Source organism: Euphorbia lathyris, chromosome 1, assembly GCF_963576675.1.
Source record: "Euphorbia lathyris chromosome 1, ddEupLath1.1, whole genome shotgun sequence".
NCBI lineage: Eukaryota > Viridiplantae > Streptophyta > Magnoliopsida > Malpighiales > Euphorbiaceae > Euphorbia > Euphorbia lathyris.
In genome coordinates, this window is record NC_088910.1 from 52573747 (window position 1) to 52645835 (window position 72089).

Here is a 72089-nt window from a genome sequence, read left to right on the forward strand (position 1 = left end):
TTCGTGATTGGATTCTTGATATCCTTTCGTCCTCTCGTATTTAGGTTTTAGTGGCTGGGAAAGCGTAGGGCTATTTGGTTGTTCTCAGGGTGATCATCTCTCTCTAATATTATTCGGTATTGCTAAAGATTTTTTTAGTAGATGGCTTGACAAGCTGGAAAATGAGGGTCTACTTAGACCTATGCACTACACTAGAGGTACTATCTTCCCGCCTCACTTTCTTTATACAGATGACATGCTCCTCTTTGGTAAGGCAACCATTAGTAACATGAAAACTATTCGAGACCTATTTCACTTTTATAAGCGGATTACGGGGCAACAAGTGAACTAGGGTAGTGGCTTACTTCGGTTGTCATGTTTCCTCTCGTTGTGTGCAACAGTTATCAGGTTTGGTGAATATTCGGACCGAGGTGCCCCCATTTACTTACCTCGATGTTCCACTCTTCAAAGGTGCCCCCTAGGGCCCATCATCTTAGGTCGTTTGCTAATCGCTTAGTAATTGGAAAGGCACTTCTCTTTCGTTTACGGGGCAACTTACTTTTGTTTGTCCCTTGGAATGTGAGAATTAGTTCCTAATTTTTTTCTCTTAAGGTTGACTTGTATTAATCTTGACTAAAGATTTTTCTCTTTAGATTCTTCAGCACAGTTATATTGAGTGAGGTCAGAGGCAGCTTTAGTTAATCAAAGACCAAGGCTGCTTCTAACATTGAGTCAGGAGATATCACTAGACAATCTATTCCTGAGCTCAGCACCAAATCACACAACTCAATATATATTAGTTAAGTGTTTTACTAGGCATAATACAAAGCAATAACAGGTAAGGAGTTAAGGTTTAGAGAATGTTACTCATCAGTTTTATCTTGGTTCGGCCTCCTGCTTACAACCAGTCCCCAGAATCCTTCAGAGCTTTAGTCCACTACTGAGCTCTTTTAGGTAGAGCACAAACCTCTTACAATAGTCATCGAGTATACAGAGTACCTTCCTCTACATCCTATACTCAACACTATTCTACTACTAAGTGCTAAAACCGAGCAACTCAGTATCTCCTAACAATCTTTAGAATTGATAAAGGTTTTGTTTTAAGTACAAGAACACTTTTAATGATCTAAAATCTAATCTTTTACACAGAATGAGAATGGGTGTAAGATTTCTTTGCTTTGCTTTGGCACAGAACTTCAAGTAGGAATTTGGTCAGCGTTTCGACTTGGTGAAGATCTGCATCGAATGAAGCAAATGAAGGGCCTATTTATAGTGACACTCGAGCCTTCAGTGATTTCGAATTTTGAAATAACCGTTAGAGGGAAACGGCTCTGCTGTCCCTTTGACTCCTCAGCGCTCAGTGTCTTCGGCCAATAAGAACGTTGCCTTTTCTGTGTTGATCAGTGCTCAGATGCTTTTGGTCAGTAAGCATTAGGTTGTCTCTCCATTTATGGCAAAGTCTCCTCGACAGCTTTCTGTTGCGTCTGAACTTTTCCTTAATTGGATTAGCTTTGTCTCCAAGTTGGTTGAGTCAACTTCTGCCTTGTCTTTTGTCCGTTCAACTCAGTGGTTTCGTTGTGAAGCAATTTGCAAGCCTTCTGGATCCTTCTTCTTGCTCGGCTGAGTTGATCCACAAGCTTGGATCTGTTTGCTTGGGCTTTGACTTAACTTTATGGGCTTTGGGCCTTGGTCTTAATGTCTTTCAATACTTGTGAATTAAATACTCAACAATTGAACAAACACATTAGTAACAAATAAATCAAAGCATTTAAATTTAATGTGTTGATGTATTTTATCTTAGGGGTTTAACAATTTTGTCAAATCAAAATCATTGTGGAAATGTGTTTCAACAACTTTGATTAAATTCACTTTAACCAGATCTTTTATGCACTCTTTCATGATTTATAAATGGCCTTTGTACGTCCTTAATCTGCTGAAATGATGCATTAGGAACTTTCTTTGGACGAGTTGCATTGACAATGGGAAACTCATTAAGATTCATTGTGGTATTTGTTGTAAACATTTGGATACCAGTGGCCTCAGAGTTAAAAAATTTGCCCAGTTTAATGAAGCTATGCTCGGGAAACTAGGTTGGGTCGTTCTCCAAGGATCCTCCTTTGTTATTACTCTTCTTAGACATCGTTTTTTGGCTATATCGGGTCTGCCAAAACTACATGTGATTAATTCGTCGGTTCGATCTTTATCTTGGATGATTTTCTGCAAACTGCGCTCGTAATGCTTCTAATGGATTGGTCGTACGGTTTCCCTGAATTTCTGGACGGACCTTTGGCTTTAACCCTCTGTTGCAGATCATCTTGGCCTTCCCACGAATACCCAGCGCCACTCATTTAGCTGTGTGGACAACTTCCTAGATGGGGAGAATTAGATAAACATACATAAGTTTTTGATGCAACTCCAAAGCCATATTTCTGCTATTCATCGGAGTTTGGAGGAAGGGGAACGCTGCGTCTGGCAGCCTGCGTGCAATAGCTCATTCTCAGTCTGCAACTTTTATGCATTACTAACTCCAGCTACAGATTCAGTCATCTGGCATAGTTTCGTTTAGAACTCTCATATAGGCATAATGCCTCTCCTAAGGCAAAAATAAGTCCAAATGATCAAGGAACCTAGAGTTTTCACAAATGTCTCCCTCGATATCTTATCGGGTTAGCAATGATGGTTGGTTCTAGATTCTAGAGTTCTTATGCCTAACCATTGGTGGTTGAAAAGGGTCGGCATTTTAGGGTCTAGGTTATTATCACGAGTGGGCTCTTGGGATGTCCTCAAGTTCTTATAGTGTATAGATTCCATTTTATAGTGTAGGAAGATGGAAAGAAGATACTTACTTTGAAAACGAATGGTACAAATAGAGGACAGAATGACAAGTGTCGATAGCACATGTAGCACGAACACAAAAAGAAAGAGTATCAAGGAGATTTGTTAAACAAAACTTAACACACCTCTCTCACCCTCTTCTATGGACGCTAGTGTGTAGAATGGTGATGCTAGTAAGTGTACTAGGTCCGATGAAGTATGGGTAAGTCCAAGTATCATTTTCCACATGGGTTGAGATGGAAACTATATGAAATATTACCTTAACAGCTAGAAAACATATAGTTGGAGTTTGTGTCTGCACTAAATTTAAGCATGTATAATAACGGCAGTTGAACAGGTATTCGATATTCGATATAGATTGATAAAAGAACAAGTCCAGCACAGTCAAGAACAAGTGTTCGCTCATGCAGATGTTCTAATCATACAAGAATGTTATAAAGCACAAGGTTCGAGTTTCTTTCTTCTCTAGTCATTAAAGTCCAGTCTCCCATACTCCAAAGATACTAAAAATACTAAATAACCAAGTCTCCTTGCATTATTACTACTCATGCATTAAGTTCTAGAAAGCATTTCATAACTAAACCCTGATACATAACTAATCATGTCTCCATCTATAATCATGCATGCTAATAGGTAGTTCCACGATTCAAGAGCACTCTTATGTTATCTCTCCTCGCTTTAACATAGATTGATTAGATCTAAGCATTAAAATCCTACTAACAACCATTCATAAGATTAATATTCTTCATTAATTAGAGAAAAAGTACTTACAAGACTAGTCAAAGCTAGCTAGACCTGCAAAGTGGAATACTCACTCATTTCTATGAGTGAACAACTAATCAGTTTTAAGGGAAGACTCATCCAAAGTTGGAGCTTTAACTTCTGTAATAACTATGGCGGTGCAAAAGATCAGATCCTTCACCAACCAACAAAAGATACTATTTATACTTACACAAAAAGTAACCTAGGTCAAAAGGGCATAAATGCCAAACAATTGTTCATTATATGATAAGATTAAATCTTAGCCCTAGGATGAAAAACTAATGATTACATTTCTACAATTAGATGTCAGATGTAATCCATATCTTCTCTCTCTCTCTCTGCCGATAGATTCACGTATAAATCTGGAAACCCGTCAAAAGATCCGTATTTGATTTGAATAAGCTGTTCTACCATTCTGCAAAGTTGTTCGACAGGAATCCTTCTTGAATTGTAATTTTTGGCTGTTTGACCTTTGGAAAGATGCAAACTTTGTCTTTTCAGGAACTTTTCCATGAATGTACTTCCTCTCAGTGTTGTCCATATTGCTCGTATCAAAGGTCATTGAACAATTTAACCATGCCAAATCCTCACGAACATTTAAAATTATGTGTTCCATAAATGCCTAACATTTAAACCTCATCACACTCCAAAACCCTTTTCACATTCATGAACTTATGAACCAACATATAAAAAGACATATGGCATCATCTTAATCAGGCTCTCTTTTTTATCCAACGTGTCCACTGGAAGAACATGTAGAAATGAGGATCCTTGAATTTTGATTTGCATACTCGCTTGGAAGACACATGTCAATACTAAGTCTAAACTAGGCAACGATGGTAAAAGCATAGAGGTTTTGCCCTGATGCCAACTCTAAAAAAGGGCGGCCCGATCGCACTACGCGTCCCCGCTGAGCGAGGGTTCGGGGAGGGGTCCCACCACAAGGGTGTACTGAGGGCAAGCCTTCCCCTGCCAATTTATTTGGCAAGAGGCCACTCCTAAGACTCGAACCCGTGACCTCTTGGTCACACGACAACAACGTTTACCGTTGATGCCAACTCTAAAATTCAAAAATTTCCTCCACAAACGACAACAAACGTTACCGCATGACACCTGTCACAATGGCTTCAGACTTGCTAACACCTGGCCCCGAGGATTCAAACAAGATCAAACATCATACTAAGGCTTTTATTATACGCACACCGAACACAACCCATTGGGCCATAGAGATTGTACTCGTACACATCCCTTCTTCAATCTCAGCGTTGAAAAGGTCTTTGGTTTACTTCTTGGGATAGACATCTGATAACACCCGTAAGTAAAGTAACTAATTATGAGAGTAAATCGAACATGCCAACATACATGGACCAATCATCTAGCTTCCTACCATAAGGAATCACTTACAATCCACATCTCGATATCATGTCTGCCATGCCAATGATCGACAAACATAGGTCGCCTAGATGAGACCCTCAACCAATGAGGATGGTCCATCATCTCTATGGTCTCACAACACAATGATGACATCGAACACTATATAAGGCCACACTCCAATCCCAATAAGCTCTCTATGTTTTCTCTCTCTTTACGTGACATGAATTTGCTCCTCTAAGTTTTTATTTACTTAAACATCGGAGTGCAGAATTCATGTCATCGCTTTTGTGATCCTCATAGTTCAATTAAAATTAATTACTAATAGATGAAAATTGTATAAATTTATGTTAAAACAAAAAAGTAAACAATAAAAGAGGGGGTGGAAGAATTGAGTGGGTGAGTAGGAGAGAGGAAGAAAAGCAAAGCATAGGTTGAGAGGAAGGAATAGTTAGGGGAGAGGTGGGGAAGTTAGTTGCAAGTAGGTTATTGAGCTCAAGTGGAGAAATGTAAGCCCTTGGATTTAACTTGGCGTAGGATTTTCCAGGTTTTGATTTGAGTACACGTGCTTTCTCTCCATCTCTTACCTCTTTTTTATCTTTGCTTCCATGCATGGATTTCTCCTCCTAATTATAGTGAACTTGTTGTGGAGACAGACTACTTCTCTCTTCTCTCTTCTTCTTCTTCTTCATTCCCATCATTAAACTCTCTTCCCATTTCTTCTTTTTCTATTTTTCTTGAATTTTTCAACTACCCTTTTTCCCTACTTCACATTCACTTCTACCCTTCTACTCCTTTTATCAAATCTGGATCTTTTATTGCTCTCAAATCTCATATCCAATCACTTCCCCCACCATGATCTGACACAAAGATTTCAACTTTTTCATTCTTTGATTCTTTCCTGATCTGGGTTGGCTTGCCTTCCCCTGTTTCAATCTAATTCAATCCTGCAGGAATTGGAAAATCCAATATGGAAGAGGAGCATAAACTGAAGCATGTGTGCAAATTCTGTAGCAAGAGCTTTTCTTGTGGTAGATCATTAGGTGGTCACATGAGGTCCCATATGATTAATGACATTACAGCTCAAGCAGATGGAACTAAACTCACCAAGAAAAAGCTTCCATCTCTTATCATCAACACCGCAGAAACTTCCAATTCTTATGTCCTCAGGGAAAATCCTAAGAAAACTTGGAGAATTCCAGATGATCATCATCAAGATCAAGATACTTCAATTCATGAAAAATCCTGCAAAGTGTGTGGCAAAGTATTCCAATCCTGGAAAGCTCTCTTTGGTCATATGAAGTTTCATTCAACTGAAAAAGAGAAATCATTGCTCATGGATGAACAAGAACAAGAACAAGATGAAGAAGATGAAGAAGAAGAGCATGATTCATGGACTAGTGTTATGGATAGCCAACAATCTGATAATGAAACTGCTGCTCCCAATCAGAAGAAGAAGAAGAAGAGATCACAGAGGCGGACAAGGAAAATTATGGGTACTAATACTGCCAATTCATCTTCTTCTTTGTGTTTTCATGCTTCTTCTTCTGTTACTGAAATTGAGCAAGAACAAGAAGAAGTTGCTATATCTCTCATGATGCTTTCTAGAGATGTTTGTGGGAATTCTGTTGCTGAATCTTCTGATAAAACAGAACACTCTGTGTCTGAGTTTTCAAGAAAGAAGAATTCAGGATTTGAATTGGGGAAAAGAAAGCTAATTGATACTAGATTTGAGTGTACAACTTGCAACAAAATCTTCCACTCGTACCAAGCTCTAGGCGGACATAAAGCTAGCCACAAAAAGAACAAAGGATGCTATGCTTCAACAAGTGAAAACAGCATTGAAACTGTACAATTAGATGAAACTAATAAGCTCAAGAACAAAGGACATGGATGCCCAATTTGCTTCAAAGTTTTCCCCTCAGGACAAGCATTGGGAGGACATAAAAGGTCTCACTTAATTGAGGCTAAAAACAATCAGAATTTAGCAATTCCTCCACCGATTAGAGACTTCCTGGATCTGAATCTTCCTGCTCCTGCTGAAGAAGACAACAACAATGGCCTTATGGGTTTTAATCAATGGTGGATTTCAAGCACCCATAAGCATGAATCTTTAGTAGGTTTGATCTCTAACTGAGTTTTTCTTTCTTTTCCTTCATCCTGTCTTTGTTTCTCATAATAAAAGATAATACTACCATTCAAGAGTGTACAGATTCATTCATTCTTTTACAGATTCAGGAACTACAACTCTTTTTTGTATCACTTGTATTTCCATACTTGCAAATTCACAAACATTTATACTCAGTACATTTTCAATTTCATTTTGCACTATTATGTATTGTAACATCCACAATAATATTGTCATTGTTGAATTTGAGTTTTAAAAATACAAATCTGATTAATTTCTGAGTAATCTTCGAGATTCTGTCGGTCCGATTATAAAATTTCAAAGTTGTGGTTTGTTGGGATAAAAGAGAAATGAGTGAGGGGTTGAAAAATGGGGGAGTGGGGGGGGAGGTGAATGAAGTCATGAGAAGATAAAAGGGGGGGTTTTAAAAAAATATGATAATGTACACAAGGATAGCATGTGAGCACAAAGGTGGTTGTTTAGTCACCTACCATAAAACACGACAACCCATCTTGTATTAGTGAGTTAATCAAGTAGAAGTAGAGTAGTGCTTATTAAGTAGTAGAGAGAAAGCTCACTACTTAGTTTGGGGACCACTAATTAGTTTGTTATACCTAGCTGGTTGTTGTTGATTAGTTCAGCAACATCAAACAAAGATTACTAATAAAGCTTTGGCTTCAACACCAATCTCAATCCTAATCCAACCATAATTTCAACTCTTTCTTTTTAATTGTTGTTGGATGCAAGATAAATACAAGATATGATACTATAAATTCTTGTTGAGTGCTTAGAATATATAGCAATATTTATCTTTTCAAGTGGATGGAATGGGGTGTATTAGGCAAAGTTGCACAAATGCTTTGTGTTGACCGGATCCTCTTTGATCTATCTAACCAATAGATGAGACTTCTACGGTGGATCGGGTGCAATGGACCCAACCAATGAAAAAAAAAAGAATCATACTAACTCAACGGGAGATGATTGATGTAAGGAAAGAAAGTGTATAATTGTCATGTTTCTATTGGTAAAGTCCAATGGACCGGGACCATAGTAGAATTTCTCGGTTCAAAATTTTAACTGTATCCTTAAAATGATCTACTATTTTTGTCTAATTGCACTCAATTACCTCTTATTTTTGCCTGGTTCCATTTAATAACTCTCTATTCTTGTCTAGTTGCAATTAGGGCTGTAATCGAACCGAGCCGAGCCGAGCTTTAGCCTGTTCAAGCTCTGCTCGCTATAAAATTAACGAGCTCGAGCCCGAGCCGAGCTTGCTATAAAATTAACGAGCCGAGCTTTGGCTTGCTCAACGAGCTTGAGCCGAGCCCAAAATCCTCTTTTGGACTTGGTTCATTAAGAAAATTATCTAACCATGAATTGTTTGTGAGTAAATTGTTAATTATATTTGTGAAGTTTGCTCGCAAATAACTCTTTAATTGTGTACATAAACAAGCTCACAAGCAAAGTTCGTGAATAAATAAACAAGATGCTTACAAATAGTTCGTCTATTACCCATTTATTATGTTTGTGAATGAACTCATCTAATAGCAAATGAAATAATATTAAGTTTAGATATTTGTGAACTAACACAAAACTATATAGTTTTCTACAAAACTAAAATTTGTTCATAAATGTTCTAATCGAGCCTGCTCGTGAGCTTTCGAGCCGAGCTTTGGCCTGCTCAAGCTTGGCTCGTTTACGAACCGAGCCAGTAAATCGTGTTCACAAGCGTCTCGTTTACAAATCGAGCCAAATCGAGCCGAGCTTTTATCGAACCGATCACCGAGCCGCTCATGAGCGGCTCTGTTCATTTACATCCCTAGTTGCAATGAATAAGTTTCTATTCTTATCCAATTATATTCAATAACCCAAAACTTTAACTACCATGTGAATTTCCAAAAGTTTCTAGTTATTTATCTATTTGCATTTTCTTTTTCGACATGTGGCGGAACGTGTCTCCTATCTATTTTATGCATCCAACAAATACTGTTGAAAAATATAAGATTATTGAATGTAATTGGACAATAATATAGATCATTTGAAACTTTTAAAAGTTCAGGGTATAATTGAAGTCTTAGGTAAAGTAGAAAGGTAACAAATGTATTAGGTGTTAAACTGAAACATTCAAGGACTACAAAGATAATTATTAAATCATTAGCGGTGCATAAAGACATTCTTCCTACAGTAGTTGTTAATATGAACAAGAGAAACTTTGTGGTACAAAGTATCATGACGTTACCGAATTTTCTATTTTTTAATTTATTAAGTATTTGATCTTTTATTTCGAACAGATTAACCTTTTGATTATTTATTTTTTTATTACATTAAGACTTTAATAACTAAAAGTTTTTTTGAACATAAAATCTGATTAACAGAATGTTATTCGTTTAAGAGGTTTTTCCCCTAAAAGTAAGAGGTAATGTTAGTGAAATTGTGATGGATGACATGCTATAATAATGTGCCAAATTTAAGGAATAACTTAGGATTAATAGTGGGTGCTATGTCTATTTTCAATATCTTTGGTAAGGTGGTTAACTTGTGAGCCCATAGAATAGAATGGTGATTTTGCACGCTGTTTTTATTTTATTTTATTTTAATACAGAAAGCCCTTCATGAGCTATTTTATTACATTGAGTTTTTTTAATGAAATGCATTTAAATTGGCTCAAAATTCAAAAAAAAAATAGAGATTACTTGGACATAAATATTTAATTTAAAAAACTTATTCTACATGGCAAGTTAAGAGTTCCTTTTATATTATCCATTTTTTCATTATTTTTAGTTTATGGGTTTTTTCAGATCCAAGTAAAGAGGAAAGGCTGCTGCCTGCTACCTCCTTTGAGTCAACTTTAATATAAAGTCAACTAAATCATTGACTTTAGGATTCATCTCTTTAAAGCCCATTGGGCTCATGTTTTAAGGAAATTCCGACTTGCTTTCTCTATAGAGCTTCCATAATAATAAATATCATAAATCTGTTTCATAATTTACCCCAAACATACATATAAGTTACAGTGAAGATCATTTTCTCGGCATTTACATTATACTCTCTTTGTCCCTAAGCATATCCCCTCTCACTTGCTAACTGTGGTACCATAATTCTAAGGGATCCATTCGCAATTCAAAATATCGAAAGATGACCTTTTGACTATTTGGCGCAATGAGCATAAATTGTGCAAGTTTTTTGTGCCTTCCAGTTCCTTATTCAAGCCATAGATGACAATACTCTCGAGACTACGGAACATGTTAATGTGGTTTTGGAAATGCCAAGTTCTAATCTCAACCTACCAGTTATCTCACTTTGACATGGCGAGTTAGAGGAGCCTCAAATACTAATAGGGGGTTAGACACTTTACAAACATATTCAAAAATGATTTGGGGGACAATGAAACCACTATAGATTCTAATGCAACAATAACAGAAATTTTGAGCAAGCTCTGGGAGTCCCAGACATAGTATTTTGAAACTAAGAAGCACTTGTCTGTAGCATATGTTCAGATTCAATAAAAACAACGTCAAGTTTGAAATTATTTAACTAAGGATAGAGTGGTGACGCATGCTGATGCATAAAAAGCACATTTTTCATAAACCACAGAGTTCCATTCATAGCGCAACTAATTGAAATATACAAGGAAAAAGTCGTGATCGTCCACATAAAAATAAAGCACTTGTAGATCATGTTGATTGTCAAGATAACATGGATAAACCTTTTGAGGGTGTGAGTCCTTGGAAGTATTATTCTAGTGTTTTTTTAGATAAGCATGTTATCGATGGTAATTGTGGGATATCAAATTCCTTTCCACACTCACTTTTCACAAATAATTACAAATACTCATTTTCCTCTTAATTGTAAAATACCTTACTTACCTAACTACACAGGTGTCGAAGATCCAAAAGAGCATTGTGATGCTTTCATGAGCATGATGACTTTTCAAATGAAAGATAATGTTGTCATGTGTAAGGTTTTTTCCAACTACATTGTTAGATGTGCACAAGAATGGGACTAGGGATCAGCAGCATAATCTATTACTTTTTTTCATTGTTCTAAAAAAATTGTTTACAACTCGTTTTATGGACATTTTTAAATCTCAAAAGGTCGGTATTGATCTCTATGATGTTTGTCAAAGTGAACCATTATGCGATTATCAAGCTAGTTTCCATCATATGGCCTCTTTTTCCAAGTCCATGAATTTGGATGTAGCCACTAATGCCTTGGCGAAGGGTACTATATGTGAGCCTTTTTGACAAAAAAAAAATTATATTGATCCTCCTAGATCCTTTGAGGACTTAATGGTTATAAGACGGAGCTTTGTTTGTTATGATGACAGTAAGCGACTAACATATTATTTTGAAGCGGAGAAAGACAAGAATTAAAGAGATCCATTTAGGCAAGATAAGGGAAAATAAATTGATGATTGAAATGAGTATCATCCCATGCGATACAATGTTATGTTTCACTACCATAAACTAAGAGCAATGACATTAACCAACTCCTAACGAGAATAGACAAGATAAATTTTAGGCATGATACATCTATTATTTAAATAACACTCAATATCCAATCACGAAGACCACTCGGATTCATGGCAATGTAATTGAAAATCTCAAGCATAGCCTTGAAAATATGTTGACTAAATGGAAAAAGAAAAATATTGTAAATTTCGTAAATATCATGGACATTTTTATAGGTGAATATAACTATTTTAACATGGAAGTTCAGTAACTTCTTAATTAAGTTCAGTTCCTCGATAAAGGTATTGTATCAAAGGATGTAGAAACTCTAAAGACTAAGAAAAGCAGCCAGATGAGCTAAGATACCCCCGACACTAAGGAGAAATAAATATGTTATTCACCAAAGGATCCTTTTTCAAAGTTAATTAGCTCCAAATAAAAAGCAAAAGGACCTTTAGGGGAGATTTTCTATGTTCAACCACCTCTTTCAACTCCTAACAGTGAGGCCTTAGTCATAACTTTGTACATTAATAACTTTTTGGTGCATCGAATCATGGTAGATATAGGAAGATCGGTGAGCATGTTGTCTTGGAAAATGCTTGAAAAATATGCATGTTAATAAGAGATGATTGTTAGAAGGAATATTTTCACTAGTTAGATTATCTAACATCGAGGTTCTAGTTATGAGGTTGATTACTTTGGATATTGTCTTAGAGGATGGTAAGAAATGTCATTCCTTATAAGTGGAGCTTGTAATGGTGTAAACGTTTGATTATAATTCCATCACTGGGAGACTATTTCTCACGAATATTGATACAACTATTAATACTTGTAAGCTCACAATGTCGATCGCATACAACGATGACGTGATCATTACTACAGGAAACGATTAAAAGACTCGAAAAACTTGTTAGGCCACAATAAGCCCTAAGAAATATATTGTTATTAATACCTCAAAAGCACATAATGATATGCGAGGCTACACACCACAGCCTCTCGAGGCCATCACTACTTTTCAGCTAATAAACGATCACAATCTCAAGCTCGAAACTCAACTTTTTGAGTCTCTAAATGTTTCAATTAAATATGTTTGGGCTCAATACGTATATTTATTTGCTTGGAGTCCTTCAAATGTAAAGGGTGGTTCAACTGAACATGTGACTCATTGATTGAATATTAATCCAAATCAAGATCCTATTAAGTGAAAAAATCATACTCATACAAGAGGTGAGAAAGAGACGATCCAATTATAAAATTTAAAGCTTTTGAAAGCTAAATTTATTAATAAAGTCTACTACGTATAGTTGTTGGTCAATGTAGTCCTTGAAAAAATTCTATAAATAGTTATCACGTGTCTAGATTTTGTTGGTCTTAATAAAGCATTCCTTAAAAATTGTTATTGCCTGCCTAATATTGATCCATTAGTTGAACAAATAGTAAGACATCAACTTCCTTCTATCTTGTATTGCATTTATGGGTATCATCAAATACCCATGGATCTAGTTGATGAAGAAAAAATACCATTTGTTACGCTCGAAGGTATATTTTGTTACACCGTGATGCCTTTTGATCTTAAAAATGTTAGAGCGATATATCAACTCCTTATCAATAAAATGTAGGTCATATTGGTAAAACCATGCAAGTTTATGTTGATGATATGGTTGTCATAATTTCTCAAGTAGTGAGTCATCTAAAAGATCTTAAAATCACTTTCCCAATCTTTTGGCAATGTCGTATGAAACTTAACCTTGAAAAATGCATCTTTGGAATTCGATTTGTGAAGTTCCTAGGGCTTGTGGTATCGAAGAAATAAATTCAGTGTAATCTAGATAAGTTAGTAGTAATGCTTAATATAAAATGGAGAGTGGAAACATTTTTTTCCCTTTAATTAAAAAAATTATTTTTTCGTAATGAAGTATTAACACAAAATAATTTTAGTTAAATAGAATTAAATCGCAATTATAACCACCCAGTAAAAAAACGTTTATAATTAATATGCGAAAGTAATTCTATTAACTAGACTCGTTATGCTCAACATTTTTAGAAATTGAAGAGATTTAAATTATAACATTTTTAATTAATATTTTCTAACAACTTGTCCTATGATCATGTTTCATTTTCATCTGTTAAAAGCTCTTGAAATATTAACAATTTTGTACAAACCACAATATAATGGTTACTAACTATATAGACATGTGTTACAAAAATAATTGTTTCAATATTCTATAATTAATGTAAATTTTCAGATTTTGAGCATTAAAGTTTATTTTTATTTACCTTCATTTTGAGTTCATATCTAGTGTAATCCAAATTCTTCAAGAATAATTGGACGCTTACAATCTCTTTGTCTAGAGGAGTGGCAAAAAAAACTTAACTTTTTGTTGATATAACATAATTTATAATCCAAATAAACTTAATTGTAAATATAATGTTTCAATACATCTTTAATTATTTTTTTCAATATGTCTCCAACTTCAATGAACCACTATCAGTTAGATAAATCCAAATTAAAAAAAAAAATTAGTGCACTTCACAAGGTTCTGAATTTGAAAAATTAATCTAACTTCAATGAAACCTAACAGTTGAGTTCATATAAAGCAAAAAATCTAAATTTAAGTTAGAGCTAACAATCGAAACGATTACACCTAACAATATATACTAAAAAAGAATGCAAACGTACAAATTTTTTATTTTAGTCATTTTGAAAAAAAAAACAAATAAAAAAACAAAGCATAGATAAGACAGCGAGAGGTATGGTACCTGGGTAACGGCAGAAAAGAAATTCATTTTTAAAAATGGAACTATAACAACTATTGTTTTATAAAAATAAAGCAACAACACAATTGAGAACAAAATAACTACTACATATGAAAATAATAATTGCCTTAAAAAACATAAGAATTTTCTATAATTTTTGATACCTTTGCGTTTTTCGATTTTAGTTATCTATACATCTTATATTTCTATCAGATTTGTTCAATTGGAGATATCAAAATTTGAATTTTCCAAATTCTTGAAGAAAATGCGATTAAATAATTTATCAACGGAACTCGTTTCTAAATAGATCTGAATCTCTTAATGAAATAAGAACAAAATTATGATATTATATTATTTAAAATAAGAACAAAATTATAAAACTATATTATAAGATTATGAAAAAAAATAACACACCATCAAATTTAAAGGTTGATAAGAATTTTGGTTTTCGGTGATTAATGAATATAAATGTAGAATACTATTTATCGTGCTTTATATATAGATTTATTTGTAACTTTTGATTTCCGCCTTGTGTTTTTAATGTTTCTATAACTCTTACTTTTTTTTATTACTTTAATTAATAAACTAATATACATAAATGATTTTTTAGCTGTGATTCTGTTATTATTAATTAATTAAATCTTTTTAATTTTGATAGTATAGATACGAACATTGATGCTTAATAAGGAAGCCCATTAATATATGGGTCGTATCCGAACCCGTTGCCAGCAAACTCCACGCTTGCAATTGAAAAACTGCAGACTCTAAACTGGCAATTGAGAAGTGAGAATCTGCATTCTTGTAAGAAACATTGGATTTACCGCAGCTCCTATTCTCATTTCACTAGGTTAGTCTTTGAAATCTCTATTTGATTGTCATTTTTTCCTTTTCCTCGAAGAATACGCTGCTAATGGAGGTTTATCTGAATTCGCAGTAGAGATGGAGAATTAGTTTATGATTGTAGTTGAACATTGAATCAGTTTGATGCAGCAATGTTTTTCTATGAGATAGAAAACTCTTACTTTAGGATCGTAGTTGAACGTAGAATCAGTTTGCTGCTGGTAATATTAATACTGTCCTCTAAAGTTGCCTTTTTGTATGTCATATCATTGCTTCTTTTTGTGTATATCACGTATGATTAATAGTTTGGAAATCGGGGTTTTCCATGATCCTAGGCATGTTTTCCTACGGGTGTTTGGTATAGTTTAAACCCCTCCTTTTTATGTGTAAATTTGTTTCTTAAGCATTAGGAGTAAGATTGTTGAGCTTCTTACTTTATGATATATACTATATTCCTGAAATGTTAGCCTTTGTTTGGGAGTTTGGAGGTTAACGGAGATGAGAGTTAAAGGAGGTAATGGAAAGGTAAGAGAAGTGATGGAAAGGAAAGTTAAAAATTAACCTTGTTTGGAAGTTTATATGATGTAAATAGGATGTAAATGAGGTTAAATATTTAACTTCGTTTGGGAGTTTAAATATGGAGGGAAAGGAAGGTTAAATTTACTTTGGGGAGACAAAAAATTTGGAGGTTAGAGTTTGGAGGTTAGAGGAAGTAAACATTTAACCCCATTAACCTTCATTTACTCTCAAAAAACAACTTCCAAACAAGGTTAACTTAATATTTAACCTTTCATTACTCCCATTTACTTCCATTAACCCTCTCCCAAACAAAGGCTTAGATACATTTTCCATATATTGGAAGCAATGGAGCTACAGAGATGCCTCAAATGAATATGCATAATCCTTTCTTATTAAATGCTTAGTGATTATTAACATTGCTCCATATTGACGTTTGCTGCAATCAAAATCAAAATTATAGTCCTAGGTTCTGTTTCTTTCGAAGGTTGTATCTGTATCTAGCAAAAATGGCAGGGTCGTTTTCTTATGCTTTGGAGAATATTATAGATGAGCATTTGATTTTTTTCTGCTCAATCCTTGTAGTCATACTTATTGGTTGTTAATTTCATGTCACATGTTCTGATATTTATTTTCCTTTTTGGTCTGTAGGTCCTCTAGATTTACTGAGCAAGATTGATATCTTTTCATTTTTTGCTTTGAGGCTTTTGTCCTTAGATGACGAGTAGCTCCAGTGACTGCAGTTATGATGTAGATGAACTTATGCAGATTGGAACTAGATGCAAAGAGGTGTACTTCATGCACTTTATTCTCTTAGAAAATAAGGTCTCATAAATCCCATGTGGCCTTCAGCGGTGTTTGTTTAATTGTTTTGTGTATGTGCCAAATATTTATTCCTTTCCTGGAACTTGGCATCATTACTTGTTAATAAAGCTTGAGAAACGGGTATTAAAAAAAAAAACAAAAAGAAAAGTAAGCAAGCAAGCATTTTAATGGTACTATTCAACTATTGTAAATGAGGTTATCAATATTTGTACTATATTTTTAACTTTACATGTTCAATTGAACTTTTTTTTTTCTTCCCATTAATTATTGTTGTTTTTCCATGTCTATCATTTCTTTGATTTTTCTCCTGATGTTTAATTTCAAGTTACTTAATTTCACTTGTCCACAGCTACGGAAAGAAAAAGACATGTTGAGGGAATCTCAGTCCCAGAGCTTTGAACTAATAAGGGTAATAACCCTCATTTTCAAGTTATAGTGATATTTCTTTCATGTATATCACACATCAGACAATAGTTTACTTGCACTTGGTCAGGTGCTCATCAAATTTCCTAATGTGAAATTAAGTTGTGTTGAGAAAGCACAAAATATTACTTTTCCATGTTTCTGGTGTGATAGGAAATTCCTGTTTCCCTATCAATATCATCTTTCCTGATAACTTAGTTAAGTATAGTTGAATTTGCTTTTCCAAACGTCAAAATGAGGGAGATTCAATATTTTTGTTGTCTTAGTAGCTATAACTGCTTTTTGAAAATGTTTCATTTGCTTATTTTATGATTACATCATGAAGCTTATTTTCCCCTCTCATATTGCTTTTAGAAGAGAGAATTTATTGTAAGTTGACAATAGCTTGTGATGTTTGAACATATTTCCAACTCTATGCATAAGAAATAATTTATGTCATAGCTATCTATTGACTTCTCCAAGTGCATAAGTATTATAACTTATAATGAACTTGATCTTTTTCATGTTTATCAGTAGCTAATAGCATTTCTTTTTATAATATTTTTTTATTGAAACTTCATTTCCTCTCCCTTAGAAGAGGAGAAAAATGAGAATAATTATCTGGTCTCAACCAATTCACATTCTTGCTCTAATGGAGGTCTATGTTCATTTCTTGCTGCTTGGTCATTAAAAATAAATACAAAATTTGTTTAAGTTGTATGCTGATTTTTTTCCGTAAGGAGATCGTAGTTATGTTATGTATAAGAGAAAAACTATTGTCATCGTGAAAAAGAAATATTGTCTAATTGCAAGAACTTATTTGATTCAGAGGCTAGAACTACATGTGAAATCATTATCAGAAGCCCGTTCTGAGGACATAAAGCATATTCAGAAGTTGGAAACAGAGCTATTGAACTGCTCTCAAGAGATAGGTGGCAATTCTTACTTTTGTTATACTCATTAACTTGTTATGTAGGTTCTGTGTTAATTTATTTTGCTTCATGGAAAAGATTGACTTCTTTCTTCGCTCTTTTCAAATAAGTTGTGATTCTTTAATCTGAATCAAGTAAATCATCACATCTCTCACAGATTATCTGCAAGATCAACTTAATGCAAGGAATGAAAAGGTTCACAGCTTGGAGGAGCATGTACATGAGCTTGAGTTAAAGCTTTCGGATATGGATTATTTAGATATGAAGATTGGTCAGCTACAGGAGGAACTCAGGAAGTCTGATTCAGAGTGCCTTTTGTTGACAAAGGAATTAGAAAGCAAAGAAGTAGAACTGCTGAAATCAATTTTATCCATAGAGAAACTGGAGGAATCTATTTCTTCATTAACACTAGATTCACAATGTGAGGTTGAGAGTATGAAGCTTGATATAATGGCATTGGAGCAAGCATGCTGTGAAGCAAACAAGAATCAGCAAGATACAATTCTAGAAAAGGAAAGGATGGATGGGTTAATTGAAGAACAGGAGATTCGTGTACGTGATGCAGACAGAATCATAAAATGCTTAGAAAAGGAGAACAAAGAACTAAGGGAGAAGCTTGTTGCATCTGAAGTGAATGGTAGACACTTTCTTCAAAAGATACATGAATGGATGGAAAGCAAGGACGAACAGAAGCTTAATTTTAAGCCATGCTCAAGTGACCTGGAGAGCAGAATTCTACCTAAAAAAGCAAGGTAAGTTGCAGCTTGTTATTCTGTGAAATTTAACTAAAGGCCCCTAGTGATTATTCAAATATATACTTTGTGTGATAAGTGTGAAAAGGAAGCTTCTATTTTTTTCTTTTGGCTCATGGGTGGCATGTGCTATCAAATGTGTATTTTGTATTGCACTATCCACTTTGCACTTGTTTAATATGTTGTAGCACAAAATTTTAACAGCAAAACACTAGTGGTTTAATCATGCTAATGGTTCAGTAATTGTATTTGACTAATGGATTGTAAAAATTGTAATAATTTATGAAGCAATATTAAATATTATTATTAATAAGAAGCTGGTAAGTTATGCTTAGAATTTTGGATTGACTTGAAATTTAATGGCATTCATAAGAGATGGGTTGGTACCAAACTAATAAGGTTCCTTTTCTAGTTGGATTCTTTGGTATGTGTTAGATTGAAAGTTTGATGCGTTTATAGGAGAAAATGTTGAAAGAATTAATGAATAAGACCAAAATGTAATGGTGGCTGTCTAAAATTGCTTGGTTAAAAGGCTGATACCATTTAAAAACAAAAGGACATAATCCCAGAGATGAAATGGGTTTTTTTTTTCTTTCTTTCTGGCAAATTGTAACTTCTTTTAAGGGTTTGTTATGGTCTTCTTTAGAAGAATCGCATTCATTTTAACTTGTGATAATCTCATGATATTTCTGAAGTGCTTGTGGAGAGATACTTGGTGAATTCTTTTCAAAGCTGTCGATATTATTAGGACCAGGATCAAACTTCAGAAAGCAGATGGAGAGGATGTCAGACCAGATAAGCGAATATGAAGTTCTTTTAAAGCAACTTAAGGTTAATAAATTAATCTGAAGCATGATTTTACCATGTTTGGTTCTGATCATGTTAGAATCGAATTTTAGTGGCTTCTCATAGCGTATTGATGTAAACATATGAACTATTATAGGAAGACTTGAGAAAGGAGAAGTTGAAGGCAAAGGAAGAAGCCGAGGACTTAACACAAGAAATGGCCGAGCTAAGATACCAAATGACAAGTTTGCTTGAAGAAGAGTGCAAGCGTCGTGCTTGCGTTGAACAGGCATCATTGCAGAGGATAGCTGAATTGGAAGCACAGGTAATGATCTATTTATCTGCAGTCCTCTTGTTGCTTCATGAGGACCACTTGAATTCTGAAATATTATCTTTGTGAAAAAGGTTCAAAAGAGAACAGAGGAAGCATTTTTTGCTGTCAGGCATGTCCACGATGTGTAGGTACTGGCTGCATCTAAAACTTGGAGTCCAATACTTAGGAATTGCGCTTGAGGTTTGTATCTTTCTTTTTCTGTTCCTTTTTTGCTCCACCGTATTCTTCCTCTTTTGTTTAAATGCGAATTTATTTCCCTATTCCGAAGATATTGTTGTGCTGTTGTTGGCTTGCATATTCTCAACTCAACATCTTATTATGTTGGTGCTACTTGCTATTCATATGGTTAGCATAGAGGCAAATTTCTTCTAGAGGTTTTAGTGTTCCCATGGGCAGCTAGATTCACAAAGCTGACTGAAATCAGAATGGTCAAATTAGCTCACTGTTAGATATTTCTTGTATAAAAGCTTCACTATGCTAGCTGGAAGTCTAACTTTGTGAATTAAATCTCGTAGGTCGAAATCTTCAGCTGCATGGCAGATCAAGGATTCTAGCTGCGCTCTGCCTGCTTTTTTGAGCGGGGAGTTTCTATTCTTGGGGAGCCAATATCAGGAAGTAGGATGTATATACTGAGAACCGTACTCTCGTAGAGCATATACAACCCAAAATAATGACCTCAAGTTTTGTTTATGATTCAACATTTATGCTGCAGCTGTATGCGGCTCTGGATATATATGTTGGTCTGGTGAATGCTCTTGATTACTGTGTTTATGGTGTTAAGCTATTGTGGAGAATGTATGAAGTTAGAAAACAGTACATGCAAAAGGACAATTCTATAGAATATGGGTGAAGAGTTGAAGTTAAAATCTGAGTGTATATCGTAGCTAGTCGAATCGTCTGTAGATCTTATTGTATAACATTTGGTTGTTTGTAGAGGTTTGATTATCAGATGGAAGCAAAGTTAATTTATCTGTATATTTCAAACTGTGTTGAGATAGTACTGTTATATATGTTGTGGAATGGACTTGAGAGATAAAAAAAAGTTTGATGTTTACATTTTGTGATGAGGATGATTGTAATAATAACGATGGTGTTCTAATAGTCCGAGTCTTGAAAAAAAGAAAAAAGTTGAGCCGCATTTGGAGGATATAATCACATTGATTGTCATGTATAAATGTCTTTTAAAAATATGAGGATCTATCGACCTACTGGCAAGCTGATTGTGAGTTCACTGTTGGAACATTCATTAGGTCTTTGAGGAGAAGAATCAACAGCTCTGACAGAGTGAAAAGCTGGTTGCTTAGGTGATGGAAGTGTTTGAGTATCAGCAGTCAGCATCGTAACCACCAAAGACATTGTTGGCCGATCAATTGGATCTTCCTGAACACAAAGCAACCCCACAGAAATGCAGTTCACAGTTTCCTTAAGACAGCAAGTTTCCTTAACCGATGCGTCTATCAGGTCTGCTTGCTTTCCTTCTTTCCATAGCTCCCATACCTGAACATTATTAAGTTTGAGTTGTGAGTTGCATTCTGATTATAATTGGTCTAGAGAGATTGATAGAGAGTGTCACGTATTAGACTTACCCAACTAAGAAGGGTTAGAGAAAGTCCGCTTCGATGGAAGCTTGTGTTCCTTTTTCCAGTCACTATCTCCAACAATAACACACCAAAGCTAAATACATCTGATTTCTCTGAAAATTGCCCAGAAAATGCATACTCAGGAGACATGTAGCCACTGCAACAATAGCATAATACTTAATTGACCATAAGTAGTGAAGGTGTAAGTTTTGAATGCATGAAAAGATTGAGATTTACTAAGTTCCCATAACGCGGTTGGTATTTGCTTCTGTTTGATGGATGCCGAAAATCCTGGCCATGCCAAAGTCTGAAATCTTGGGACTTAAATCTTCATCCAACAAAACATTACTAGCCTTAAGGTCCCTGTGTATGACTTTCAATCTAGAGAACTTGTGCATATATAGTAGTCCTTGAGCTACGCCTTCAATAATCTTGAATCGTCTATCCCAAGCTAGCCTTGCCTTTTTTGATTGATCTGATAAATAACACCATTAGCAAACTTTAAGCAAGTTTTCTAGCTATTTTCTTTTGAAAATGTTCTCCGTGGCTTCAATTGATTGACTATTATGTTTGAATTGCTTAGTTCAGTTTGGAAATGGCTAATTCGTGCTGAACCTTTTACTTTTCAAGCAACTAAATACAATGCTTACTGAAGCAAATCAAAATCAGAAGAACCAAATCTTATAAAATTTAGACTTGTACCTACTCAAAAGGGATGCACATTTCATACCAAAACGTTGAGGATTAGAAATTTTACCAAAAAGAAATATGTCCAAACTTCTGTTAGGCATGTATTCATATATCAACATCTTTTCCTCCCTTTCCACACAGCTACCCAAAAGCCTGACGAGATATTTATGTTGGAGATTGGCAATAAGTTTCAACTCATTCATGAATTCTTCAATCCCTTGTCCAGATTTCTTGGAAAGCCTCTTTATGGCTACTTCTACATCACCTGGTAAGGTTCCCTACAATAGTAGTACCAAATGCACATCAATTAAGACTAGGAAACAAAGCAATTGGAAGATTTGCACTAAGAAGGAATACCTTATAGACAGGGCCAAAACCACCCTCTCCCAGTTTATTTGCTTCAGAAAAATTATTTGTTGCTGCTAATATACTTTTAAAGCTGAATAAAACTAACTTTGTATTTTTTTCTTCGTCTCTAGCTGCTTTACGGTAGTTGATCTCAGAGGTTCTTCTTGTATCTGTTTACTGTAACTTTTAGAGCAAACCTAGATGGAAAACTATGAAAGCATGGAAGTAATTTGTGTTGACAGTACCTTTTTTTCTCCTCCTCTTCAATATTACAAACAGAACAAGGCCAACGAGAAGTAGCATAGCTACCGAACCAGCAGTTACCCCGATCAAAGTTGTTTTAGTATTAGAACCTGAGAACTCGGAAGCTGCAAGCCTGATATAGAGAGCTTCTCCATTAGCATCATCAGGTGGAAGTTGTCTTAGGAACAAGAGATCTCCATGCCAAATTGAACAACTGCCATTCTTATAAATAGCAAAAGCTGTACAAGAACAGTCCTCCAAGCAAGTTGATTCACATTCCTGAAACTCCGAAACTGGCTGTTTTAATGGAGCTTTGGGCAATACCACGTTTCCAATCTTTGAAAATGCATCAGTCTTCCCATTACTTTGACTAGAACTGCTGCACTGCAAACTTGTTTTCCTCACACACCCATCAGCATAAACCTGGGAATTCCACTCATTCACTGACTTGGGATGAAAACCTGACAAACATTCACAGGAAAGTTGAGCTTGATCGACGCAGATCCCAAATCCCCCGCAGTATACACATTCAGACCTTGGCTGAGACCAAAGCAAAGCCCATTGCTTTTCTGAATCTAACCATGTCATTTGTTGAGTCTGCCCTCCAACATCTATCATTAACCGAGATATGCTAGTGCTATTGTAGACTGAATAGGAAAAATAGCTCTCGTTTTCGTTGTCAATGTAACTGAAGTTATAGATATAGTTCAATGTCATTTCAGGAATTAAACTGAAAAACTGTCCATTCCAATTTCCACTGTTCCATATAATTTGGGATCTATTCAGCAAGATATAGAACTGGCTGTTTCCGCTCATGTCTTGCTCAAGAGAGAAGAGTCCTGGTGCAGGATCTTCTCTGTTCTTCCATGAACTAAGTCGTGTCGCCTTTTTGGTGATTTTATTGTATCCAATCTTACTACCAGGGAGCCAAGTATTAGTTGGATAATCAAAACTCTGCCATACAGGTTCTGATGAAATAGTTTCATCTCTTAAAACAAGATTTCCATCATCAAGAAGTAGTGCTTCCACATAACCTGAAGAGCTCAAATTCGTCGACCAAACGAGTACATCCTTGTCGTTGAGGAGAACTAAATTACCATCAGATATTGCTAAAGTTGAAGAGTATTTATCAGAGACTGGTGTCTCCCTATTTGCTACCCAAACAACTGCTTGGGATACTGAATTGTACCAAATGCCTATATAGTAGTTTGAGGAGTTACCTGGGTTGAAGAACCCGAGGATGAATTTGCCATGCTCGGAGGAAATGGTTTGGTCACCGGAGAGAGACTGGTTTGCAGAGATAGTACCAAAACCAACACATAAATAAGAATGAAGAAAGAAGCATGTGAAGAGAACATAAATCAGGAACCATGGATTGGACTTGTCATCCATGCCTCCACAAATTAATAGTTTTTGGCAACTCAACTACATAATAAAATGATGCAGAATTTCATTGTCCGAGTCAACCAGAAGAAATGAAAATTATAAAGAAAAAAACAACACGGAAAAGGGGAATATTCAACTCTGCAATGTGTTGATTAAATTTAATTTTGAACTTTCAAAATGTGTTATGTATTAATTAAATGGAAATTTACAAAATTGACCCAATAGAGATGTCTATTTACATTTTTAGACTCATTTAGATATATGCTATCAAAATACACTCTTCCACTACATTTTTCCAAAAGTATTCTCACAAACCTCTCATCTTATTCAATCCATCTTTTGCCAAATTACTTTCAAGAATCAATGCAAGTTTCATCTTTAAAATCATGTGATGGTAGCATATGGACTGGTTTAAAGAAAAATTTAATGTCTTCTGTCTCAAAAGTTAAGAACTTGGCCCTTTTGTTTTTGTTTTTCTTTTAAGCATTCATAATTTTGGACAAATCCTGTAAATTCCCCCCACCTTATGAGAAGCTAAAATGAATGGTTTCAATTGTAAAATAAGAAGCAAAATCATAAAATGCGAAGTAAAATTAAAAAGGAAAACCATAAAATGCGAAGCTAAATCATAAAATGAGAAGCAAATTTAAGAAGGAAACCCATAAAATGCGAGGGGAGACCATTTTGTAAGCTCATATTGCCCCTAGTCTTACATCCAATGCTTGTGACTAGTGAAACATGATCACAACCAAGACACGTACTAATCTTTAGCTCATTACCCAACAGATCAAGGACATTTCAGATTAATATCTTATTATTTCATAGTTTCACGCTCCCATGTCCTCAACCAGTCAAATATGAGCAAATCATTAATCTTGGATACTCTGTATGATTGATTCGCATAAGTAAATCATCATTACATATAATTGCCTTATAATTAGGGCATGGTTAACATTATAATGTCTTAAGACTATGGCATACGCCAACAATCTCCCACTTGCACTAGTTCCGAAGCAAGTCATATTCCCTATTAACCTCATGATCCTCATGTTAGGGTTTGTTTGGATGGAGATTAATTAAAGTAAGGTAGAGTAAGGTAAGGTAAGTGAAGTTTATAAAATAATTTGTTGTGTTTGGATGGAAGGTAAGGTAAGTGATGGTTAAATAATGTAATTGTGTTTGGTTTGAAGGTAAAGTAAGGTAAGGTAATATATAAAATTACGCTTATATCCTTACTCTTTTAAACTAAATAAAATAAATTATTATTTTCTCCCAAAGCCTGATTCGGTTTTACAAGTATTGTCTCTTTTATTTACAAGTTTTGCAGTCTTGTATGCCATAGAAATTTTGATGCCTCCACTCTATCAAATTGAATAAACCATATGAATTAAATTATGTAATGTTTGCATAGGAAATACAAAAAAAAATATTCAACATACTGATAGTTTAAATAATAAAAACAAAAATGGGGGTGGATAAATTGTTTGAAAGAGTTATATTAAAAAATATCAGACTATACTGATATTGGCAGTGAGGAGTAAATTGGTTATAAAATAATTAGCTTCAAATCCTGAAAGTATAAATTGGGCGCGGATTTGGATATAATGGGACAAAAATAAGGGTAATTTTGTCAACTGAAAATACTTAACCCTCATTTCCCTTCAAATTGGGGTGTAAAGAAAATGAGGGAATATTTACCCTCACCTACCATCACCTACCTTACTCTTCAATTTACTCTCAAAACAAACAAGGTAATCTCCATACACTTACTTTACCTTACTTTAATTCACCTCCATCCAAACAAACCCTTAAGGTTGATCCAATGAGTCCTCTATTGGATCCCCGACATTATTATCCGACTTAACTTTATCGGTCTATACATCTTTTACGATTAAAGTGTAATCCCCTGAATACTCCTTGCGACCGGGGTTGCCTAGTAAGTGCATTCCCCCCGTTTCCATCATTGAAGCTTATATATTGTTACTAGGATAAAAACTCTCAACTCAGCAACTTACTTCTGGATCCCTTTTTTAGGATCCTATGTTGCATCCAAGGTTGTAAAAAACGTTAGCCGCTAGTCGAGCGGACATAACCATCGAGGATTAATTAGATTTATATTTTTGTATTTTTTATTTGTTAATAAACAAATGGTTATATAAATTTAATTAAAATTTGTATTATACTATCTAAAAATAATAATATAAAATAATATAATATAGAAAAACATGTGTATTTGTAACAACAATATCATTAAAATAACTCAAACAAATAAATTATAATGTTCATAAGTAATATAATTCACTAAAAGCTATGAAATAGTGTCCTTAAAGAATTAAACCATATATTGAAAACAAGTAGAGCAACTAATGCATTGCTAAGGGAAACCAAAAGAAATGCTTCAGTCTAACCAAATGGGAGTGACTACATCAACCAGAAAAATCTCGCCACTTGTCATCAGCAAGCCAAGGAAAAAAATAAGAACAAAATAACCGACCAAACCTCAACGGCTTGCATCCAATGTCCCGCTCCTTGACCATCCCACCTGAAAATGGGAGACTTCTTGATGCGGTAGGTGGGTTTTCCACTAATAAGGCCCATTAAGAAAAGAGCCCATTATGACATGGCCAAACCACACAGACCAAAGTCCATGATTAAACCCACCACATTTGGACTCGCCAAGAAAGATTGTCAAGCCCTAGATAAGAGTGCCACAAGGGAACCTCCCATGAGGCCAAATGCCAATAAAAGGGCATCCAAGACCTCATGGAAAATAGTCAGACGCACATGCTATCTATCTATCTATCTATCTATCTGCTTTCCTTAATCATTCATATCATCGACTTGATCGTTGAAGTGTATGCAAAGGACTGGTCCTAGAACATGTCAATGAGCCTAGGCAACTTCATTATAATTATCACATTAACAGTTACACATTAAATCGAGATACAATTAGAAATTTATACTCTTAAGATACAAATAGAACTTCATTATAGAAGTTGATGAAAACTACATACAAATACAACATTGAAAACTAACTTATAATCATTTTGAGAAAATTGAAAAATACGAACTTCAATGTTTATTTATGGTCTCGTGGCTTGATAAGATATTCATATGTTTTGTAATGACAAAATCGTCGTCACCATCATCATAATCCTCATATGTCAAAAATGTTACTACCCTTGCAATATTGTAAGGTAAATCTCTTTCAACTCAATAGTTTCTTTATATCCATGGTCAGGTTTCTTTGTGGATCATTGTATATCTTAGTCAATTTTGGTCTTCAAGGTAATTACTTTTAAGTGCACTAATCCTTTCTATTCGAGCTTCTTTATGATAGCAATCCTAGGTTTTGCTAAGAGAGTAAGGAAAAGTTTGATAAACCTCATGATATGTATTATACTTCACCCGTCTTTAAAAGATTATTGAATGACCATTTTTTCTTTAGAACATTTTCCCTCCAATTACCATAGAACAACTTTGTTAAACACTCTTTGCATGCATAAATAAATAGGCATAAATCATTTCAAAAACATATTGAATATTTGCAAGGATATTCCCTCAAAACATACCATTACACAACCCTGCAAAGAAAATTGAAATAGTATGTAATGCATCATACATATATAAGAATCATAAAATGTGTAGCGCCTAGGTTGAAAACGGGCCAGTTAATAGGAGTTTAAGAGTTCTTTTAATCCTATTTCTTAAAAGTTTAGGCATGTGGATACATTACATAAAATCAGTCTTGACAACAATTTAATTGTCACCAAAATAAGTGTAATATCTTATAACTATCATTAATAAATTTATATTTTTATTTCTCATGTAAAGCATTTAAACAAAAAATAATATTCTCTAATTCCATGAAAAATTAAATTATATATCCAGAACTTATAAAATTAAGGAATAAATTTAAAAAAACTACGTGGTTTCATGTTTTCATAGATCAATGTTTATGATTTTTGTTTTTTTTCCCTAAAACAAACCCTATGGTTTGTGTCGTTAGTCGAATCAAAGAAAAATACTTGAAATCCTTAGATTGCTGATGTTATAGAGGTTGTTTTTAGAAAAACAATATTGACTTTGAAAAGTAAAAAAATCTCATTTTATCTTTTTTTTTCTTGAATTTCAGATTTCTGGAATTTCAAAAATTCGGGTATTTTAGAAATTCTTGAATTTCAAATATCTAGAATTCCAAATTTCTTATATTTCAGAAATTTCTAAAATTTCTAAAATTTCAAAAACTTTGGAATTTCAAAAATTCCAGATTTCTAGAATTTCAAAAATTCTGAAATTTTGGAAAATTCTAAAATTTCGGAAATTCTGGAATTCTAGAAATTTCGGAATTCCAAAAAATAAAGAAATTCTGGAATTTCAAAAATTTCTGGAATTCTAGATTTCTAAATAGAATTTAGAATTCTAGATTTCTGACATTCCAGAAATTCTGAAATTTTAAAAATTCTAGCATTCTGGAAATTCTGGAATTCTAAATTTTTTGAAATTTCAGAAATCTTGAACCTAAATTCTTTTCAGAAATCAGGAATTCCAGAAAATTATAGTATTCTAGAAATCTAGAATTCCATAAAAAAAAAGCAGATCAAAAGACACTGAAAAAGTCAAAAGGTGACTTAAAAAATCTCGAAAATACCGTTCTACTTTAAAGGTGTGAAGTCATTTGTTTTGGAGCAAAAAACCCACATGTACTGATCTACGAAAACGTGAAAGCACGTGAGTTTCTTTTAAATTAACTCAAAAATATTTGTAAGTACATTAAATTAGTCCAATATTTAGGTCATGTTTGTTTGGGGGGAAATATTCTGTAGGGAAAATATTTTCCCAATTTTCCAGACAGGAAAATAAGTGGCAAGTCAATGTAAAAGGAATGAAGAAATAAGAGAAAATGTTTTACCATTTTCAAAAGGGTTAAACATTTTCCTCAAAACATACGCGTTTAGAAAAAAATTGGAAAAACATTAAAAATTTTAAAAATACGAAAAATATAAAACATGAATAACGTGAAAACGTTACAAAACACGAGAATATGAAAAAAAACCCGGAAAAAGGATGAAAAGGTGAACACACGCGAAAAACACAAAAACGCAAAAAAAAAAGCAAACACTTGAAAAAGTACAAAACATGAACAACGCGAAAAGTGACAAAACACGAAATATACAAAAATATGAAAAATACAAAAAATACGAAAACACGAAAAATGCTAAAACACAAAAACATGACAATATGTGAAAACCGCGATACACATGAAAAGACGAAAAATACAAACAAAACACCAAACCGTGAAAAATACGAAAAACACGAAAACGCGAAAAATGTTAAAACACAAAAACGTGACACTACGTGAAAAACGCGATACACATGAACAGAAGAAAAATGCAAACAAAACACGAAAACGTGAAAAATACAAAAAGCGTGAATAACACAAAAAAGTAACAAAATGCGAAAAATAAAAAAACGCGAAAAAAAGGAAAAACCGAAAAACTAAACGTGTAAACACGAAAAAATGAAGAAAATGCAAAAAAAAACACAATAACGAACACGAGAAAACGTACAATTTATAGTAATAGATTTGAGGGTAATGTTGTCTTTTGAATGAAAAATTACATATTTTATCATATCTTATTCCACCAACCAAACATATGAATAGTTATTTCTAAAAGAATTTCTATTCCATTCTTTGCTGTTTTATTTCTTTGGAATAGCAATTCTATTTCATTCCATTCCGCGAAACAAACGACACCTTACAGTTTATATGTGTTTTTTTGTGCTTAATTTGTACTTAATACATGTGAATCTCTTTTTGTGTTTTATATACACAATTGAAAATAAAAAAAATACAGAAAATCTATATTTAGTGGTTGGAAAATATTTTCCAGTGTTGTAGCCAAACACCGGAAAATATTTTCTAGTGTTGTTGCCAAACACAGGAAAATATTTTATTTTCCTGCATAATATTTTCCAGAACACAACATCCCCCAAAAACCTATATTGATGATATTTTGTACGTGAAGCCTAAATTGATACTTCTCCAAAAACGATAGACCTATTTTAGTACATTATCACATTTTTATTTAAAATTATTTGAACCAATCCAACCCAACTGAACTCAATCTATTCAAGTTTAATATTTAATGGGTTGGATTTGTCTTAACAACCAACCCAAGGATTAACCAAATACAAGAAGTTAATTCATTTTACACCCATATATATATAGTTTTTTTTTTTGTGAATGATATATATATATATAGTTAATCATTGCCTAAATTCTCATTCCCATTTTTCCTTCTTTCCTTAAAATTTCGTCTATCCGTCATATTTTTCTTCCTCTATAATATTAGCTTGCTCCTCTATAATTGTTATTCTGTTGCCTCCCTTTAAGTTCTTCCTTCACCTAGGATAGCCAAACCGCCCACTATATAATATTATTATAGTACTTATTTAACGTTCCACTATTATTGTATTAGCAAATATAGTTGTCAAATTTGACGCTGACTAATCAAACTTTGATTCCTCCATGGATCATGTGCATATGCGGACATGCCATAGACGTAGGAAACTAAGCAAATTTCTTGGTTAAATAAGCAACTTTCTTGTTAAATAACCACGAGAGAAGCAAAAAATCATTCCCAAATCTCTTGAAAGATGGCAAAAGCTTTGGAACAAAAGGATCCAGCAAGCCGTGACCACCTGAATCCCATGTTCAGGCTGAGCCCTAGGCACAACAGCAGCACACTCTATGACTCATACGAGCTCAGGGCAGTCACTGATCAACTCAACAAAGCAATGCAAAACTTGAATAGTACATCTCCTTCTTTCATGTCCTACTTGAAATCCCCCTTCTACAGCCACCGGTTAAACAGAATGTACAAAGAAAATGGCAAAATGCGGAAGAAGCTCCTGTTTACAGACTGCAATCATAGATGCAACCACGAAAGGACGAACAAAATTGGGGGATTGATGAGCAGACTGTGGAAGAAGGTTAAACATGGGCTGATATGGCATAAGCAGCGAAATGAAAGTTGAATCATATTTGTAAATGGAAAAACTACTGATTATCTGATCAAACTCTGCAGAAATTCATCAGTGTACAGATACAGTTGAATGTATATGCCATGAATCATGTTCTAGCATCATATGCATATATATAATTGTCATCAAAAGTCTACAGTCTGATTTCATGCCAAGCAAACAAAGACTCACATTTTTACAGAATTTTACCATTTACCACCCTTGTTCCTAATCAGACGTTTGCGCGTGTAAAAGAGAGAGAGGTAGTAGACTGGCACCAACTTCCAAATCCAGGCAATGAATTCTAACTGCTTGATCTTCTTCTTGTTTTCTTCACTTTTTCCTTCTGGTACAGTCGTTTCTTCTCTTTCAATATATTTCTATATTTCTTTCATTAAAAAAATCCAAAACTTCCCCTTGCTGTAAATTTTCGAAATGGGGAAAACTACTCAACTATAAAAGGATTCATTTACATGCAAGCCTCAGCTAAAGTACCAAGCTAACAAAAACACACAACATTTATATGAAGAGACACAAGTCTAGAAGACAGGTGATCAAACCACAACCTGTAACTGCAGGACTATGACATCTAAGTCAGTCTAATCGCCATTTCTTGAAGAAGTGCTCGCTTTTGCGAAGCATTAATCACATGGTTAGTTTCAGCATTCTCAAGCACATCAGTGATTATGGCAGCTGCATGACCAAGAGGTTCCTCAGCAGCCCTCTTTAACATGAAAGCCTGAAAAGGCAAGAAGAATTATAACTACCTGTTCATACAGAATGCTTCAGAATCAGAAGAGACAAAGAAAGATACGGAGAGTTAAAACTCCAATAACCTCTTTTCAGCTGACACTATAAACAGAGATAAAAGAGCAACAAGTGTAGTCCAACAGATTGATTCATGAAATTAACAGAAAACTGTAAAGACACTATGAACATCCAGACAAGTCTTTTGCAAGACTAACATGAAAATAAATGTATAACGACCACTTCCAGCAATGCAGATTTTTTGACAGCATGTTTCAATTTTTTTTTCTCTAGAGAATCTAGAAAGATGTAAAATAAATACTTCAAAAAGACAGTCAATTGAGTTGCAAGGATGCCAAAAACATACATACATATATATATATATATATATATATATATTTGGTGCAAACCACATATATTGTCATTGCATAATTCTATTCGGGGCTTAGTTACAATTAAAGCTCCTTAACTCTCCTTGCAAGAGCTTAGTGGGAATCAAACCAGAGATCTCTTCCCATAAACTCAGCCTGAGCTGGTGGATGCAGAAGCATCGGTGCACAACAAGATAACATAAAGCATATTCATTAAAAAGATTACGTCTTTAACAACATCAAAAGATGATGTACAACAGTTCAACCAAGTTCATGACCATTGATCTCATATCAATGGATGCCTCCAAGCCCTCAAAATAGTAAAGACTATATGCAGTAGTGTGCTTATACAATCGTTCAATTGGTTAGAAACAGCTGATGTTCTATCACCGCTTTCAGTTTCTGTTCTGATGATCATTGTCAAAAATATTTGAGCAGATTTCAACTGCTTCAAGATCGTTGAGCTCCGTCGTTGACATTTACCTATTTACTATCAGAGATAGACTATCAAGTGCGTGAGATTCAGTAAATCATTGACAATGCTAAAAGAGCTTGACGTGTTCTTTAGCCCATTTAATCCCAGTATTTTAGTGGAAAAGTTGTATTTCTGTGCATATTACATCCATGTAAGAGTTAAGCCTCCTCCAGAAGTTCCAGTCTGCAGAACTTAAATTATTCACAATACTATGGGACTTAAGAAGAAGGGGAAAAAAGTCAAACCAGGCACAACATAGATAGTATTACAGCCATTTCTGGCAATCTTTTTGAAAAACGGGGAGCATTTGCATGGACAGATGTATTACAATCATCTAGTGCATCAAATTTTGCATCAATTTAACCATGATTGAGAGAGAGAAAGAACCTGCCCGTGATGTGTTACAACCAAAGTACATGGTTTCTGAAACCATGGTTCCCCATCAATCTGTACTGGCAATCCAGTCAGAAGCTGTATTTTTATTGATTTTCCCTGAGCAAGTCTTCGAGCACGAGAAAGTCCCACCTATCCCCCAACACACACACACACACACAAAAGAAAAAACTGATAAGTAAATTATGCCAACAAAATCTAGACAGGAAACACATTCAGATGGAAAAGGGGACTCAGTGCATCAACAACAAGTGAAAGCCATGCCCTCTTCTCATGTGAGAAAGCACCGGATGGGGTACATGGAAAACGACATAATAATACAACAAGAAGGAATAGTTTTTTGCACGATTAAGCGAGATCCAGGATCTGCACCACCATACTGATAAACATAAAAAAAGTTGTCCATGTGATTTTACAGTGAGCTTCAATTTATGCTCAATTCAGTACTACTGGCCTCATTGTACATCATAAACAAACAAAGTTCTAATAAAAACACATGAAGCAGATGGTTTAAGGAAGATCTGCAAATTTCTACATTCTTGAAAAGTATTTTCAGAACACTGAAAGCTGCAGTTGAATTAATAAAACTTGAACATACTTTTGCTTTCAAAAAATAAAACTTGAACATACTTAATATTACTTTTCATCAAAGTAATCTACCTGAAGCTTCCCGAGGTGCCATGTTCCAGATATACTTACAACCTCTAGTAACTTATCATGCATTGATTGTGGATCGAAGTCATCATAGGACTCATCCTCATTTTGCCATAGGTCTACACCACCCATATAGCTACCAATATTTGCAACAAGTACACCCTCTGCATCCTGAAGGTCAATAAAATAAGAAAATTTCAAGAAAAAAAATTTAAGACTGCCTAGTGAGTCAAATTTGGAAATAAGAAAACACGTTAAAGGTTAAGAAAACTCCTACAGTTATTAGAATTTGCCATCAGCATTTTCACTTCATTAAAGAATTACAAGAAATAACAATTACCAACTAGCCAACGTCCTCACAACAAAATATCCCCAAGCAAAGTTAAGATTATGGTGGAACTAAATATATTTAGCCTCGAGCATATCAACTTAAGAAGAAATGGGAATTAAACATTGAAACAAACCACCCAGGAGAGATCACAATAACAAAGCAGACATTAACATAAATTACCAGTAGAGACCACAGAGAAAAGCAGTTCAACAATCTTAGTAAAAAACTGAAGAAAGCCTAATAATCAGCCTTTCAAATTCACAGATTCTGGGAAGCCATCAAAGCTACCCAAAATTCACAATCATGTTCCAAAATTTTTAATGTGATAAGAAATACCCAAGGAAATGAATATCAATTGAAATAATCTCCAAAATACTCCATAACATTTAATGAGTGCAAGCTATCAGAAAACTGAACTATTCACTACCCCAATAATTGAGATGAGACCAGTACAAACCTCAGGGACCTCTACTTCAACACCATCCACTTCAACTCTAACTTGCCATGGAAAGTCTGCAAATGTCCTATCCATTATACTCCTAGCACCTTCTCTTGCATAAAGGACTTTGTTCATGAACTGCATTACATTGATACAATTTCAGCCAAATGAAGCTTGAAAGGAGTGTCAGATATAAATACAACTGAAAAGTCAATGAAAAAACAGAACAATATAACTAACAACGCAAGTTACACAATTGTGTAGAAAGATCTTCCAGGAGAAATTTTCTGCATGCAAATCACCAAATAAAACATACAACACGACCTCTCTCTTTTTTTTTTTTTTTTAAGAATGTCTATAATCAATTTTTTTACACATTATATAGCCAACTGATACGTAACTTTTCAATATACCAATGACAGGCGAGTTGGTTAGAATGCAAGATCTTTCACAACAATATCCGCATAAAAACTTAAGTTTATTCACTCTGCTCAAAATTATGTCAGTTTTCCCTTGAACACATCAAATGCAAATTCAATCCTCAATGCTTCAGTTAGATAATTACCAAACTGAAGCAGAGGCATACCGCCAAGAAATGCTTTTACAAAATAGTTCACAGCCTATAATTGATGCTTGGAATCACCTCGATGGGAGGGCTTCTTAGATAATGGTACTGTTTAATTTAATTGGTTTAGTTTCAAACTTTAAAGTCAATCCTTAATATTAATGAAGGCAACCTATTTTCTATTTTACAATGTGGGACGCACTTAATAGTGATAAGCACTGCGGTTACCTGGTTATAAAACTTATCCGGATTTTCCTCCCTCAGGTTGTGGATTTCCAGTGCAACCTTTGCATCACAACCAACACCTGTAAAATAATGTTTGCCACAGTCAGAATCACGCTGCACTAAAATATTTACGATGGGCCCCTCAAAGCCAGTTTGGAAAACTGAAGAATATGGGGTCGCATCAATGTATTAGCGCCAAAACTAATTCATTTGGGTTGACTTCAAAACAATGATTAACAAATACCAACAGGTTGACCAACATGAAGACAATTTTGAAACTATCAAACCAAACAAAACTCATCATAAGAAGAATAGGAGATCAGAAATACTGATGTTGAAACCTGAAACAGTAAACATGAGACTTCATATAACAATACGACATCAGAAATTTGACACTCAAAGGCAGATCTCTGCTAGAGCATTTAAGATCCAATACATGCAGTTTCATCCAACTTAAGGTCAATACACAAAGATAAAGTAGGCATACATCCATATATGGACCAATCTGATAATCTTTCAGCATCCGATATCACTGATAAGATGCATATTTTTGTAATATCAGCATTTGCTTACCAAGATAGTTGTTCATAAACTTGGGTGACTTAAGTTGCTTTTGATGATGATCAACAATAGCTACCTTCCACCGATCAAGAATGGTGACTGCAGCATGCTCAATGTGGTTTAACAACGTGCAAAGACCTCCTTGTCTCTCCACTGAGCCTAAACCACCTCCCCAAGATAGTACCCTGGACATGTCATTTCCAGTTCCAGCAGGAAGAATAGCTACAGGTGGTGGAGAAACAAAATTTTGCTTGTCTATCGCATTCAAAACCCAGCCAACTGTACCATCTCCCCCACATACAAGAATTCTGAAGTGAGGCACCTTCCTGAAAAAATCAAGGCCTACTTCTGGTCCCTGAGTAGAGCACAATTCAAATACCTGTAAGAAATACCAGCCTATCAACCCTCACACCCATCACATTGAAAATCATATGAAAATCAAGAACAAGAATGGAACATGTTTTAAAGAAAAGGTTGCCACATATCCAAGTTGGTATTCATTCAACTATTACAGTTTAAATAGAAAAGAAACATTATGTGCTCTCTAATAACAGAATGCAGAAACTTTTTGCAGAAGCTCACATAAACTCCAGTTGGTCAAATGTTTTGCTTACTAAATGAATCAGTTGATAATTAGGTAGAAAAAAATATGTCTCTTTCTAAACTAAGATCTGGTTTCAATATAAATTTTTAATCAAAACTAATTCCTATTTGCAAAACTGCAACAGATTACAGTCGTGACATTATTAACCATGGAGGGTTTTTTTTTTTTTTTTTTTTTTTTTGAGAAAACCATTGAGTTAATTAGATCTGAAAAATGTTAAGTTTAGAAACCATAATTCAGTAGAATTGTTATCATGAAAAACCAATATCAAGAGGTTGTCAATACGTCAAACACACCCACGAATACGATAAACTTCAGGTATTCCACCACTTAATGGAGGAAATATGAAAGTGAATGAAGTGCGGAGATCAAGAAATGTCCAGAAAAATCTGGAGGTACCAAAGTATATCTGAAACAATGGGAATAACTAACGGTAGAAATCTCATTTTATTGTCATACTACTGATATGAATATCATATTCTAACTGTCGGAGAGAACAAAAACGCCTGATTTCTCATTCTCAAGCAATTCAAAACTATGCATGTAATTATACAGCTGAATAATACTGAATGTAATGAAATATCCAAGAAACACATGTTTTGATGAATGGAGAAGGTTTGGAGATATATATGCCTAGAGTATTAACGACAAAACTAAAATTTATCAGTGTTCAAGCAATAAATACAATTCATATGACCACCTTTTTTTCTTTCTCAAAGTCACTTTCTCAGCTTAATTTATTTTTCTTTGAACATTCCATGTTAACATGATTAAACCATGGAAAACGATTAAACCTAGATAGTAAGAAACATCAATTTTTAGAGAAGTACAAACCTGAACAGGATTCAGAAGAAAATTTAAACGCTGCCTGAGGGAGTCTCCACGCTGAGCCCCACTCTTTTTGTTGATGAAGACCAATAATGGCCTTGCATCAGGAGGCAAATCAATAATTTCATATCTATGTTTCATTCCTAAAATCTGACATTCGTCCTTATGATTAATTGGCCCACTTCGTTTAAAACCGGCCTTTGAGTCCATTCTATCCACAATCTCACCATTACATGAATTCTCCCTATTCAAGCTATTACAGTTTTCCTTCATGCCATGAGAACCATTCATGGTAGGATGTGCATCAGCTGTACTTTCAGTGGACATGTCACAGGTGCTACCACTATTACGTGTATCAGCAGAGGCTTCATTCCCTCGTTTGTACTTCTTTTTGCTCTGACTCCTAATACTTGCACGAACTGAAGAAGCAATTTCATTTGCCCCATGCGTGATAGAGCTCAAAAATCCACCTGAAGAATTCAATTCCTTAACATGGAGTGGTGATAAAATCAGCCTTCTAAATGGGCCTAAATCACAAATATCACCAGTTTCATTAGACATAGCATTGTGACAATCAACATGTACAAGTCGTTGACACCACAAGCAACACCATATAGGGGATCCACTCAGAAAAGAACCACTACATTGTTCTTCACAATGACTACAAAAGGATGTTTCCTCAGATTGATCTGTTATCTCTGTCCATCGAAAAGCCCACTGGTGCATCACATTATCAAATCCGATCATAGACACACACTTACAATCCTTATGAGCCTTGGAAGAGCAGCTGAGGTGAGCTGCTGCACCACAAATGCTACAATGGTGAATAAAACTGTCTGATGCCACCATAGGTCCAAGAGTTTGAGAAGGAGACATGGATTTGAAGCATACGCAACAATTTAAATTCTTCCCACGAGATAGAGATTCGAGAACCCAATCATGTGGAGCCACAGGAACCTTGTGCTTGGCCTTAGGATTTTTCTTCGACCTTGCTATAGCTTTCATCCAACTTAAATTTATGTTTCTTCTCCATTGGAAAGCCGTATAAGCTATAGTCAAGATACCAACTAAAGCAGCAATTAAGCATGATAAAATAAAAAAGCGAGACTCGGTTGGATTATTCCAGCCAGGAAGAAATATCTCGATTTCCCTATCATCATCCATCCCTGAAAATCAAAGCTTGATCATTCTATAACCTCCGCCATAATTAAAGGAGACTGCCAAATTGCACAAATCTCTCTATGTATCCGTCAAGCTAACTATATCATCAAAGCACAAATAAGTATGACAAACGATTAACCATATTCAAATCACACTGATCATACTACAAAATCTAATTGAATCTGAATTTGAATCTGCCACTCAATAATAATACTGAAATTAAGATTGAAAGCTCAGAAAACTGGAGAAGAAGCCAACGAGAGCTAGATGATACCTGGCAAAAAAGTGCAGAGAACTAAGTACAGATACAATGACAAAAAAAGAGGAGGAAAAACATCAAAAGAGAAAACCACCTTCCTTCTCAAACAGTGAAAATAATAATTGCAAGTAGCACTCAAATTGATTAGAATCGTAGTAACCTCCTTAAACAAGATATCACAATTATCAATAAAGATTGCCAATCAAAGAAACAAATATTACAAGAGAAAAGGAAGAAAAAAAGTCCGATCCCTACAATGATACGTGGGACAGCACCAAATCAATCATTCCATTAGCATCCAGATGACCAAACCAACAATTAATTCGTTTCCAAAATAAAAGGAGAGAGAAAAAAAAAACATTAACTAAAATGCCATTTAAATTGCAGCGAATCTGAAAAAAAAAACAAATAAATAAATCTGTAGAAGAGCTTACAGTAACAGTTGGTGAAGAACAGAAGAATGCGATGATCAAAAGGAAAGCGAGACTGAAACCTAGAGATCGATCTAGAGATAAAAGGAGAGGAACAGTACTCGGATTCGAAAATCGGCAATTAAGCAAAACCCTCAGGCAGGCCACCAAATAGAAGATTTATTATTGAAATTCGAAACGGAAAAGCATGGGCTTTTGCTTTTGTAGTTTAAATAAAAAAAAAAAAAACTAATATTCTTATTTATTAATTATTCTCTTACAAAATTTTATTTTCTTTCAAAAACAGAAGGGGAAATCAAGAGATTCTGTAATTTGGGAAGGAGGTGTCGAAAGAGAACAAAGGGAAGGGGCCTAAGATTCATTCGGAATCTTATGCTAGAGTACAGCCACGTGGCATTCAGGGTCCCCAACTTTTATATTTGGTCCCACCGATACACGTTGGCGTGTTGGACAAATTACACCTAAACGAGTTTTGCACACGCATCTCACTCGATTAGGATTGTCAACGACGGTGAGGTGATTGAATCTCACATATTAAATTTGGGAAGATTCCTATGTTTATTATAAAAAATTAAAATATCTTCGAAATTTTGTCGACAAATAAAATTTAATAAAATTAATATCTTTAATATTTGAGATAATTTAATCCAAAAATTTTGGAGATTTGGACTTATTTGATTCAATTATTAGCTAATAACTGTTGCGGTTGCTGTTAGCTGTTTACAGTTACAGTAAACTGTTAACTGTTGTTGTTAACTGTTTCTTATTAACTAATTTAATTACGTGTTTGGTAAAATTATATTGAAATGTTGTTGTTCGGATTTAAAATGGATATGTTTTAAATTAATCAACGATAAAATTATGAAAGGAAAAATGTGAAAAAATGCTAATAACGTTTACAACTAGGAATAATTTTACTCTTAACGTTTAAAATCGTGCAATTTACGCACAACACTAGAAACTAAAAATAATTTTAACTCTAATATTGACAAGTTGAGTCGATTTCAGATATTATTAGAAAATATGGATATTTTATTTCTTATTCTACACCAATCGCACATATCAGTAGTTCTAGAAAAAATATTTCATATTTTTTATAATTTAATAATAAATTGAAAATTAATATTTATAAATTCGACGAAACATTTGAATTGTTTTGTCCAACTCGTACAAAAGACAATATTTTTTTTCTTAAAAAAATCCACGTCTAATCATATGTCATGTGGTATGTTACTAACGATGATGCACATATGAATTGTAGATGACAATATTCATGACCAAGAAGAAAGTTTGATAAATTATTTGTCAAATTGAACCAACTTGTCAATGTTAGGGGGTAAAATTATTTTTGGCTGTCAACATTAGAGGTATAATTGCATCATTTTAGACGTTAAGAGTAAAATTGCTCCTAACTATAAATGTTAGGAGTATTTTTGCACCTTATCCTATTATAAAATAAAAAATGTGTTATACAAATTAATAAAAATAATTTATATAAAAAATAAAAAATTTATTGAACGCAACAAAACTTTGTTTTTCTAGTGATTATGTTGTAGAAATATAAATCATGTTAAAGAATAAACATATTCTGTGAAAATAAGAAGGATAATTTTGTCAATAACAAATAACTACAAACAACGGTTTATGAAAAGCTTGTTGAAACACCTTTCCACAAGATTTTGATTTCACAAAATCATTTAAGTTTAATCCATGATTAAGAGTTAATTAAATTTAAGTGCTTTGATTTAATTGAACTAATCCGTTTGTTCAATATTGAGTATAAATATAAATGCAAAAAGAAATAAAGAATAAGACAGGACCAAGTCAGCATGAGAACACAAGCTAAGTGACGGGCAACTCGACATAAGAAAAGATAAAGTCATCCTTTGAACAACAGCTGAAGAATGAAGCGGGTCAAAGAAGCTAAGTGAAGATTGGAACTCAGCATCAAAGAAGAGAACTCTGCTTTCATAACAAAGTCTTGCGGAACGAAGCTGACCTAGGAAAGCTGAGTGAAAGAAGACTCAACAGGAAGTTTGGCAAGCAAACAATGACAGGTTCTATCAGAGTAAAGCTGAGTGAGTAGAACTCAGTATGAAAACTGGCCGACAATAAATCATCGGAGTAAAGCTTAGTAATTCACAAGTGTTCCGTTAGCTAAAAGACAAATCCAACAACTGTCTGCACCAGTAATAGAAATCTCGGAATTATGCAAAAGTCAATTTCGAGAAACATGGGACAACTGAATTTAACTAAAAGACAAACTGTCACAAGAAGACAACATCTGCAGCAAGAAGACAAATCTGACGTCTGAAGAAATCAGAAGACAGGATTGGCCTGACACCTGAAGCTGACCAGAAGTTGTCTCCCAAAAGAGCCGTTTTGGACTTAACGGCTAAATCATTTCAAATAATCCACCTCCAGATTTTCGTCTATATAAGGACAATCAAAATCCTTGGATTATTGCCGAATCACTACAAGAAAAATACAAGAGAGAAAAATACAAGTTCAAAGCACTCAAAAACAAGAAAGAGATCTTACACCAATTTTCTATTCCTGTGTAAATGCTAGATTGATTATTTGTAATCATCTAAAGTGTTCTTCATTTGAAAAAGAACAAATTGTATCAATCGTGATATTGAGAGTGTTGTGCTGAGTGCTTGGTTGTAAACACTCAGTGGTAGAGAAATCTAAGTACAGGGTTGTGGTGCTTAGCAGGAGTTGAGTAGAAGAATAGAGGACGGTACTCTTGCATATTCAACTGCCTGTAATCGGTTTGTGCTCTACCCTTAAAGAGCTCAGTATTGGATTCTAAAAGCCCGGAGGACTCTGGGGACTGGACGTATGCAGAGAGACCGAACCAGGATAAGTGATACTGAGTAACTTCTAACTCTCTCAAATATATATATATATATATATATATATATATATATATATATATATATATATATGTGCCTGTGTTGATTGTAATATAAACTGTAAGAAACTGGTACTGAGTAAATTGGAGTGTTGAGTTGGAAACTGACCACACTAGTGTCAATTCCCAACTCTCAAGTAAAACAGTCTTAGTCAGCATATGACTAAAGCTGTTTTACACTAAGTTCGGCCAAGCTGATCAAAGCTGAGTTAATCAACTCATCAAAATAATTAAGTCAGCAAGATAAATTAACGAAAAAGTTATATTAGTTCCTAACCCCCCCCCCCCTTTGAACTAATCACACGGGACCAACAAGTGGTATCAAAGCCTAAGCTCACTACTCTAAGATATAACTATCTTGAGCGGATCCCCATAAATGGCTGAGAACAGCACTCATTTCCTTCCAGGGAACCAAACAACACAGATACTCCCTGAGGGATTATCTATTAGTCGGCCTCCCCTATTCTTTGGATCCAACTATACATTCTGGAAGAATAGGATGAAGAACTTTATTCAAGCCACAAACATGAGTGCATGGCTTGCAATTTTTCAAGGCCCATATGTGCCATACAAAACTGTTGACAATGTAAAAGTTGTTAAGAGTGAAACTGAGTGGTCAGAAGATGACCTTAAAAAATTGCAAAATAATGCCTCGGCTATCAATATGCTTCACTGTGCTCTAGATGCTGCAGAATACAATAAAATATTAGGTTGTGAGTCAGCACAGGAAATTTGGAAGAAGCTCGAGGTGACGTACGAAGGCACGAGCAAAGTCAAAGAGTCAAAGGTGAATCAACACATGAGATTGTATGAGCTGTTCGAAATGAACGACAATGAGGACATTTCCAGCATGAATGCTAGATTCACTAATATTATAAATGAGCTAAAAAGACTCGGCAAGAACTTCACCGAAGAAGAACAAGTGAAGAAAATCTTGAGAAGCTTACCAAAGAGCTGGCAAGCTAAGAAAACTGCAGTAGAAGAAGCTCAGGACCTGACTACATACAAGTATGATGAGTTAATCGGATCTCTGCTGACTCATGAGATCTCCATGCAAAACTTTGAAGCTAAAGAGAAAGAAAAGTCAGAAGACAAGAAACAAAAATCACTTGTCATGAAAGCTGACTCGACCGAAGCTGACTCATCAGACGATGAGGAAATGGCCATGTTCACACGAAAAATGAAGAAGCTGTTTAGAAAGAATGAAAAGAACAGCAGAAGGCCATTCAGGAAAAATGACAGATACAAAGCTGAGTCCAGTGACAAATACAAGAAGGACAGCTCCAAGTCTGTCACATGTTTTGAGTGTCACCAAACTGGGCACACCAAGTCAAGCTGCCCAAACCTCAAAAGAGATAAGAAGGGAAACAAGAAAGCAATGGTAGCAATATGGAGTGACAGTGATGAGTCAACATCATCCGAAGCTGATGCAAATGAAACGGCAAACATATGCTCCATGGCCGATGATGCTGATCACTCTCAATCTGAGCAAGCTGACCTCTCTGATGAAACTGACCAGAAGGTACACAACAATGAGGTAACACCCTTACTCTTGTTTAGAAATGAGATGGTCAATGCCCTGAGTGATTTATATAAACTAACTAAGAAATGTAACAAGAAAATAAAATCACTCAGCAGGCGGTGTGACGAGATTGAAGAGGTCAAGCTGAGTGACCTCCGATATCTCCTCCAAGACAACTCAGATTTACATAGTAACATGGAAATAATGCATAAGTTTGTCATGGAAGTCCAATCTGAGTCAAAGAAACTAAGAAAGGGCGTTACAACCCTACAGAGTCAAATAAAAGGCTCAAATAAAAATAAAACCCATGCTGAGTACACAAGTACTAGTCAGCATAAACAGTTCACTCAGTGTGACTGTTGCGGGAAAAAGGGGCACATAAGAGATGTGTGTTGGTTTAACAAGCGGATTGTCCATTGTGACTTCTGCGGAAGAAAAGGACTTACCACCAAGGTATGTTGGCACGCTCAGCATAATAATGTAGACTACACTCAGCATCACCCTCAAAGGGCAACATGTTGTGACTTCTGTGGTAAACAAGGCCACACTACAAAAGTATGCCGTCACAAGTTAAAATATGACTTTGCACCTATTTATGCTAACAAACGAGGACCCAAAAAGAATTGGGTACCTAAAAATGAATAATCTAAAATGCAGGTAAGCCTGAGATGCGTGGAGAAATCAAAACTGTGGTACATAGACAGCGCATGCTCGAGGCACATGACTGGTGATGAAACTCAATTCATCACACTAGAGCTTAAACGAGGTGGAAGTGTAAGCTTTGGAGACAATAAGAAGGGTAAGATAGTCGGCTCAGGTACTATCGGAGGTAACCCAACTATTGAGTCAGTCTCCTTAGTCAAAGGCCTCAAATACAATCTGCTGAGTGTAGCTCAGCTTTGCAAGAGCGGTAGAAAGGTTGTATTTGATGATACTAAGTGTCAAATACTCGAGGGAAAAACAAACGAATTAATTTTAACTGCCCCTCGTGTAGACAATGTATATATGCTGAGTTTAGAAAAATAGTTTTCTGAAAACATATGCTTAGTGTCTAAAGAGGATAACTCCTGGCTATGGCATAGAAGACTTGGTCATGTAAGCATGGACCTTCTTGCCAAATTAGCTAGAAAGCAACTAGTTCAGGGATTGCCCAAACTTAAATTTGAAAAAGATCAATTGTGTAAAGCTTGTCAGCAAGGCAAACAAACTAAGAAGTCATTTCAAAGTAAAAATATTGTCTCAACCAAGAGACCATTGGAATTACTACACTTGGATTTTTCGGACCTATCCAGCCACTCAGCTTGGGAGGTAAGAAATTTTCCTTGGTCATTGTAGATGATTTCTCTCGGTACACTTGGATCATCCTACTGAGTAGCAAGGATGAAACATTTGAGATGTTTACAACATTGATTAAAAAGCTTGAAATTGACAAAGACCTAAAAGTAGCTCACATTAGAAGCGACAATGGTGGAGAATTAAAAAACCAACAGTTTGATGAATTCTGTGAAACCAGTGGTATTGACCACAATTTCTCTGCTCCTAGAACACCTCAACAAAATGGGGTTGTTGAAAGGAAGAACATAACCATTGTCGAAATAGCTAGAATAATGCTGAGTGAAAATAGGCTTCCAAAGTATTTCTGGGGTGAAGCTGTCCACACAGCATGCTATATTCTAAACAGGGCTCTTGTTAGACCTATTCTCAAGAAAACCCCATATGAACTTTGGAAAGGACAAAAGCCCAACATTGGCTACTTTCATGCCTTTGGGTGTAAATGTTTTATACTCAACACAAAGGATAACCTTGCAAAATTTGACACTAAAGCTGACGAAGCGATCTTTTTGGGATACTCAACAAACAGTAAAGCATATAGAGTATATAATAAATGAACTCAAATTGTAGAAGAGTCTGTCCATATTGAGTTCGATGAAGCTGACCCTGCAGGGAAGTCAACTCAGCTCGAAGAAGATGAACTGAGCTCAGCTTCCGCTGACCAAAATGGAGCTCCTGAGTCATCAATACAAGGGCTGACCAAAGGTAAACAAGAAATTGAGATTACCTTTGCTGACCAATCTACTCCTGCAGAAATTGTAGAAACACCTGTTCCAAATAACTCAACATTGCCCAAAGAAATAAGAATTTCAAGAGGACATTCAGAAAAATCCATTCTTGATGCTGCTGAAAACAAGGTAATGACAAGAGATCAGCTTCGGAAGTATCTAAGCAATGTGGCTTTTGTCTCAATACATGAGCCAAAGAACTTCACCGATGCTGAGCACGATGAGTATTGGATCAATGCCATGCAAGAAGAACTCGATCAATTCACAAGAAACGAGGTATGAGATTTAGTGCCTAAACCTAGGAATCAAAAGACCATAGGAACTAAATGGGTATTTAGAAATAAGCTAGATGAGCAAGGAAATGTAGTTAGAAATAAAGCCCGACTTGTAGCCCAATGCTATAGTCAGCAAGAGGGTATTGACTATGGAGAAACCTTTGCACATGTTGCTAGGCTAGAAGCCATACATATACTATGTGCATATGCCAGCTTTATGAATTTCAAATTATATCAAATGGATGTTAAAAGTGCATTTCTTAATGGTTTTATAAACGAAGAGGTATATGTTAATCAACCTCCTGGGTTTGAAGATCCAAAATTTCCAAACCATGTCTATAAACTCAAGAAGGCCTTATATGGCCTAAAGCAAGCTCCACGAGCTTGGTATGAAAGGTTGACCAACTTCCTGCTGACCAGGAATTATGTCAGAGGCAAAGCTGACACAACCTTGTTCATTAAGAAAAAGGGTAAACATACCCTACTTGCACAAATTTACGTAGATGACATAATTTTTGGTGCTACTGACGATTCCATGTGGAAAGAATTTAGTAAGCAGATGCAAACTGAGTTCGGAATGTCTATGATGGGCGAACTCAACTTCTTCCTTGGACTACAAATCAAGCAGAGTAAGAATGGCATTTTCAATAGTCAGTCCAAGTATGCCAAAGAAATGCTAAAGAAATTCGATATGGAAGAATGTAAACCCATATCAACCCCAATGGGTACTGATACGGTCCTTTATGCTGATGAAAAAGGTAAGTCTGTAGATAGCAAACTATACCGAGGTATGATAGGCTCTCTACTTTATTTAACTGCTAGCAGACTTGATATTCAGTACTCAGTATGTTATTGTGCAAGATATCAAGCTGACCCCAGAGAATCTCACTTAATAGCTGTAAAAAGAATTTTCAGATATTTTTTCAGAGCTCAGTTAATGTAGGTCTATGGTATCCAAATACAAGTGACTTCACACTGATTGGATATACTGATGCTGACTATGGACGAGATAAGCTAGAACGAAAAAGCACATCAGGAGGATGCCACTTTCTAGGAAGCTGTCTTGTATCTTGGTTCAGCAAGAAGCAGTCATCTGTGGCCCTGTCTACAACTGAAGCTGAGTACATTATTGCTGGAAACTGTGTGGCACAGGTCCTATGGATTAAGCAATAGCTTGAGGATTATGGTGTCAAGATAGAAACAATAGAAGTCATGTGTGACAACAAAAGCGCCATTGACTTATCAAAGAATCCAATCCAACACAACAGGATGAAGCATGTGAGCATAAGACATCACTTCATCAGGGATCATGTACTCAAGGGTGAGATCAAGCTGACCTATGTACCAACAAATGATCAGCTTGCAGATATCTTCACAAAGCCTTTGGCTCGTGAGCAATTCAACATACTGAGGGAAGCTATCAGTATGTCTAATCCTCTTCAATAAATTCTATGTGCCAAATTGAATGTTGAGTGATTTGTGAAAATTTAGTAACTACTGCATGCTGAGAATAACATGAAATCACCCTAAGCTGAGTAGACATACATGCTGAGTGATTCTCCCTAAGCTGAGTTACTAAAATCCAAAACTATCCTACGTAGAACTGACTACTCAAAAATCACAAACGTTTGACATTCTCTGTACTGAGTAAAACTCATTTAAAACATTAAATGCTGGCACGCGTATTAATGGCCACCTAGGATAACGTAAGCAATGATGATAAATCCCATGCGTCGAACGTGTCATAAATGACAGAATCCCTGTCGGTTGATAATCTCGAGGGTAAAACGGCTAGTTCAATGTTAAGGATTCATTAGCATCTCTATGAAGTGAAAGTTTTCCCACTTATCACTCTTTACAGACGAAAACCTTTGGCATTTGAATCTTTCTCTCTCTGAATCTCAAAATCCTTTCAAAAGTTCATAACAATGGCGAAAACCCAAAATCCTTCCGGCGATGGTAACAACACTGACCATAGCAATGAAAACCCTAAGTCACCACCTGAACTAGGTCAGCACGACTTAACTCCAAATAGAAACCCCCAAACCGACCTAGCAACCTCATCAACAAAGAAGAAGGCTAAGCAGCCAAGTGAGAAATTCTTCATCAAAGTATACCCGAAAGTGAAGAATCATGAGGTTCTCCGATGTAGGTGGTTCTCCCCAAGCTTCATAACACATGAGCAACCATTCTGTGAATGGATTGCGAAAAACGGATGGACTAGACTCTTTTCGCTTCCGGGAAAAGCCTACCCTAGGTTAGTACGTGAATTCTACTCCAACCTCTGTGTTGATGGAAGCAATGCTGACCACTTAGTCACTCACGTCAAGGGTAAGAAGCTCACCATTACCCCTTCCTATCTCGTAACCTTTCTCAAACTTCCAAACACCGGAAAAGAGTTTAGAACTACAAAGGAAAAGCTGGATCACGTAGCTACATTTTGTAAGCCAGCAGGACACAAAGGGGAAATACCCAGCACGTGCATGGGACAAAACCAAAAAATGGCGCACTATATACTGATCAACTTCATATTCCCAAAGTTCAACTCAGCATCATCCGCTTCAAACTTCGAGCAGTGCTTCATTTGGCACATGCTGACCTACACCCCTCTCAACATGCCGGTATTTCTGGTAGGAGCACTTCAACGAAGTACTATCAAGCTCAGGCTGGGCTCTCTTATTACACGAATCCTTGAAGACCACCAAGTTGACGTAACAACAGAAATAGAAATAGTGGGAACTGAAATTACTGCTGCGTTACTATTTGGGTTAGTCTACAACCAACCTATCAAACCCAAGAAGGGAGAAGGGGTCGTTGAGGGAACCCAAGGGGAAGCTGAGGAAGAAGTTGAGAAGGAAAATCTGGAAGAAGGGGATGATGAGCTGCCTCAGGATGAGGATACAACTGCAGTCAAAGCTGCCATACACACTAAGCAGAAAAAAAACGCAAGGCAATCCAGACCAGCTCAAAGGATGTCGATGCTGTCCCCAAGAAAATTCGGGTTGTCTCTAAAGGGAAGAAAATTGATGCTGATCAAGGTAAGTCAGCAGAGAAAAGAAAAAGGGAAGATGTGTTGGAAATTAGGCTAAGGTATAACAGCGGAAATATAAAAATTTTAACCTATTTCCATTTAACCACAAGATCCGTTAACCGTTATTTCATATAAAGAAGGATAAGAAGAAATACCTTTTAGAAGTTCTATCTACCGTTGCAAACGAAGTGCCCACAACTTCAAAAGAGATAGAAACTGTCTACCAATCTGCCCCTATTCGAAACAGACCTTCCAGACCTCCGAACGACAATCCCTTCGGTGGAAACGTGGAAGAATATGTCTAGAAGCTCCTGTCCAAAAATCGCGACGATCCGACGGTTCAATCTCCAGAAATCCGCAAAATCGTGAACTGACCTGATGTAGGAGTAGTAAAACGAATTTCTCCCTTTTGTTTGTTTTTCTTCTTCGAGTTCCCAAACACGAAATAAAACACGGGAAGATTAATTTAGTATCAACCGTTGAATAGCAACCAAAGTAGATTGCCTCTAACTAATAAACACAAGATCAAGGATAAAAGAAATAGATGAAAATTAATTGATCAAACGAAGCCGTAGAGAAATCTCGTCCTCGAACTAGGGGTGTCAAATTTTCTCTCTCTTGGACTAGGTGAATTTCGAAAATCACAAGTAGGGTATGTCTTGCTTGGATTTCAAAAATCTCAAGGGAAGGGGTATTTATAATCTCTTGTATCTAATCCCTAGTTAGATAGAATTAGGTTACTGAATAGGAATTCCATTCGGAATAGAATTCCTAATTATTATCTCACTATATATCTAATATATTAAGGATAATAATAATAACCTTATTGGATAATAATAGGAGTATATTAATCTAATTAAAACTCCTAACTTAATTATCTCTTAATTAATTTAATTCATATTCCTAATCTAATTAGGATTAACAAAATCAAATTAATTATTGGTGTATATCACTACATGAATTTCGACCCCCTTATGTCCATGGGCCTTATTGGGCTCAATTGGGCTTCTATCAATTAATTAACATCTATCTCTCTTTTAGGTTCCAAGTCTTATGTGTGATCCATTAGGTTCTTATTGCTTCTAGCCATATGCAACGTTATTAAATTAATTTTCAAAGAATTATATTTAATCTTTGCATAACGGAATGATGTACAGAGTATGTGATTAGCAAGTCCGTAATCATTCCCCCAGAGCTATAAGAAGACATGTTGATTCTGTCGTTAACCTTTCCGTATTAGTTACAGTATAATTCGATCCTTTATCAACTACATCCTTGAACTGAATCTTATGACTATGGGTGATGTCAAGTCACATATAGCGAGACGTTCGTTTTACTTGTACAGACCGAGTCAACTCAAAAAGATAGGTTAAGTGAAATCTGTATTTCTTACTCTTAATAAGCTATCACCTTGCAAGGATTTAGAGTCGAGTCTTCCACAAGCGATCCATGGATGTATCTCCCATTTATCGGGAGTGATAAATGCTCAATCCAATATATAACGACTCTGCAATTACTTCCTGTGATACCCAACGTCTACTGTTCACACCCCAGAGTCATCTCTGTTAAGGATCGTGTTACACCAGAGTCAAAACATCACATTCCGTAATCCAGAATACCAATTAATATTCCTTTGAGTCTGAGGATTAGTTATACCTATTAATACCAATGAGATGAACAGGTGACAAGGATGAATCTACCCATCCTGTTATCTCAAATCGGATCCCCAATCCTAATGAACAACGTTTCATCGGATCTATGTAACTGTCCAGATATCTGTATATATGAAGCTTGTGAGATCAGCTTTCTGTCGGACAGAAGACATTGTTACATACAAGTCTCAACAGTGATATGTCAATCCCAAACATATCACTTGACTTGGGGTGGTTTTAATTTTATCAGTTTACTATAAAGTTTTGTCCCACTTCATGCTTGTATGAACACTTTATAATCACTTTAAATAAACTTACGGATTTCCTTTTATTAGACTTTATTTAGTGCTTAAAAGGGATTGCCTTTATATAGTTATAAAACATATATCTCATTAAACAAATGATATAAAGAACAATTCATTTACATTAAGTTTGTATCCTAGAACAATTGTCTATAGGACACTAAACCCCAACAAGATGAGCCTGAGGAGAAAGAAAGTGAAGAGACTCCTCTGAAGAAGAAAAAGAAAAATGCTGAGCTGAGTCCAGTTGAAGCTATTCCTCTTGGATTTGCTGTCCCTGATGATGCCCATTTCATGACAAGTCAATGGATTGATCTTGAGCAAACTCCAGCTGATCAAGAGGAAGAAGAAGAAGAGGAACAAAGTGACAATGAAGGTCAGCAAGAACATAATGAGGATGTTGAGCAACATCAAGAGACTTATGATGAGCAAGAACAAACAGAGCATGCTGAGGCAGTTGAAAGTCCAGCTAAACAGAATGTGACAAGTGATGCTGAGCTCTCAGAGCAAGACATAGTCAGGGAAGGGCTCAATGCTGATCTTGGAATTGAATCATCACTTGACTCTATTCCTGCTGACTCACCTCCTCCAAAGGCAAGAAAGCTAAGAAGGCTCAAGAAGAAGGCCAACAAAACTCCCACTATTGATCTCTTGGATGACTAGCCTCCAATGAATTAAATCACTGACCTTACCACCACTCACTTTAAATTCTTCTTATCCTATGCTGAGTCTTCCATACAAGAAAATCAAGCCTCTGTTACTCATACCGAGCAACACGCTAAGACTCTAGAAAATCCAAACCAAACCGAGCAAGAACTCGAGGTCCTAGCTGATCCAGAAAACAGGCAAGCTAAGGAAAACCCTGCTCAACCTGAAGTGCCTCCTCCTGCACCAACTAACGTTCATGTTGAGCAGGTAACCATCTCTGCAGATCCACCACTTTCTTCACATCCTATTTTGCAGAACATTGAGCAGTCAGCTCCTGCTGCTCATCCACATCAAAATTTCGATGCTGACCACATCGGCACTTCAACTCAAGGACAGCATCAAACACCTTCTAAATCCGATGGCACTAGAATTCCAGCCACTGAGGTACATCCTGAGGCACAATTTGCCTATCTAAATGCAACTGAGTCCAGACGTCGCATCATCGACTCGACTCAACGTCTCCTACAGGATATAAACACATCTCATACCGATGCTGCTGGGACTGCACATGCTGAGTCACCAGAATTGACATCTGTCACTCAGCTTCTAAATGAGATTAAGCATCTCAAAGATTTAGTCAGTGTCATGACTTCCATCCAACTCCAGCAACCCAAGCAAGATTCCTTTGCCAAGCTGACTGAGCTGATATTGATGCTGGTGAACCACATGAATTCACTCCAAGGCCAGATCAATGCCTTACCTACCATCACCACGGGTTATGCTACCTCTACCGAGTTAAATCACTGTTTTAACAAGCTATCTTCAGAGCTAACGGGTGCTCGTGACCTTCTCTCTTCATCTTCCCAATGTACCATGGACGAAATAAGTGAAGTTGTCCGTCTTCTGAATCTGAGCAAAGAGGAGATGGAAACTGATGTGGTCAAAACCAACACTGTCCTTCAGACCACTCAAAGTATACTTCGGCATGTACATTACACAACTGACCAGCGTGAGATTTACGACAAGGCAGTACTTAAGATGTATCATCAATCGTATGCCCAGTTCACAGAAGCCATATCCTGGCTAACTAAGGCCCATAAATACATGCTCAGCATGATCAGCGCAACCCTTCGCGCTCCTAGAGAAGTTCTTGATGATGGAGTTCCTGTCCTTGATGGCCTATTTGAAAGCACCAAGCGCCTCAAAGCCTATTCTGTAAAACTGACTCGTGCTGCTCTCAATAAAACCTTCATCGCTCCTCAACCTGATGATGGCAAAATGGGGGGAGAACAGCCAAGAGGATGAAACTCAGCAGGACACAAGGGCTTAAGGAAGTAAGCAGCGGAAAGGCAATGGAAAATTGTATCGAGCTGCCCATAGAAAGTAACAACTTAGTCAACATAGGGCTTAGCCAATTCTGTTTTGTGCTTGTGTACTTATGCCTGAATATATATATTAAGCATCTTTTCAAATTGACTTAGCTGCATGAGATACTTACTAAAAATGCTGACCTGTCTAAAAATTGAACAAAACACAAATTCTCAGTACTTACTGATCATGTATCAAACTGAGTAAACATTGAACTTTTCTGAAAATTGACTTAAGATCGCCAAAACAAGATCTCAGTAAATCTCGGATTAAACTAAGACTGTATACACTTGTCTTCTCTAAGGTTTAGACAATACATGCAACCCTTACGGGGAAGTAATTTCAGAAAGATAAATTGTACTTCAATCATGGGAATACTGAGTTTCATAAATTAAATATTTTTCCAACATCAAAATGGGGGAGTTTGTTGAAACACCTTTCCACAAGATTTTGATTTGACAAAATCATTTAAGTTTAATCCATGATTAAGAGACAATTAAATTTAAGTGTTTTGATTTAATTGTACTAATTCATTTGTTCAATATTGAGTATAAATATAAATGCAAAAAGAAATAAAGAATAAGACAGGACCAAGTCAGCATGAGAACACAAGCTGAGTGACGGGCAACTCGACATAAGAAAAGATAAAGTCATCCTTTGAACAACAGCTGAAGAATGAAGCGGATCAAAGAAGCTAAGTGAAGATTGGAACTCAGCATCAAAGAAGAGAACTCTGCTTTCATAACAAAGTCTTGCGGAACGAAGCTGACCTAGGAAAGCTGGGTGAAAGAAGACTCAGCAGGAAGTTTGGCAAGCAAACAATGACAGGTTCTATCAAAGTAAAGCTGAGTGAGTAGAACTCAGTATGAAAACTGGCCGACAATAAATCATCGGAGTAAAGCTTAGTAATTCACAAGTGTTCCGTTAGCTAAAAGACAAATCCAACAACTGTCTACACCAGTAATAGAAATCTCGGAATTATGCAAAAGTCAATTTCGAGAAACATGGGACAACTGAATTTAACTAAAAGACAAACTGTCACAAGAAGACAACATCTGCAGCAAGAAGACAAATCTGACGTCTGAAGAAATCAGAAGACAGGATTGGCCTGACACCTGAAGCTGACCAGAAGTTGTCTCCCAAAAGAGCCGTTTTGGACTTAATGGCTAAATCATTTCAAATAATCCACCTCCAGATTTTCGTCTATATAAGGACAATCAAAATCCTTGGATTATTGCCGAATCACTACAAGAAAAATACAAGAGAGAAAAATACAAGTTCAAAGCACTCAAAAACAAGAAAGAGATCTTACACCCATTTTCTATTCCTGTGTAAATGCTAGATTGATTATTTGTAATCATCTAAAATGTTCTTCATTTGAAAAAGAACAAATTGTATCAATCGTGATATTGAGAGTGTTGTGCTGAGTGCTTGGTTGTAAACACTCAGTGGTAGAGAAATCTAAGTACCGGGTTGTGGTGCTTAGTAGGAGTTGAGTAGAAGAATAGAGGACGGTACTCTTGCATATTCAACTGCCTGTAATCGGTTTGTGCTCTACCCTTAAAGAGCTCAGTATTGGACTCTAAAAGCCCGGAGGACTCTGGGGACTGGACGTAGGCAGAGAGGCCGAACCAGGATAAGTGATACTGAGTAAATTCTAACTCTCTCAAATATATATATATATATATATATATATATATATATATATATATATGTGCCTATGTTGATTGTTATATAAGCTGTAAGAAACTGGTACTGAGTAAATTGGAGTGTTGAGTTGGAAACTGACCACACTAGTGTCAATTCCCAACTCTCAAGTAAAATAGTCTTAGTTAGTTGACTAAAGCTGTCTTACACTAAGTTCGGCTAAGCTGATCAAAACTGAGTTAATCAACTCATCAAAATAATTAAGTCAGCAAGATAAATTAACGAAAAAGTTATATTAGTTCCTAACCCCCCCTTTGAACTAATCACACGGGACCAACAAAGCTCAAATTAGAACTTTTCGTAAAACGCTCCAAAATGCTGCGGTTTGCAAAAAAAATCTTAAATGTTGCGGTTATATAAACATAATCAAACGCTATATTTCTTGCGGTTTGGAATGAAACGATAAACGCTTATTCGAAAAGCTGAAACAAACACTCTCCTAGTTTTGATTAAATTTATATGAATATCCAAAAAAAATGAGATCATTAATTAAATATTATTTTTATGCACAAATAATTACTAATATTTCATATTTTAAAAAATCCAACACAAATCAATTGATACACCATTCGGCTTAGAGAGTGAAGTCGAAGGAATTAGTGAAGTCGAACTAGCCGCTGCGCCTAACTCGGACGGAAGATTAGTCCGACGTTCGACTCGGGTCCGACGGGTCCCCGCATGGAAAGAAGACTATGTCGAATAGGATTAGAATAGGTAGTCTCCTAATTAGTTTCCAATTAGTCATTACCTTTAATTAATTTCTTATTCTAAGTTCTATTAGAATTCCTACTCTTATTAGGATTTCTCCTCCTATATAAAGAGGCTTCTTGTATCGTTTTCTAAAAGCTTGAAATCAATAAACAACTCAGTTTGCTCTTGCTAGAAAAGAGTTAGGTGTTCTTGATTGTCTTCACCCAAAGATAATCCCCCTTGATTTGATTTCAAAGTAGAGTCGTATCAACTGGTGCTTTCATCGTGTTTTCCTCTCATCCATTATGTCCAAAAAAATTTCGAACGATTACAAAGCCGAACTAAATGCCGATTTTTGATTCCTTCAACAAAACGTCAAAGAGATGATCGAACATACCCTCAAATCCCGTGTCAACGAACTCAAAACTCATCAACCAAAATCCAACCAGCATGCCCAGACATCCAATAACCTCACCGCTGTTTCGTTCGTTAAAACTAGACCTGCCCCGTTTTTCCGGTAACGATCCTACTAGCTGGTGTTTTCAAATCGAAGAATACTTTGATTTCCATAATGTAGCCGCTGAAAACCGCATGCGCATCGTAGCCCTCCATTTGGAAGGCGATGCTTTGGAATGGTACCGCTGGATGCGTGCAAACATGTTTACTACATGGACAAATCTTGTGGAAAAAATCAAAAAGAGGTTTAGACCATCGCAATTTGAAGACTTTCAAGGTCAATTATACAAATTAACCCAAACGGGATCACTGACCGATTACCTTGCTCAATTTGAAAAATTGATGAACAAAGTTAACGGCCTAAGCGAACCCCAGTTGTTATCCTGTTTCGTCTCCGGCTTAAAACCCTACTTGAGTTGACAGGTGCGCATAGCACGACCTACAACTTTACTGAAACTATCGACCTTGCTAAGGAATATGAGGCTCGTGAGATCGAGACTCGTGTTGATCGCTCCCACCATCCTACTTTTAAAGCACCAAACATTGGTCAGTCTGCTAACACTTCAGCAATCGAGGTGCCTAAAACCCCAATGATGGCGCAAAAACCACCCGAAGGAAAACCAGTTCCGTTCCGCCGGATATCATACAAGGAGATGCGTGAACGATGAGAAAAAGGGCTCTGCTTCAATTGTGATGAAAGATACTCACCTAATCATAAGTGCAACGGCAGATTCTTGATGTTAGTAGGAGACGAGCAAGACATTCCTACCCCTGAACCAGTTTATGAGTTCGAAGAATCCTCTCAGGATGTCGTGTTATCCGCCGACATCTCCTGCTTGACATCTCTACAAGGCTATAATAATTCTCGTTCCATTCGGATCCGAGGCATATGCCGAAGCCATGGCGTGGTTGTTCTTATTGACAGTGGCAGCACACATAACTTCATCAAACCAACAGTCACAAAACTCTTGAAATTATCTACTACACCTGCTCCGCGGTTTCATGTTTACGTCGGTAATGGCGATGCTATGACTTGCTCGACCCTATGTCCCGATGTCAAATTTAATCTCCAAGGCACCGATTTTACTACTGATATATTTGTTCTACTGGTTAAAGGACCAGATATTGTTTTAGGAATCCAGTGGCTACAACTATTGGGGAAAGTCTCTCATGACTATACCAAACTCACTATGGATTTTATGTGGAATGGACGTGAAGTACGACTAATAGGAGATTCTGAAATTGATCCGCAATCAGTTTCTTTTCGCAATTGCAAGATTGCTTACAACATCAGGAGGTTGGCAGCCTGTATGAAATTCATCAAGTGTCTGATTCAAATGACACAAACCAGCTCACCGAATTGCAGATTGAATCTTCGGTTGACCCAACCATTCATGCTATTATTGACGAATTTCAGTTCTTGTTTCGGCCGCCCACCACATTACCGCCCCAACGACGGTTTGACCACCGAATCCATTTGCTTCCCAATACTGCCCCGGTGAATGTCAGAACCTATCGGTACCCTCACTTCCAAAAAAATGAAATTGAAAAATTGGTACGTGAGATGCTTTCGCAAGGCATTATTCGTACAAGTCATAGCCCTTTCTCCTCACTAGTCTTGCTTGTAAAGAAAAAGGATGGGACCTATCGCTTTTGTGTTGATTATCGCGCTCTAAACGTGGTTACGGTAAAAGATAATTTCCCAATACCAACTATTGACGAGCTCTTTGACGAATTGGGAAAAGCAACAATTTTCACTAAACTCGATCTCCAGGCCGGGTACTTCCAAATCCGAATGAAGGAAAGGGATGTTTATAAAACTGCTTTTCGTACACACGAGGGACATTATGAGTTTCTGGTTATGCCATTCGGGCTTTCTAATGCGCCATCAACCTTCCAAGCAACAATGAACACAATCCTAGCACCGTTCCTACGAAAATTTGTGGCAGTATTTTTTGACGACATCCTAATCTACAGTTGCACACCGGCGGATCACGTGGAGCATTTACGAAAAGTCTTCCAGTGCTTGGATGCTCATGAGTTTTACCTCAAACTATCAAAATGTCTAGTCGGTAAAGAAACTATTGAATATTTGGGGCACATAATCACTCAGCAAGGCATTCAAGCAGACCCATCAAAGATTAAAGATATGCTAGCATAGCCCTCGCCCACCAACGTGAAACAATTGAGGGGATTTTTGGGTCTCACAGGTTATTATCGTTGTTTCATCCTTCATTACGCAACTATTGCTGCCCCTTTAACAAACTTGCTTCGCAAAGACGCCTTCATATGGAATTCCAACGCCGAAGCTTCTTTTATTGCTCTTAACGAGGCTGTTACGACAACACCAGTTCTTCGTCTGCCAGATTTCTCACAAATTTTCATAATTGAAACCGATGCATCCAATGTGGGAATTAGCGCGGTCCTTATTCAAAACGGTCATCCCTTGGCTTATTACAGTAAAAAATTAGGACCACGCATGCAAGGAAGTTCGACCTATCTCAAAGAATTATATGCTCTTACGGAAGCAGTTAAAAAGTGGCGTCAGTATTTAATCGGTAGGTTCTTCATCATTAGAACTGATCACCAAAGTCTCAAAGAGTTGTTTCATTAAGTAATTCAAACTCCTGACCAGTTGTTTTATATGCGAAAATTATTGGGCTACGACTTTCGTATCGAGTATAAGATGGGAGTTACAAATTTGGCGGCAAATGCCCTTTCTCGAATAGGTGAGGGTGATTTTTCAGTTACCAACATTTACTCCTCATGGGTCAGCCGCTTGCTGCTATACACAAGACACTTCAACATCAAAACTCGATTCTCGTGGATTTGCATATGTTGCATACCACATTTCAGCAAGGTCTTCTTCCTCCAGGATTCTCGATCAACAATGGCATTCTTTGCTTCAAAAGATGGCTATACATCAGCCCAGATTCTTCCCTACGAGGTGCTTTACTTGAGGAATTCCATGCCAGTAAATTTGCCGGACATATTGGTCAGAAGAGGACTTTGGTTTGCCTGTCCTCGCTATTTTATTGGCCAAATATGAAAAAAGATGTACAAGTTTTTGTTGAGAATTGCGCAATTTGCCAGAAAACAAAATTTTCTACCTAGGCTCCGGCTGGGCTGCTGCAACCCCTTCCCATTCCTGAAATGGTGTGGCAAGATGTTACAATGGATTTTGTCGTTGGTCTTCCAAGTTTCAAAAAATACACAACTCTAATGGTGGTCGTTGATCGGTTAACTAAATACGCGCATTTTGGGGCCTTAGAGATGCATTTTACGGCCACTACTGCAGCCAACTTGTTTGTTGAAATTGTGGTTCGTCATCACGGTTTCCCTACCACCATTATCTCGGATCGTGATCCTATATTTCAAAGTCAATTCTGGAAGAAGCTGTTCGAGTTGAGTGGTACCAAGTTGAAATACAGTACCGCTTACCATCCTCAGACTGATGGCCAAACGGAAGTGGTTAATAGGGGAATCGAATAGTATTTGCGCGCGTTTTGCTTTAATAAACCGCATGCATGGGCTTCGTATTTGAGTTGGGTAGAATTTTCATACAATTCCAACTATAACCAGAGTACTAAGATGAGTCCTTTTCGAGCTTTGTATGGACACGAGCCACCCACAATTCCATGTTATCAGGCTCGAACTTCAAATATTCAGGCTATTGATGAGGAGTTAGTTGAACGTGATAGGTTGTTATGAGAACTTAAGGATGCGTTGTTTGCCTCACAGAATCGCATGAAACAGTTAGCGGATAAACATCGACGCGAAGTTGAATTTCAGATTGGAGATCTTGTGTTGGTTAAATTGCAGCCGTATAAACAGCAATCTCTGGCCATGCAGTCCAGTAACAAAATTTCCCTTCGATATTATGGGCCTTACAAGGTTTTGGAGCGCATTGGGGCTGTCGCTTACCGTTTAAAGCTTCCGGTGCACGCTAAGATACATAATGTTTTCCATGTTTCTCGACTCAAACCATTTCGGGGGGATAGTAATGTTGCTGAATTCGTTGACGATATATCGGCGATTTAGGAATCAACCCAACCTGCCCTATGGCTATTTGCGCTTACCGCCCTATTATGGTCAATGGTGTTCTAGAAAATGAATTATTAGTGCAGTGGGCAGGATCTGCATTGGAGGATGCTACTTGGATTCCTATCTCTACCTTTAAGCAAAATTATCCTGCTTTTAAATTCAACCTTGAGGACAAGGTGCTTTTCGAACGGGAGGCAAATGATACACCATTCGGTTTAGAGAGTGAAGTCGAACCAGCCGCTACGCCTAACTCGGACGGCAGATTAGTCCGATGTTCGACTCGGGTCCGATGGGTCCCCGCATGGAAAGAAGATTATATCGAATAGGATTAGAATAGGTAGTCTCCTAATTAGTTTCCAATTAGTCTTTACCTTTAATTAATTTCTTATTCTAAGTTCTATTAGGATTCCTACTCTTATTAGGATTTCTCCTCCTATATAAAGAGGCTTCTTGTATCGTTTTCTAAAAGCTTGAAATCAATAAACAACTCAGTTTGCTCTTGCTAGAAAAGAGTTAGGTGTTCTTGATTGTCTTCACCCAAAGATAATCCCCCTTGATTCGATTTCAAAGTAGAGTCGTATCATCAATCTCACATAAATCTACACGAATTAATTGATGGTTATTAAGAATTCATGGAGGAAGGCAACAGGAGGGTTTGGGACAGGCGATTGTAGGATTCATCGATTGGGGGACTGATTTTACATGTGCGTTTGTAAAAGAAAATCTTTTGCTAAATCAAACTTGTTCAATTTTTTGTTTTTGTATATATACGTGTTATAATTTGAGTGGTCAAGAACTAATTTTTAAGTATCAATGTAAAACTTCTCAAAATTAAGTTACATTGTGTTTAACATTCTTAACATGTAAAAAAATGTGTCTAATAGAAAAAATCGGATTTACGAGGGCCTAATAGAGCAAAAAAATTTAGAAATTTGGATTTAAGAAGGGCCTAACATGCTAAAAAAAATTAGAATTTTGGATTTATAGATGATCTAATATGCCAAAAAAATTAGAATTTTGGATTTAGAGAGGACCTAACAGGACCTGGGCCAATTGTGCTAATTCACCACCCCATCAAAATTTCTTAGAGACAGGGGATCGGAACCACCGCAACTTCACATTTTGTGGAGACAGAGAGGCCGAAACTACTCCTGATTATGGTGGTTCCAGCGGTCGGAGAAGCCGGGACCCCTCTCTGTATCCGCCCCTGGTTGGAGACTAGCGTCTTCCCTAGCCATTGGCAACTTTCTTAACTAAGGTGGTACCGATTCAAGTCCCCTCCAAAAACTATATTCTTAGGTTGGGTTTAGATTGATCGTGTTGATGGTTGTTATGGTGTTTTTTTTACTAGTGTTGGCTCACTTTTGATCTAGGCTTTGATAATTTGATTGAGAATTATATGTACACATGATGCATTTAGGGTGATGAAGGATTTGTTTCTGAAAGACTAAGAGTTTGAAAAGTATTGAATTCTTCTCGTTCCTTGATGGTGTTACCTCCTTTGTGTTAGGTTGCATTTTCATGCATCTTTTTCTTAAATTTTAGTGTTAATTCGTGCATTTAGGTTTAGATTTTAGTGTTAATTCGCGCATTTTAGTGTTATATCGACCTAATGTCTTGGAGTCCCATGGTGTGGAGAATCGATTAAAAGAACCTAAAATTCTACAAATAGCCTTTTGAATTTTTGGCTAAGAAATCTCCCTCAACAATTTGTTCGTTTTTTTCATTTCTCATTGATCTTCTTTGTTCTTGAGCTTGCAAAGAGTTAATTAATTCTGATAAGATCAATTCACTTATATTTCTTGAATCTTCAAGAAATGAAATTTTTACCTTAAACCTTTCAAGCAAGTTCAAGAACAATTTTTCTACAATCCCACTATCTTGTAAATGTTCCCCCATCAGCGGGGTTTTGTTCACTACTACCATCAATTTGTCATAATACTCATGAATCGATTATTTTTTTCATACTTAAAGTCTCAAAATCTCTTTTGACATTCAAGACTTACATCCTCCTTATTCTTTCATTGTCTTGATAAAGTTCTCCCAACTTATCTCAAGCATGTTTTCATGTTTCACAATTCATGATTCTTATGAAAATTGATTTTAAGATAGCAGTATGAATTATAGATAAAGCTCTTAGTGCCTTTTGTTGATTCATCTTCACAATCTTTGATTTGATTTAATGTCAGATTGTTTTGAAAATGTGGTATATCCTTCTCCGATTTAATCCACTATCCTAAACCTAAACCTTTTATATGAACTTTCATTTTGATAGTCCACATTTGAAAATTTTCTCCATTAAAAATGGGAGAAGAAGAAATTGATGTGTGATTGGAAGTCATGATTGTGTGTTTTCCCTCAAATACTCACAAATCCCTAGAAGAAATGAAGATTTGATATTATTTGTTGGTTTTATAAATAGAAGTAAAAGAAATAAAAGAATTATAAAAATAATAAAGAATCAAAATAATTTGCATACTCATATTTTACACATATTAAACGTAAACATAAGCCAATATATAAGCTTAGTGGTTGTTTGTTAGAGGGGATAAAGACATGAGGATATGGATAAAAAAAACTGAGACGAGTTATTCTATGTTTGTTTTAGAGATAGGTTAGGGAGATAAGAGCAGGATATGAGTCTTATCCCTCAAATCCTATACCCAAGAGGGGGTGATATAAAGCGGTGAGATAAGCTCATTCGATTTTAATAGGATGGAAAAGTCAATCTCATCTCTCAAATTAATGTTATGTAGTTTAAATAAGGTTAAAATAGTAAAATGTATTATTTTATTCACATCCTTATTCCACATACCAAACATTGAATAATAATTCTCGACTATCATATTTTTATACTTATCTCAACTATTTATTTTTATCACTGTCCCAATCTTTATCCTTATCCCTATCTCGATAGAATACCAAACGGCCCGTTAGAGTGAAACAAAAAAGCATAAATTTTAGCAAACTAATCCTTCTAAACCACCGATGAAGTAATGGATACGTTATTTTTCTCAATAAATAATTTAAACTTACTCAACTAAATATCTTACTTTGAATCAATTCTCAACCTAAATTATACTAATCTTCCAGTTTTAAAAAATTCATTCAATTTCATTTCGCTTCTCACTTTTTTTTTTATTTTAATAAAGTCATTCCAACTAATTTAGATAGAAAAATCATCGAAATAATAACGTAATAAACACATTGAGAAAAACTTATATTTAAGAATAACATGGCAATTATGTGTATCCCATGTGACACTAAAAATATATATTTTTCGGTTGTTATGTGATAATTTCAAATAGTTGAGTTAATTAGTAAATAGAAAGTATATATATTTTTACTGCCATATGACAGTTATGCCATACTTTAGAGCTATTCATTTCCAATTGACTTTTATGTCACTATTTAGTGATTTTTTTTGATCTAAAATTACCGTAATGATTTTATTGAAACAAAATGAAATTTAATGTTACTTTTAAAATTGATTCAAAATGTTAACCATTAATGCAATTAATACGAGATGATATTCCGATGTCAAAGAAGAAAATGAGTGAGCATTATAGTACTAAATGTATAAGAGTAGTTTAATTTTAGTTTTAATGTAATTTTCTTGTAGGGAGAATTGGAAATTGTATTGATATTTTAATTAAATGAAAAAACATATTTCATAAATAATTTATAATTATGATAAATTTTATTTTAAATTTTATCAATTAGGAAAATTATTAATAATTTCAAAAGATGGTTTAAAATTTAAAAACCACCTTTGCTTTTACATTTCTAAAACAAAAATGATAAATATGATATAATGCATAAAAGTTATCTATTTGATAAAAACAAAATATTATTTTTATTTATCATTTTTATGTAAAAAATATTTTTTTTTGGAAGGTTTAAGTTCCAAAAACAAAAAATGAAAATAAGAAAATTAGACTGAAACAATTTAATAGAGGCTTGAACCATATTATTAATTTTCAAATAAAATATTATGGAGATTTGTAGGACGCACAACACACTTTTAATAGTCTTTGCGAAAGTGGCATCCAAAGACTCTGTTACCCTCCTGAAAAATATGAATGAAACTGATATCCAAGATTGGTCCTGGGGCATTGTCCTTCATAAAATCCATAAGCAGCTTCGAGTCTACCTCAACCACAAGCTTACTAACCTCCTTATTCCAAGCAAACTAAAACCAAAGAAAAGACTCCGCAGCTCACCCATTAAGATGTTGCACATGCCAAGATTTACCACAAAGTCACCAATTCAATTCCCAGAAGCATTTCACAATAATTTGAAGCATTTTTTTCGAATGACAGTACATTTCATGTGTTTTAGAAAAAAAGGAAGAAAATCGTCTTATCACCATCTCTCTTTCTTTGTTTCTATTAACTGCTAATTACAAATCTAGCACAACTTATAAAAGGGTCCATTTACATATCTAACCCACTTTGCTTCTATCTCATTAAATTAGGCACTTTCATCCACTTTGTTGTCGCATTTGTGACGAAATGTGACAAATATTATCGTATTTGTGACGAGATACGACAATTGCTGTCGCAGTTGACGAAATGCAACAAATTTCGTCACAAATGCGGCAACAATGGAGGAAAATGAGGAAAAATTGTGGAAAATAGAAGAAATTGAAACAATACCATTACAGATGAAGAAAGAGGCAAGACCAACGAGAAAAACATGCATATAAAATTGAATATAATACCTCAATAATTTCAATGATCGCTAACGATTGGTATTAGAAATTGAAGAAGATGAACCGAAGAAGAAGTTGAAACAAAGAAGAAGAAGAAGAAGAAGAAGATCGAAGAAGAAAGAAGAAGAAGAAGAATCAATCGAATAGAAATAAGGGTATTCTTATCCAAAGTGAATGAAAGTGTCTAATTTAATGAAATAGAAACAAAGTGGGTTACATATATAAATGGACTAGATTTATAATTAACCTTTCTATTAATGTCCATCATATAATTTTTTTTTCTAATTTTCATGTGGATCTTTGTTTTTTTTGTTGTTATAATGGAAGGGGGACCCCGAGGAAGCAAAGAAAGAAACTACGAGACCTTTATGACCGAGTCATCCTAGGAAGACCAAGTACCACAAAGGTTAGAAAAAATAAAATCTTCGATGCCTGCAGAGCCACACCACACTCGTGAAGACCCATGTTTATACTTCCTGCGTAATTCGTCATCCAATCGGCAACTGTATTGCCTTCTCGCAAGACATGGATGAGCTGCACCTCCTAGTCTCTATCATACAACTCACGACACGAGGTAATTAGCCAGAAAAAGCGGTGTCGTGGACTCGTAGCTTGACTAACTAGTCGAATCACGACCAACGAATCCAATTCGAACACAACCTTGTGGTAATGCCTATCCCACGCATATTTGAGTCCAAAAAATATTCCCTGGAATTCAGCCAGGACCGCAGTACAGATGCCAAGGTTCACTGCCACACCACCTAACCACATGTCATGCTGATCACGCAAAATCCCACCAGCCGACAATGCAAATCCCGGATTACCTTTACAAGCTTCATCACTATTAACTGGGCTTCCGGTGGCTTCCACCTAATAATAATTTCTCTCATGGGATGAAAGGCATTAATAATCTCCCCAGCCTTCTCTTGAATAAACTCTTGCTTGTGTAGGACGACAGACGTGCTGGCTCAAAAATCAGCTGACAACGCCAACGCCAACTCCATCATATCGTGACGGCTAAAATAACCGACACCCCCCCCCCCCCCCCCCTGCTTCAGTAAACCTTTCTGAACCCAATCCCCGATCTTGAGGTTCGCAAATTCACTCCAATCCGTAGACCGAATTAAGCCCCGCCAAACATTAGTAGCACGAGGACAATCACGAATTTTTGCCTGAATTAATGAATTTATTTGTGCTAATAAAAGTTAAGGTCTGCTAATTTCACCAAACTCGAGATACCTAACATTTATTCTCTTGATTGGCTTATTAAATACGTAACAGATAACTATAAAGAGTTTGACTGCACTCAAATTTTGCTGCGCAGTTTTCATTTTAGTTTTTGGCCCTGTTTGTAAAGAGCGTTTTGGGATAAAAAGAACGGTTTGACAAACTTTAACGGTTTGACCACTGAAACCGCTGATTGGAGTGTTTGGTGGAGAGAGGTTTAGGAGAGAGTTTAGGAGCTTTTTCAATTAGCGTTTTGCAATATTAAAATTAATGGACTTCTTTAACCCTAATTATTTTATGTATTAAAAAAGAAATGCTTTATTCGTCTTTTTGCACAAACCGCTATTATCAATCAGCTAATTTTTACAAAAGGTCTACACAAACAGCTAGTTAAATCAGTTAAATGTAATCAGCTAACAGCTAATTCCCAAACAGGCCTCTGTTTGAATACTAATTTGACAAAGTAATCATACGTAGTTGTCTTATTTTGTAGCCATGGTTGTACTTGTTTATAAACTTCTTTTAATTAGTTCGAGTTGCCATGTTGTTTGGCATATGTATTCTGCCATACTTTAAGCCTGCTTGATTTAGTGAAATTTTGCAACTCCTGCTTGAGTTTTTTTCCCCAACCCTGTCCCTGATATAGCTGAAACTTGGTTTGGTATGGTTAATGGCTTACCAATTCAAATTCTGTGTTTGTGCTATTAATATGAAGTGGATTTTTAACCATATAGGTCTTCACTCACACGAGAATAGAAAGAGAAGGAAGTTGAGTTTTTAGTTTAAATGGTTCTATGGTATGGTATCAGAATCAATCTGACCAAGTGGTCAATATTTGATTCCTGGAAAGGTCCATTTGTTAATTTGAGTATGTGTTGTGGACCTACAACCCTAGTAAGCAGTTGTGTGTGGGGGGTGTATCTATTATTAATATGTTCTTGAGTTTCATATTATCTGCTGGATAAGAGTGCACATTGTGTATAAATTCCAACTGTGTAATTTTTGAATTATAAATAAAAAAAATTGTTTGCCAGAATATCTTTGTGCTCCTCTTTTGCAGATTTGTATATAAATTTCATATTGATTTTCTTCACAGATCCAAACCAGTCTTCAATTCCCCAATCCAAAACTATCAGAACCTATTCCGGTAACCCAAAAATTAGAACTAAAACCATTCTTTATTAACAATAAATGCAACTCTACAATTATCATTTTCTTCCCCAGAATTAATCCCTGTTCATGACGCCTTGATGAACTCTGCAATTTATCAACGATAATTTATGGTCCATAAATTATACTAAAAAACATTGTCCAAATCCGAAGCTTCTTTTTTACAGAGTCACAGTTTCAACGCCGGAAGCTGGGTTCAACACGCCGGAATGGTGTGAAGCAGCGACCATCACTGATGACTAGTCGGATATCGGCTGGGGCACTGGATGAAGGTTGGCATGGGTAGATCTACAGTGATTCTCTCTTCAGTTTGTAGTGGTTTTATTTGGTATAATTAATTTATTTTCTGTAAATTAACTAAAAGAGTATTTTAATTAATGATGTTTCCAAATTTGTATGGAAGGTATTTTGTGTAAGATGGAGAGCCGGGACTCTAGTATAAAATCCCCTGTGTTGTGCACCTACAAACCTGTAGGCAGTCGTGTGTCGAGGTGTATCTACTATTAATATGAAGTGGACCTTCAACTAGAATCATTGATCATTTAACATTAAGTGGAAGGTATTTGTAGGTTATTTTTCTGGCATGTTGATTAGCTTCTCTTGTGAAGACACAGGCCGGTCATTGGACATGATGCAGTTGTATAAATTGCTATAGCAAAAATTGACATATATGAATTTCCTACCACAGTTCTCCCAGCAAAATGTCAAAACCCAGGTTTTGAATCAACACAATTAGAATTTAGAATAAGAGATAGACAGGAAAATAAGAGAAAGATAATTATTCATAAGAAGAAAAGAAGCTTTGCCACATCCGCAAGTTGCACCTCCTTCCTATGCTTATATCTCAAGCCATCACCTCAAGCCAGTGCTGTCCCTTCTTCAAGTGTTGTTCACCGCTACCCTAGCAGTAGCAGAATGTTTTATAAAATCACATATAAAATTATAAATAACACTTATAATAACTAACAAATATATATAGTACTTCAAACTATTCAAATTACCAAATCTAAAAACTATTTTAAGAAATTTTCATGCTCTTCATGTACAAACATTGAATAGTGATTATCTTTTAGTTATTTATATTATGAATTTATATATTAGGTTTTTTTTTATTATCTCCTATTTTTGTAAAGTTATTTAAAAAAACCCCTAAATTTTACCTAATTAACTTTGAAACATATACCGAAGTATCTGCGTATCCCCATAGAAAAAAAAAGATATTTGTTTTACCGTATCTTCTCCGAGTATCCATTCCTTATCCCCATAATTAAAAAGAAAAAGATAAAAAGATACTTGTTTTGCCGTATCTCATATCTCAGTATCCACTGAGTATCCCCGTAATTAAAAAAAAAGAAAGAAAAAAAAAAGAAAGAAAAAAAGATACTTATTTTACCGTATCTCCGAATATCCATTGTATATCCCTATAATTAAAAAAAAAAAAGAAAAAAAGATCTTTGATTTGCCATATCTCCAAGTATCCACTGCCTATCCCCATCATTAAAAAGAAAAAGAAAAAAATACTTGTTTTGCCGTATCTCGGGTATTCCGTATTTCCGGATTATCCGGTAAGATGCAACTTTTCGTTCCTTGCATCTTAGTTTGCTTACATGTATAATTATTTAGTAAAGGAAAGAAGAAAACATTAATCTTTACAGGTTGATGTATGTTACCTGAATCTTGAAGGTTGAAGTTCTTTATGTTGAAGGCTGCGCTTTTTCCAATCTTATTTATATTTGATCAAAGATCCCATTTTAAAAGGAAGTGACGTCTAGTTCAAGCAGGCTACAGAAATATATATATATATTATTTTCACGAGATAAACCCTAATTTAATTTTCAAGTAATTCGTATATATGGAGAGCCATGATCACTGTTGTAATTAGGTTTCAAAACAGAGTGGATCTCAATTCATAATGCAACACGATTTTCTAGATGCTTCTACTTACAATCAAATTACTAGTAATTACCATCGTTTCCCAAAATGGATCTTATGCACCGGCCCACATTTTATTAAGGCGCTATTTACAAGAGATTGTCTTATAAACCAAGACACACAGTAATTGCCAATGATTATTATAATCCTATCGGATCGGATCGGTTCAAATTAGTAATTAGAATCATTTCCTAAAATGGATCTTATGCACCGACCCAGATTTTATTAACACGCTATTTACAAGAGATTGTCTTATAAACCAAGACACACAGTAATTGTCAATGATTATTATAATCGAATCGGATCGGTTTAAAAGTTATAAAAATCGAGGTTCAACCGATGTTTAGGGTCCGTTTGTTTTACCTACTGTTTACTGTTGCTGTTTGCTGTTTGCCGTTACGGTTTGCTGTTTACTGTTGCCATTTGCTGTTACGGTTTGCTGTTTGCTGTTACGGTTTGCTGTTTGCTTTTTGAAAAAGCTGCTTTTCCAAAAAGCAGAGATTCTCTGCTTTTATAAAAGGCTGCTTTTCAGGTGTGAAATGCAAACAGGAGGTCACTAACCAAACACCTAATGCTGCTTTTCAGATTTAAAAGGCAAACAGGAGATCACTAACCAAACACCTAAAACTCTCCCTTTTGAAATGAAAAGGCAATCAAGAGCATGAAAAGTAGTAACCAAACGGACCCTTAATCGGGTTTAACTAGTTGTTCGTAAAAGTTATATTTCGATTCACATATTACAAGTACAATATTAATAAAAACTATACTACTAATAATATTTTTTATTATCAAATTAATAAATTTAATATCACAAAATTAAAAATTTATTAAAATTCAATAAATATAAAAATTGGAAAAATATACTTTTTTTCGAAGTAAAAAAACACTTGATTAAGAAGATAATAATGCATTTTATACAATTTTTAAAAAAAAAAAAATCTGGAATACTAAAGCAAAAGAATTAGCATTGGAATATGCACTTCGGGCCATTACATGAGCCGCATTGTTCGATAATCTAGAAAGAAAAGCCACCGAACAATCTTGACAATTTTAAAGAAGAACCTAAATATAACATCTCTATACTCTGTAAGGTCCCGATTTTTAGATACCAAACTGTTGACTATATCTTTAGCATCAGATTTAAACAAAATGCGATTATAGCTCAAATATAGCATCCACTCCATACTCGTCCGCAAAGCAAGAGCTTCAGCCATTTTTGTCGTTACCGTGCCATCCGCAACCAAACTGTAGCAAAAAAGAAATTGCCCTCCACTATTTTTAACAACACTCTAACACCAAACTTGATACTGTAGTTGCTGGAAAAATTGTCACGCAGACGTTACATTTTATGGTTCCCTATTAGTTTCTTCCAATTATTCTGACAACCCTCGTTGTTGCTCGAACTTCCCCTGCTACAAATTTTCTCTTTCCACTCTGATACGAACTATAGTGTCGCAACGTTAGCTGTCAACGCCGATCTGCTTGCTCCGTTCCAGAGCTTGTCATGTCTGCTTTACCATAATACTGCCTATAAGACTGTCGTTGCTTGATCTGCAGTAATTGTATTTGCAAAAATACAAAGGGATAAAAACCAATTCTCGATCCTCTCCCATTCCTCACCAAGAGCTTCAAGACCTGTTGCTGGCCAACATTGGCATGCATAGGTGCAACCCGAGAAGAGGTGCCAGTGGTGTTCAATATATATCATTAGGGCATAAAAGACAATTAGTTGAAACCGTTACATGCTTCAAGGAAACACGATAACACATAAGAAAATTTTTAAATGCAAGTGTCCACAAGAAAAACTTAAATTTTGGAGAGAGAGAGCTAGCTTCCATAAGTTCGTCCAACCCACACTTTTAGTGGACCCTCCCCTAAAATTTCTATCACCCTATAGCTTGACTTGGAGGAGTACACACCATCCTTATACTAATACCAAATTAGGCAATCATCCCAACTTGTCATCGGCATAATTAAATTATAGATCTCATCCACTTCATTTGGATCAAACCAAAGATTAATTTTAAAACTAAATAATTATTATTTTATTAATATTATTAACAATTAAATATAATAAAATAATAGATTTTATTATTCAACTTAAATGACATGTATTTAAAGTTTAAATGCTAATTAAAATTTATTAATATCGAGAAGATAAAATATTTTTTTATGATATTTATTTAAACATGAAATAATAATAATAAAATTAATACTAAATAATATTTAAATATTTAATTTATAGAATAACTATATATTCTTTTAAAAAAATAATTATATATTATTAAATAATTAATAATAATTATAATTAAAATAATGGTGAATATTAGGCATTGTTTGATAATGCACTTAATGATTTAAATTAAAATATTAAGCTCTTATTTAATTTAAGTGCGTTTGATAACAATTATTTATCCACCACTTAAATTAGTAAATTAAGGTGCTGTTTGATAAAACTGAAAATTAAGTGCTGAAAAAATAAGTACTGAATATTATAAGTGCTGAAAATATTGAATGATTTAATTTAAAAAAAAATATTAGTTGATAATATTTAATTTAAAATGATAAGTTAAATATTTTGACTTATCAAAATAAGTGGTTTTTAACTTAATTAACTAAATTAAGTGGTAGAAAAACATCTGTTATCAAACACACTTAAATTAAATAAGTGCTTAACATTCTAATTTAAGCAATTAAGTGGCTTATCAAACAAAGTTAAAAAGTACTTATTTTGATAAGTCAAAATATTTAACTTAACATTTTAAGTTAAACATTATCAACTAATATTTTTATAAGAATTATATCATACAATATTTTCAGCACTTAAAATTCAATACTTATTTTTTCAGCACTTAATTTTCAGTTTTATCAAACAACACCTTAGTGTTTGTAGCTTAAAGATGCAAAGTTTGAATCATATTTTTTGCTAAAAATTGTATTTTTTTACAAAATAAAGATGTTTGAAGTTTTAATCGGACCAAACCACTCAATTTGTACTAGGTCAACCGGTTCCCAGTTAATCTGGCCGATTTGAGCGGTTTTGACCGGTTTTCAAAAGGCTAAAAATTCGAACCACCTCTAGCTTAAAATTGTTAATGGTTTGGTCGAACCGGATTGACCCGTCTGGTCCGGTTCGGTTCTTACAACCATGGGCAAAACATTCTTGAGGAGAAAGGGTTTTAATTTGAATAAGTCTTTTCTATTAGTTAGGTGAAATAGATAAAAGCAACAACTAAACAAAAACAACTAAACAAAAATACAAATAAATATAAAAAAAAGAGTCATAGCTACGAACAAAGTTATGGTAGGATTCCATCTGATGGGCGGAAGTATAGATAGTTTGTTCGAAGCAACAAGTATAAATAGCGGCAGAAGTCACAGAATTTA

General features: G+C 35.4%; 3 protein-coding genes across 6 annotated transcripts; 1 reads left to right on the top strand and 2 right to left on the bottom strand.

Moving 5' to 3' along the window:
• The first annotated feature begins 14978 nt into the window (after positions 1–14978).
• LOC136232850 (uncharacterized) lies at positions 14979–20871 on the top strand. Of its 2 annotated transcripts, XM_066022304.1 has the most exons (10): positions 15007–15130; positions 15218–15344; positions 16291–16428; positions 16814–16873; positions 17696–17798; positions 17956–18550; positions 19246–19381; positions 19494–19661; positions 19742–19850; positions 20186–20481. In XM_066022304.1, the coding sequence occupies exons 3-9, from the start codon at positions 16357–16359 to the stop codon at positions 19796–19798; spliced, it is 1191 nt and encodes a 396-aa protein (XP_065878376.1). In that variant the 5' UTR covers positions 15007–15130; positions 15218–15344; positions 16291–16356; the 3' UTR covers positions 19799–19850; positions 20186–20481. The 2 variants fall into 2 exon arrangements, with proteins under 2 accessions (XP_065878369.1, XP_065878376.1); XM_066022297.1 differs by lacking the exon at positions 15218–15344 and having other exon boundaries at positions 14979–15130; positions 20186–20871.
• Positions 20781–23986, bottom strand: LOC136232842 (receptor-like serine/threonine-protein kinase SD1-7). The gene is made up of 6 exons (XM_066022285.1): positions 22534–23986; positions 22298–22458; positions 22008–22218; positions 21488–21725; positions 21257–21407; positions 20781–21167 (listed from the first exon to the last, which is right to left on the bottom strand). Exons 1-6 carry the CDS (start codon positions 23921–23923, stop codon positions 20868–20870), a joined length of 2451 nt encoding a protein of 816 aa, XP_065878357.1. The 5' UTR covers positions 23924–23986; the 3' UTR covers positions 20781–20867.
• Positions 23987–30964: 6978 nt separating this feature from the next.
• Positions 30965–39352, bottom strand: LOC136232860 (diacylglycerol kinase 1). 3 transcript variants are annotated; one of them, XM_066022309.1, is made up of 8 exons: positions 38991–39351; positions 37143–38571; positions 35717–36083; positions 35147–35223; positions 34372–34491; positions 33590–33754; positions 32924–33061; positions 30965–31682 (listed from the first exon to the last, which is right to left on the bottom strand). In XM_066022309.1, the coding sequence occupies exons 2-8, from the start codon at positions 38298–38300 to the stop codon at positions 31533–31535; spliced, it is 2175 nt and encodes a 724-aa protein (XP_065878381.1). In that variant the 5' UTR covers positions 38301–38571; positions 38991–39351; the 3' UTR covers positions 30965–31532. The 3 variants fall into 3 exon arrangements, with proteins under 3 accessions (XP_065878381.1, XP_065878389.1, XP_065878398.1); XM_066022317.1 differs by having other exon boundaries at positions 30965–31710; XM_066022326.1 differs by lacking the exon at positions 30965–31682 and adding an exon at positions 31717–32719 and having other exon boundaries at positions 38991–39352.
• Between the last annotated feature and the right edge of the window lie 32737 nt (positions 39353–72089).

Excerpts from the sequence above, each read along its gene's own strand:
- LOC136232850 (XM_066022297.1), top strand. The coding sequence starts at position 16,357 with ATGACGAGTAGCTCCAGTGACTGCAGTTATGATGTAGATGAACTTATG. Across the intron at positions 16,429-16,813 it reads TTGGAACTAGATGCAAAGAG|CTACGGAAAGAAAAAGACAT; the intron begins GTGTACTTCATG and ends ACTTGTCCACAG. Across the intron at positions 18,551-19,245 it reads ATTCTACCTAAAAAAGCAAG|TGCTTGTGGAGAGATACTTG; the intron begins GTAAGTTGCAGC and ends ATATTTCTGAAG.
- LOC136232842 (XM_066022285.1), bottom strand. The coding sequence starts at position 23,923 with ATGGATGACAAGTCCAATCCATGGTTCCTGATTTATGTTCTCTTCACA. Across the intron at positions 22,219-22,297 it reads GTTTTGGCCCTGTCTATAAG|GGAACCTTACCAGGTGATGT; the intron begins GTATTCCTTCTT and ends CTACTATTGTAG. Across the intron at positions 21,726-22,007 it reads TTTGGACATATTTCTTTTTG|ATCAATCAAAAAAGGCAAGG; the intron begins GTAAAATTTCTA and ends GTTATTTATCAG.
- LOC136232860 (XM_066022309.1), bottom strand. The coding sequence starts at position 38,300 with ATGGATGATGATAGGGAAATCGAGATATTTCTTCCTGGCTGGAATAAT. Across the intron at positions 35,224-35,716 it reads GTTTATGAACAACTATCTTG|GTGTTGGTTGTGATGCAAAG; the intron begins GTAAGCAAATGC and ends ATTATTTTACAG. Across the intron at positions 31,683-32,923 it reads TTGTAACACATCACGGGCAG|GCTTTCATGTTAAAGAGGGC; the intron begins GTTCTTTCTCTC and ends TTGCCTTTTCAG.